The sequence below is a fragment of the Amblyomma mixtum genome, chromosome 2, assembly GCF_055824585.1.
Source record: "Amblyomma mixtum isolate Tamu chromosome 2, ASM5582458v1, whole genome shotgun sequence".
NCBI classification, from domain to species: Eukaryota; Metazoa; Arthropoda; class Arachnida; order Ixodida; family Ixodidae; genus Amblyomma; species Amblyomma mixtum.
Window position 1 is genome coordinate 52885774 of NC_143013.1, and position 70796 is coordinate 52956569.

Here is a 70796-nt window from a genome sequence, read left to right on the forward strand (position 1 = left end):
AAACTGATTCTCTCTGGAAATTTTATGCTTGTTTGGCAACAAATAGTTAAAATTTGATTAGGTCATTGGACATTAGTAGTAGTACAAGACCTTTATTCGGCCATAATTTACAGGCCGAGTATGTCGACCGCCTGGGCGACCAGAAGTCGCTGTTCTTCCTCCCCTTCAGCGCCAAGCCAGTCGAGCCAGGTGGTGATGGATAAAGAAAGTGGGGGGTAGGAACCCGACTGCTGAGCAGCCGGGCAATAGAAGAGGCAATGGGCCAAGTCCGCATAGATACAGGGGCAGTGGGACAGGAAGGGTCTTCTGTCACGCATCTTCAGCTTCATGGTAAGCCTGTCACCATCCAAACTCATACCTCCCATCCTCCCATCTCATGCCTCGGCGTCATCCATAACGTCGGGGGCCACTCCACTCCTTATGACCCCATGCATGATCTCGAATCCTTCAAAACAGATATTCTCGCTGCGCGCATGATGGGATCCACTCAATCGGTGCTCATAACTTTCATTAAAAACAAACTTATTTTTACACCACTCGATTAAGTCTCGTTTCCGGGGTTCACCGCTTTAGCTAGTTAAATGCGCAGCAGCTTTTGGAAGTGCATTAGATATTCCGTTAGGTAGGCCTGTCAATAACAAATTAAATAAATGCTTTCTTACAGCAGGCCACCCTCCCGAGACGAATTCGAGCCGTTCGCTGCGACTGATGGCTCAAGGATCGCTTGAACGCTGGAGTTGACGCCGGGAAAGGCGTGGCAGCAGTGCGGGACACGATTCTTAATTCCCGCAGTAGTGGTGTAAGAAGTCTCAGAAGTGGCCGTGGACTCGCTATCCGACGAAGTCGTCGAGGAAGGCGACCACAGAGACGAACTTCCCGTCACTCCGGTCTGGTCCGAGGATTTGGTCGATGGACCTGAGTGTAGAAGTTGACGACACTGAGACACTTTTTACTGTGCCTTGCATCCTTCGACCGCGCATCAATTGTAAAATGTGGCTGCGACGTTCGTTTGTGCCTTTCCGAATATTACAGATGTTATTTGTAAATACACTGGAGCTAGTTTCCAGAAATTATTCGATACGTGTTTGCGATGCCGTTTGCGTCAGGGCCCTAAGTTACGGATTCAGAGAAGGGTTCAGAGCTGCAACGAACAACATGACCACTTATTCACATTTGGTCAAAGAATGTTTGACAAATACACTTGAAAGTAATGTTTCAAAGGCACGAAAGGTACTCCACCATGATGATGCGCTATTTATCTAACGATGCTTTCTACAATGGCCGTTATACCTGCGTGGACAAGGCTTAAACACGAGTGAGGGGCAGTCGAGGTGTGAAGATGCGACATCTAGAGGAGGTCACCAGTTTCACGACACAAGATAACATGCGCGTCTTCCTTTCCCCACACTACACAATTGTGACGTGCCATTAATATGTGGCGAAACACCGCTCATCTAGAGGCCAAATTTTTCAACCGACCGCGCTGTAGTATGGTATGGTATGGTATGGTATGGTATGGTATGGTATGGTATGGTATGGTATGGTATGGTATGGTATGGTATGGTATGCAGAGTTTAACGCCACAAACCTGCACATGGGCTATGAGCGACGCCGTAATCAAGGGCTCTAAATTCCCGAGGTTCTTTACGCGCTATAGCAACGCACAGCACCCAAGCGTATACAATTTACGGAGGACTACTCGGTAACCAACTGAGAACGTCAATCAATGGGTTGATATAAAAATGCTATAACCGCAGTAGCCCCAGCAACTACCTAAGTAGTCAGTATACTGAACTGACAATGAGCTCAACTTTACTGCACTGATGCCAAAACATTTGAAAAACGTACAGCCTTCGGTTTTGGCAGGTGCATGATGGCGCCACGGGCACCAGTGCTGTGAAGCCTTTCGGTTTGGGTTCCCCGTCGCCGCAGAAGATGGAGATTTCGAAATAATTCTGACCGAATCAGGCGAGTATCCCACCTAAATGTGGTATGAAACAAAACTGACCGCCAAATGTAACCTCTGTGCGAAATTTTAACCCGAACAAACGTGCGGTTAGGTCGAGAGAATTTTTTTTCAATTTTCTCTGATTTACGCAACAGTCGATATGCTAACACTAAACAAAAACCTATTGAAAGCACATAACCGTAAGCATGAAGGTCTGAAATGTCCATTACCTTGCCGATGCACTGTTCGCGGCGGCGCCGTGGTGATCGTTTTCAGGTCAGCGCGCCGGTTAGCACGACCAACCGCCGATGGCAGCGCAGACCGCGGGCGCGCAGTTGGTACAGCTGGATGCCGCTCACTCGTTCCTGGACCACGTGGGCGTTGGGATGGTTTCGGTTGGTTTCCGTAGCTCTGCGGTTGTTCTTGTTTGTACAGCAGGCTAGAATCGATAGTGTATGTGATACTCCCAATGGACGGTAGCTCAGAGGGCTGTCCAGGCTTCGGAGACGACATGGCACTTAATTTGCTAGGAACGGGTCCTTCCGCTTCTTCTGTTTCTTTTACTGTGGAACAGGCACGTGTCTATCGTGTGTGGCGCAATCGCACGCTCGCGCGCCTTTTATTTTTTATTATTTGCAAGATGCAGTATGCTCTGCCCGTTTCTTAACGTACGTACGCTGAGAATCAACATGAAGGTGACCACTTTTGGATTAAGCAGCCCCGATAAAGTGCTCTACAGTGCAGCACATGTTTAAGAAGGTCGAACAAAATACGTGCATATAGCAGGCCCCTTCATTAGTTTATCCTTTACAACCATATTTCTTTTTAGGAGAGTAAGTGATGACCACATAGGGAAAAATTTTTGCCCACGGTCAGCAAATGCTTAAGTGATCACGTTGACAATGGTGCAGATTGCACAGGCCCATAAGACCCTCAAGAAAAAAAAACAGGCAGTGTTTTGTTGCTTTGCACGTAAATTTCCTGCGACAGCCAGTACCAAGAAAAAAGATTGAAAAATAAAATGCCCCAGCCCCCGCCACAGGATGCAAAACAGCTACAGTAAAAAAAACCTTAGGGGACATTTAAGTCACCTTAAGAGTGGAATGTGATAGCAGTAGAGATCCCCATTTTCGCTACGTTGGTGCAGCCAAAGCCAATAACCGGCTTTAACCGGATTTTCTCAACATTCTTTCTTGTCTGTATTTCCTCTCTGCGCCTTCTCTCCCATCTGTCACGGTCGGGGGGTTATGATGAAGTCACTACGTTCGGGGAGCTCTCAATCCAGTAGGCTGGTTTTCACCCGCCACTGGGGGCAGGTTGTGATGACGTCACAAGGTCTGTTACAATATACTTCTCACGACCAATGAGTGAATTTTATGACACGTGCCGCCATTTCTGAGTAAAGTGGACTTTAATGCTAAAGCATTAAAAACAGGCGCGGTACAATATGATGGGCGATATGTTGCAACTTCTTTTTTTATTGCGGCTTTGAGGTCGCTCATGCACTATTAACCTCCATGTCTCGTACAACGCTGTGAGTGTGAAACACAAAGTCAATTGCACAAGTAAGCTAAACTGGGCTAGTCGGAGCAATTGCATCTTCGAAAAACGTAGCGCGAAACACAAGACACAGGTAAGCGCTCGTGTCCTGTCTTCACCTTACCTGTGTCTTGTGTTTCGCGCTACGTTTTTCGAAGATACAAAGTCAATACTCGTCTTTCTGTTTGTTGTTGCCTTTGCACTCGAGATCGCCCGCGCCATTCGCGGGCGCGGGCAGTGTTCATCTGACACCGATGCACAGTTTGGCACCGGCGCGCGGTGAAATTAGGTGCTTCCTTTATCTTAACATTGCAGTCTCACCTCAAAACCATGCAACACCATCTAACATCAGGGTCATGGTGGCTCTGGGGCTAGCTCCTTTTTCTTATCCCAAGCTGTGCGGTGACTTTGACGTCAGGCCGGGCGATAGTTTTCAGTACGCTAACACTAAGGCCCCCACTCACCGATTTCGCAACTGTCTGTCTGGCGGCGCAGGTTGCTCTCCCCTAGCAACCCGTGTCTCACAAGCTACACCGGTGGCAGCACCTGTCATCCCAGTGCAGTGGCGCCATCTCTTAACCACTGCGCCACTGCGCCAGAAGTGGTACGAGGACTCCCATAGGGATCTATGAATGTGAAGTGTAGCATGATCAGTTCCGCAAATGTGCGCGTTCACCCATTAACTCTATCGCATCATACCCTTAAGGCGGAGATTAACTGTACCCTCCAGTTTTTGTGCGCAAGCACTGAGGCCTCCACTCATCGATTCCACCTTTCTTTTTCTGAAGCCTGCTTCACCTTGAAAAGCGAGCCTCGAACTGAAACCGAAGCCGAAGTGAAAGCCGAAGCGCCAGCGCATCTAATTCGCATTTAGCCTAACCACACTAAACCGTCCATCATTTTTTGAACTAGGAAAAGGGTAGATTAAAACCTACGCCCAGCCTATTCGTCGCGCAGGAAGTGCCTCAACAAGGAAGAAAGACGAAGATGAAACTTCGTGCAGGGCGCTCTTGTTCTCTCTAGGTATCGAGCAACGCCATGGCATCCGACGGGTTTCTGACTGCCAGCTCTCCTGTCTCTTCGCGCGAAGGCCTCGTGGGCCGCAAGGAGCATCCACCTGAAACGAGCCAACAGAAGCTGCCACGGCATCGTGACAAAGCAAGCGAACCACACAGAGTTGATCCCCGCGGTAGTGGTGGCTCCACTCTTCCCCCTTGCGGCGGGGCTGAGGTATCAACCAATGATCGGCAGCCGCAGGTGCAGCGCATAGCAGGTCACCTGTTCCATGAGCCACCACAGTCGACTCCTTCGAACCCTCCTGGAGGTTCCAGCTCTCAACTGCTGGACGAAGTACGCAGGTAGGGCTTTGACGCGCTTTTGCAACGCAACTCTTTGAGATGTGATTGACACATTCGTTGATTAAGGCGTTCGGCCCTCATAACAGCCTTTGAAAAGTTAACATTGAAAACTTGTCATGTGCATGGAAGTTTTAGTAACTGCTATATTTATTTTCAATACAAGGCTTCTGGCGATGGTTTTACTTTGAGTAGGGGTGAGCATGGTATAAAATGCAACAAAAGTAAAACTGAGTACAGAAATGCAGCAAAAGACAACTGACGAAGCTGCATAATGCAACACAAAAGGGAATTACATAAAATCGAACAAAGCAGAGGCAGCAAAAGTACTGCGCACCACTATGTCTATTTAAACTTCGCAAGAACATGAAGCTTGAGCATCGCAGTTGTCATCGAGACAAGTCACAACGAATAGTTTGCCGCCTTAGGTATGGTTAACAATGTTTTCGTGTAAAGATCATGTAGGGCTAGCAGCAGATGCTCCCGAGAATCCGCCGTTTCTAGTCATGGGATCCAATGTGCTTGGAAGTGCATGCTGTCATGTGACGGGCTGGCATAGCCAGAGTGGTAATTTATTCCTCTCTTTAAACAAGGAATATTGTTATAATCTAACATTTCTTTAGGTCGACCAATTCTGTATTTGTACCGTAACCTACTCTCCTTAACATTCCTTCGATAACGATTTGCATGTTCGAAGTAAATGAAAGAACTGCAACGAATACAGTCGAAGCTGCCATCTACGGCCAGCGCCAAAGAAAGTGTTGGCTTTGTTGAGAACGAGCGTGGGCAGTCCTTCCTGACAGTAGGGTCGCAAAAGCCCATGGCAACCCGAACTACGTGCCAATGACAGGTTATGAGAACGGACTCGAAGCTCGTGCTCACCCTAAGGAACACTGACCTACCACTGCAGCAACGTTTTTGTACAGATCATGGGAGTCCGCCATTTCTGATGTCCCTCATTACAGAATGAATGAAATTTTCCGAAGAAACAAAAACTAATTGTAACACCTGGTACCTCGATCCTGGTACTTTATATTTCGAAACCCTCTTTTCATTTTTATTGCAGCACTTTTTGCACGGGAATTTCTTTGATGTCACCTACTGAACTACGCTAATCTGTCCACTCGGGCCTGAATGTGGGCATTCCGGTCCTGTGGTCAAGAGCATACGTGTTCAGAAGTCACAGAGCTTGCGACCTATGTGACCTCTGGCTGTAGGTTCCAATATCTCACGTAGCTGCTGGGCGCAACACAGCCGATTCTTCATCCGAGAAAGGGGCGAATTTCTAAGAACTACATTTCTTTTCTATCTGAGAGCCACAGCAGTACTGTGACGGCCGCGCACTGCGCAGGTGCCGCAGCGCTCGTCGTAGCCGAACCAGGAGTCATCAGGGGCACGATGGCACTACCTTCCCGTCGCGAGACTCCGTCGTCGGCGCAGGTGCTCCAGCAGCGTCCTCTGCGGTCCATCGGAATGAGGCGAGCACCACCCGTGCCCACACGCTTACACCAGCACCGGGTTATGGAAGCGGTATCAAGCTCGAGCACGTTTCCCTCCTACGTAACCCCCCAGACGACGTCCCTATGGTGCGAAGGCGCGCCCTACGTGACTGGCTGTGAGCAGCACCTTATCTACACTTTTGTCACATAGTGCGTTAGGCTGTGACTTGTCTTCTGCTTGACTGACTGAGGCGTCGCCGCAAAGAGGACCTGAAGGGTCATTAATTCATGCTTGCAGTAGGCGCTGTGAGAATAGAATGCAGCGACGGATATAAATAGAGGAAAAGGGGTGAGTGTGCTTGTAAGCGAGAAATTTGTATATGGGAACAGCAATATCCCCGAGTGTAGCATGCACGCCCCTCATTTTGGGTGCATTTCAGGCGATTATCGCGCTTGACAAAACTGATATTTTTTCCGGCTTTCCGTAAACTTTGGTACCGCCTGTACATAACAGAATTACTCATATGAAAAATGAAATGAGAAACGCAGCATCCGCCTCTTTATTGTCATCCTCCACTCTAGTTTCGTACACTACCTATTCCTCTAACGTATCTACCCTCTTTCTTTAACTCTAAGTTCCACACGGATTCACTCTGTTTCCAAATGATTGCCAGTGAAATGAGAACTGCGACGTAATCATGTGTGTACATCTCATGACGTCACTTCGTTCTGTGCCGGTGTGGACCTAACACATATACATAACACTTCGCTGATACTTAAACCCACGATTACTGTGAGTTTTAGCGACAAAATTAAAATTTGAAGTTTATTTCTGTGTTTCCAGCTTGTCTGCGCTACATCTTCAAGGCATTCACTATATTTCATACACGCGAGCAATACTTAATAACAGGTTGCATTTGTCTAAAACGCAATGCATATGTACTTAAAATTATCGTGAGCCGACTGCTCAGCAACATTAGCTTCAAGTGCGGGGAGGTAACTAGCGCGTTAGCTAAGCTTGCGTTTTGACAGAAATTTGCATTAACGAAAAAATATGTGGTGTCCATATTGTGCAATACTGCTGCTCAAGGACCTTGAGAGAAATTTGCATTAACGAAAAATACGTAGTGTCCATATTGGGCAATGCTGCTGCGCAAGGATCTTGAGAGAAAGTTGCATTAACGAAAAATACGTAGCGTCCGTATTGAGCAATACAGCTGCTGAAAGATCTTGAGAGAAATTGGCATTAACGATAAATATGTAGTGTCCATAGTGTGCAATACTTCTGCTCAAGGATCTTGAGAGAAATTTGCATTAACGAAAAATATGTAGTGTCTATATTGCGCAATACTGCTGCTTAGGGGTCTTGAGAGAAAGTTGCATTAACGAAAAATACGTAGTGTCCATATTGGGCAATGCTGCTGCGCAAGGATCTTGAGAGAAAGTTGCAGTAAGGAAAAATACGTAGTGCCCGTATTGTGCAATACTGCTGCTCAAAGATCTTGAGAGAAATTGGCATTAACGATAAATATGTAGTGTCCATAGTGTGCAATACTCCTGCTCAAGGATCCTGAGAGAAATTTGCCATAACGAAAAATATGTAGTGTCCATATTGTGCAATACTTCTGCTCAAGGGTCTTGAGAGAAATTTGAATTAACGAAAAATATGTAGTGTCTATATTGTGCAATAATTCTGCTCAAGGATCTGTCTCCGCGCGTTCCTCGAATTTTTTTGTAACACACGCAGTGACAGCCTGCACACATCCTGGCTGTGGTACACCATGACGGTGCTCATGGCGGCGGTGCTCATCGCTAGCATCACTGCCGTCTTCCTAGACATTCAGTGGGCTGCGGAAATGCCAGACGAGGACCGCAGGATGAGCGACTGGCATGCGGCTCATGGCACAGCCGGAGGCTATGATCCGGTGAGCTGCAAGGCACGCCGCCGGCCAGGCTGCATTAAACGCCTATTTCTTTCACCAACGCCGTGTTCGCTCATACTTGAGCGGATTTACCGTCGCTTCGAATTCTGCATCAGATTGTTGATAACTCCTAAGAAACTCTTCACAGTTTACATGTACCATTGAGGACTACGACGCATACACTCCATCGGCCAAAGGAATGTTGTGCTGAGCTGACAGAATAAATGTACACAAGCTCAAGGCGCAGAGACAAATGCGAAATAAACATGAAGCAAAATATTTCCCTTTTAACGTCTGTACGCGGTGAGCTGGGCGCTTTTCCGAACCTGTGCTACTCCTAATAGCGTTGTCTTTGATTCAAACGAAGTGCAACTATTCCGCATCGGATTCAGAATATGTTTTTTTGTATTATATCTTGCGAACTCAATAAACACTTCTCAAAAGAGTGAGCTTGGCGGAACTCACCTAGACGTTTAAACCATGTGGTCATGATATTTTGCTCTCATTTTCTAGCGTATACTGTTCCTACGAACATAAATGATTGCATCGTGTCTCGAGTACCTAGTTCGTTCTCTCCTTAGTGGCACGTCACAATTTTGTAATCACTTTGAAATTTTAATACAGGTGGGCACACGCTCGTATGGATTGAGATTCCAGTGTCTAATGTTTAAAGAGAATCAGTCTGGTTATATAATCTCATATTTTATGATGACGATCCTCTCTCCATTTCATTACTGTGCATCAAAATCATTTGTCGGTCGTCCCCTTAATTCCAGAGCCACTGAATAGCAATCCTCACTGAGTGCCGGCCCTGATTTCACTGTTGTCAGTGGCGGATCGTGAACGAAGTATAGCAGAGGATGGAAAAGATTTGTTACCATATATGTCCCCTACTGTTCATATATAAAAAAAGCCTAGTTCTATAAACTAAGGGCCCTGCCGCGAGTCAGCTTGGAAGCAAATAAATAAACTGGGCAAATTAAGAAAAGATTCTAGCCTCAGCGTGCTCCCGCTCCCGCGTGCATATTGCGTGCTCCCGCGTTCATCCGTCTTCACCAAATATGGAATATTTTTATTTACTGCATAACATCGTATTTTCCAGGCGTGACCTTCGTTTTACCGACTCTGGGCACAATATTATCACGAATTAGGAATTGCGCGCAGCCAGTGCCGCTAAGCCTGCGGCCCATTAGCACTTCAGTACGAAACGACTCGATCATTATCTTTATTTCTTACGTAACGGTTCACGTCAACGCGCTATTGTTGATAATTCAAATCCATGTGATGTGTGGTAGCAGCCAAGGAAATTAGAAGAGCTTGTCATAAATTCTTGCTAACATCAGTTCAAATGATTAGTAATTTTAACTAAAGGTTTCAAAAGCAGGCTTATCGTCAGGGCTGCATTTGGAAAACCAGGATTTTTCGACCTTACGAGCTAAACTCATGCTAAACCTAAACTTCTTCTATTCTAGGATATTATCCATGCGTTTTAATTTCTTGGCTCAAAGAACCCGACTTCAGAGCTACTTCGATGCTTCCGTGCATTTAGATAATGACCCGGAACTAAACCTTCACCACAGCTGCTCAATCGGTGCTTATAACAGTACTGCACAATAGCTAAAGGAAACTAACTAGTCATCCTCTTTTCCTCGTAGGCTAACACAGCGCCTCCCAAAAGCCCCATCTTGGCCACGTCCAATGCCACCAAGAGGCCGCACTCACGACGCCAGAGGCGGAAGAAAGAAGTCCCCAAAGCACACACCAATGTGGAGTCGATGAGGACGGTGAGCGCTGAGGAAGCTGCCGCCGACGCCGCAGGCAAGAAAGTGGCTGCGGTCTCGATTAACACCGCAGTGGCTCTGTCAAATACGAGCACCGTCACCAGCGCTTCTTCGTACTGGGACACGGACGAAGTCTACGACGACGCAGAAAAGCCTCTGCCACCGATAACAGAACCGGTGAGCGTGAGTCAGCTAACCAGTGGCCTTTAGACAGAGTGGATACAAAGTGGCCAAAACAGCTCAAGAGGCTTCAAGATTAGTTATCATCGAATGGGATGTTCGCCAAGATAATGCAGTTGCTATTCTGACTTGACTCGTGGCCATTCACAAAGACCCAAACCTTCCTTCTTGCCCAAATATGCTAACTGACCGAGGCCTGTCCTAAACCTGCTAAGAGTGATTTGAATTGGGCATGAAATAAACTTGGAGAAAGGTAGGCAGAGGAACGCATGTAGTTTTGGCACTCCTCTTTCTACCTGTGAGGAATATACGTTCTTGCCGTGCTAAAAAATTCCGCTCAATAAGGTATACTAATTAGTCCAGAAAGACGGCCTTGAAACTGGAACACTATGTGTCGTCAACGTAGCCAGTGTGTGCACTGCACGCACCCGGATTTGTTTGTTCGCAGGGGCTAGTGACCATGCGCTGCGGCCTCGGCCCCTAAGCTTGATGAGAACTGATGCCAGGTGGCGCGTGTATGTGCGCTTGGATAACACTTACCCCCAACCATGCCGTCGTGCACCGTTGCACGATAACCAGTCTTATAGGTGGCATCAGCAGTAAGCAGCTCCCAGTGTAGCGATTCGCGACATCAGAACACTCACAGCACGGCTGCACGTGCAAAACGTGTGTTGTTGCTCGTCCACTTTTCATTTTTCGTCTCGATTTCAAGGCTTACGTGAGGAAAAGGATGGTTACACGCACTAGAAAAAAGATATTCTCTGCTGTTCCACATGTGTGTAGGTGCGATACGAAGGCCTTTGCATCTGCCTGAAGTATAGCTCCCGCCCACGTATGTCTCGGCCCGTGACGTCGCAACAAAAAAACACATGCAAAGCATAGACGCTTCTGCGATGACCACAAGCAGGTTCGTAATGTGGACGGTGGCACTGGTTTTCGTCGCCATGTGAGCGTTACAGATTCTGTCCCAGTAACATTATAAGCCCACATCTTTCAACGCTTCCAGAGCATGAGCGCTACTCATCATGAAGCTCAGAAACAGTTTAAGTCAAAAGGGAAACCCAAACGCAAACATAACCATGGCCTTTTAAATGAGTAGACCTGTCTGGATAATTTATTAAAAGGTGGCATCTACCGGTTTCTGCTGCTTTGTGGCTTATTAACATGAACTGCGCATCGACATCGTGTCTCAGTAGCCTTGGACGGTGTACTGGAGGTTTGGGTAGTGTACGAGTGTACGATCATGTCTTTTGAAACGGAATGATGGCAGGTACGACTATTAAGAATTTTTTTTTTTTTTTGGGGGGGGGGGGGGGGGTTTGGCCTTCTTACTCTCAGAATCAACGGTTTCTGGTCACTAAGTGCCGAATGTTAATTTTGCATTTTTTGAAGAAGGCTGATCATGAAGTAGTTCACTTGCCTTTTTCCCTACTTTTATTCTAAGAATGATCCAGCCATTCTTTCTCCAGTAGACTAGTTCTTTTTTCCCCAGTCGCTAAATCCTAAAAGGTCGGTACGGCTTAGCTAAGATCGCACTACACCTGGATAAACACTGTGACCTCTCAGCAATACACACTCAATTATTGCACACGTATTTGTGCATGCTATTCATGACTCAGCTTGTACAAACTTTTTTAACATAGCTTTCGATTACACGAATTCATTTCCTTTGCAACATCTGGGCGTTCTTTTAACGCCCCCCACTGTGTTTTATCATACTGACATAATTTGTTTTGTACTTCTTTAGATTTTAATATCTTTTTTTTACATTGGGTTTTCTCTTTTCGTGCACAGATGTTTAAGCACCTTTCTCACTCACCTTATTTGTTTCCTTTTGAATGTGTCCCTTCAAACTCATTTAGTTCTCAATTCCCTCTCTTCCTTAGAAGCGCAGTCCGCGTACGCCGGCACATGTTTTGCTGTGAACGTCTAATGCCAATCTTCCAACCGCCCCTGCGTTTTGCCTCTAGTCGAAATTGTGCTCTAACTTTATGCACACAACGATCCGACCATACCGAAATCCAGGACCCATCATTTTTTACACATGGTTTGGTATACTTCACACTCATTGCCCACCGAAAATAGTCTGTTTCTTTATGACCACTGTACTGATACCCCTAACTTCAGTAGCCACCTTTCTTCGGTACACTTCCTCCCAGTTATTGCTCAAGCGATATTTTTTTTATCCTTAGTAACCGAAAAGATCTTCGAAGCCAGATTCCGGCCTTGGAGACGAAAACGGGGACTAATTTGACACCGCGTCCGGTGGTCTTCTATTGCAACTTCACGGATCTCCCTCGCATCCGCAGTCGGACAGCAAGTGCGGCGAGGCCATGTACCGGTTCTGCGGCGTGCTGTACCACCTGTACCACTACCAGGCAAGCACCGACACGTGCGTGTTCACCGTGAAGGACCACATTCGCGTGTGCAACCGGAGCCCCGACCGGTTCGCCACCGCGGAGCAGTGCCACCGCACCTGCGCTCTGCGAAACGAATACGGCGAGAAGCCTGAAGTGTGCTCAACGGGCCCTCTCTTCGCGCCCTGCACCTGGTGAGCACAAATCTTTCTCCTGGGCTTAGTCGTAGGCTAAAGCTTCATTAGTCAAGCCAAGCCACTGGCTTTACTTTGGGAAATTTCAGTCTACTATTTCAATGACGTATTTTTTGTGCTGGAATGCACTTTTAGCGTCAGAACTAAACGAAACATGCTTTACTATCACAAAAGTGTTCGGTAGATCGCGTAATTGAGATTTTCTTATAACTGAAGCGAGTAGCACACTCTCCCATTATTTGGAGCGTCTAGTTTGCAAACCTTGGCGCTTGGATTCACAAGGAAGGGGTTTATATGCATGCATACATACATAAATATATACATGGTTCACCGTACACATACATAAATAAATATACATTTCGGATGGCACGCAAATATTGCCTATGAAACCGATACTCGGGGTTTTACGACCTCAACATCTTCTTCACTGGCTGACGAAACGTTAACGTCCCTGATATGCTCCGCTCCTACGCGCGCGTTTGTCCGAAGCCCCGACGATGTTATGCTGGCGAAGAACCGACGTCTATACTCCTACAGTTCCACGGGTGTGACGTAATCAGCGCCATCTGATCCACCAGCCATTTTTCTTTTTTTCCCAGCCTAGGGGACCACAAGGGATAAATAAATTATGATGATGATGATGGCGACGATGATGAGAGTGGTGGCCGCATGATGGCCGTTCGGGGGTGCCATACTTTTCACAGACTAATCAATCTCAAAATCAGTACATCAAGGAAGCTCTGTGTACCTATTCGCGCAGTGGGTACACAAAAGTTCCCACGACAACCCTGCGTTTTCCAGTGCCTACTCATCATTATCACGTTAAAATGTCTGTTTCACACGGACAGCAAGAACCGATGTACCGGCTCGTCTGCATAGCGGCCTGATAAAGGGAAGCTGTCATATGTTCTATATGAACTCCAGAGGCGTGCTGAACTTTCCATCTATTGAACTATCCACCATGAGCCCTTGGAATACTAAATAGCCGCGGAGGAGCCAAGCAGCCAACCGCAAGAAATGTGATGGCATGCTTACGACAGAATGGTAGAAACGTCGTTAATCTTTCGGCTCATGGGCTATGGCTATACGCTCAAAGCACAATTCCGCCGCACCGATACATCCGACTCCATTCGTATAGCAACCTCTCACTCGAGGTGCACGAGGACATGGGGGATTTCGGCAGCCGCGTAAGCCTCTGCAAAGCCAACGCCGTCAAGACTGCAAATTCTTCGGGAGCGACCACGTATGAGTAAACTGGTGGCAGTAAATTTACAATAGCAGAGGGATCTGCGAGCTCGTAATAGGTCGCGTGTACGAATGTTAGCCAAGGTTTTGGTTGAACAGCATTGCAACCTGTAGACCTCTCATTCGAACTACAAGACCTCCCATTCAAACATGAGCGCAGGCTTGACGTGAAGCCGACGTGGGCCATCTTCGACGGCAAGCGCTGCGTGCGTTGGCCTTTCCCCGACGGCCTCTGTCCGGCGCCCAACAATAGCCTGGTGTTTGCCAGCCGCCGAGACTGCGCCCATACGTGTATTCCGCCGCCGCCCAAGACGATCGGGTCTCCCGAAAAGCGGTGCCCCGTAGGTCCCGGACCAGCGGCGACGTGCAGCCCCGATGTGCTCAGGTGAGACGGCGGCCCATGATCGGCCCATGATCGGCCCATGATCGGCCCATGATCGGCCAGGTGTCGCAGAACGATGTCATATGGCTCTGCGGCACCGAATTGAACGGTTAGCGGGTCTCTCACTGGGAGTCTTCCGGCGGCGCAATTGATAGCCGTTCTTCTGGCATACGCATGATCCGCTAACTAGACCTGACATTCGGTGCTCTGTGTATTGGCTCAGATGCAATGTAATGACAGAAGCGCGAGACCGTGTGGCCACCTTTACCAGCAGCACCATCTCGTGAAAGTGACCCGCATAAACAAGCACTTATATTCCAAATGACAATACTGTGGAACTAACATCAACGTACAAGTACCTTGGGGTGCACCTTCAGTTTGACCTAACACGGCATCACCATATCGACCTCACCCTAGCATCTGCTAACCGCTCATTTGGTTTTCTTAAACGTAACCTCAGATACGCCCCTATACACGTTAAAAAACTTGCTTATATAACTCTAATACGCCCTAAAATCGAATATGCTGCGGCCATTTGGGACCCTGTTCAAGCCTACGTTATCACTAACATTGAATCCTTGCAAAGCCGTGCTGTTCGTTTCATAATTTCAGACTACTCACCCTTCACAAGCGTTTCAGCCTTAAAAAAACGTGCCGAACTGGAATATTTGTCATATCGCCGTAAACTTGCTCGCTTAACCCTTTTCCATAAGCTTTATCACCACCCATCCCTTCGCAACGATTTGTTTCAGTCACTGATGCTATCTTTCCACGCCGGGATCATTCTTTCAAAGTTAAATGCGTAAACTGTCATTTATCGTCTTATGCCAATTCATTCATTCCCCGTACTATCACTGAATGGAATAGTTTGCTATCAGTCATCGCCACAGAAACTAACAATAAAAAATTTCAAGAGCTTCTTCGCTGTGACGGAAATGTGTAAAAGTTTGCTGTTGTTGTTAGTGCTCATTTTTTCTTTGTGTGATGCCTTATGTTTTAATTAACGTTTTTTGTTACACTTATTTGTTAAAATGTATCGCGATTACTTATGATTGTACCCCCCCCCCCCCCCCTATGTAATACCCTCTTCTGGAGGGCCTTTAGGGGTAACTTGAATAAATAAATAAATGTTACGCGCATGCGCAGCAGCGTACCCAGAAATATTTGACAAGCGCATTTTATAACGGGAAGTTGTTTATGAACGCAATTGTTTGCGCACATTGTGAGATTACCCCATAACGATCAATATATCCACAGATCACTCCTCGGGGCGCTTGTAGTTTTCTGCTATTTATTGTTATAAACGAACCCTGTTGGTTCTCTATGCCCGCTTTAACTACTCGGTGCGCGCAAGATAAACTCTAAGCGCATCAGTACGTTAGACAATTCCCATCAATATGCTCATGACAGTATCTTACAATATTCTACAGTCGCTTCACAATAAAAGTTACGTCCAACAAAAGTTGACTTGAGCCGGGCAGAGTTGCTCAGTAACCATAGCATCCAACTTTTGACAAGTTATGCTTGTGTATAAACAGTTGGCATACATCCTCTCTACTGGGACTTGGATTTAGCGATAGCACATGATCCAGAAGGGAAATACTGCACCGGACATGCCTAAGCTGTTAAAAGCGCATTATGAACATTAGGGCTAAAGCGGCAGCAAGGCAGAAGTTCGAGCATCCGGCCTATGAAAAGACGTAAGTGCTGGAGGCTAACCGCCACCATCTTACTCACAGTGCGCATGCGTGTTACCTCACCGGATATTGCTATGAGGCGACAGTGCTGCAGGTATGACTGGTAACGCGTTTCCGTACCCTTAACGCAAACCTTATTGTTCTGCAGAAAGAAATATGGGGCTAGTTGGCTCCCAACTTCCCTAAGCTAGCGTTGCGCCAAAATAAGAAGCTGACAAAGAAAAAATACCCACGCCATGCTCGCCCTAAATAGTTAGTAGGGTAAGAGTGCGGGCTAGTTGGTGATCCATTACATATATATACCAGCGCAAACCAGCAGGACACACGACGAAGAACGAGGACATACAAGCGCTGACTTCCAACTGACGTTTAATAGGTGAAAAATGTGCTTAAATACTGATTTCAAACAACAAAAACAAAGTATATTTGCTTGTCACTTCTTCAAGAAGAGCAACTCCGCATCTGACAAGGTGATTGAAGGCGCGCTGACACAATTATCTTGCAGCCCGGCTATCTCAGCAGCCTCCTTGATCTCCCGCACTATCTGGTCCGAGTGCCTGCTGATTAGGCCGATTCACACGACGGACCGTTCGCCCGCGGCCCGCGCACTACGTGTTCATGCGTCAGCACTTTGAGAGGCGCGCTGCCGGCCGCAGCCTCTCACGGCCGCCAGCGCGCCTCTCAAAGTGCTGACGCATGAACACGTAGTGCTCGGGCCGCGGGCGAACGGTCCGTCGTGTGAATCGACCTTTACCGAACAGCTGGCTAAGTCCGGAGTGTATTACCTAAATAGTTAGATAATGCTAATTTTGTAGCAGTCAGAACACGCCGCGCAGAGGCGTGATATGCTTGCTCCTGTAATCTTCCTTTGTATGGGTCCGTGGCGAAGTTTTTCACGCCAGTTCCTCGGGGACGCTGCTCATCTGTCTTTCCTAACAATATAAGACAGCCGTGCTGCTCTGCGGCCAACTTGAGCGCTCAAACAACACTACTGTCGGAAATGTCAATGTCATCCAAGGCGTGGCGGAGCTGCCAGCCGTATGACACGGCGCAAATTTCATAGCAGTTGTCAGTGTACTTCAGGATGACGATGCTCCAGAAACGCGCAGAGAGGTCTGCTTACACATTAACGGGGGTAGCTTTTTGTGAACTTTATTTTTTCTTTCTTTCCTTTTGCCCCTTTTATCACTATCAGCTTCCGCCTGCGACTACAGCGCAGAGAGCCAACAAGCACTCTCGCCCGGGCTCGACCAATGCCAAAAAAAACGCTTAAAAAATACGGCCCCATATCTTCGTCTGCTAGCAGAAACGCAGCAAGCGGAGTAATATGTGCTTCTTGTGAATCCTATCGGCACGGCCATACTTTGTGGAGTGCAAGTTGGCTTACTTACTGCCCTTTTGAGACTCCTCACAGCCGCAAAGGCGAAGCAGGCAGGCGGTTGTATGCGAGCATTTTTTTTTAATTTTTAGGTCGATCCTCAAACCCGGAAAATTTAATATATCCACATGTCTCTCACATGATTCTTCCATAGAAACAACTTGCCATCGATGTGGCCGGTTCATTGCAGCCTTAAAAGGTGGCTAACGCACGTTAGAAATTCACAAAAAGAATAGACAGGACAGGTACTATTCGAGAAGAAAAGGTTATCAATAAGAAGTTGTTCATCGTTGGTGTACTGCTCGCCCCGTCGATTCTTCTTGCATTCGCTAGTCACTTTGAAACACAAATCATGCCGATAGCAGAACTTCAGGCTATCGTGTCATGCATAACAGCCTCCCGCCGGTTGCCGTCTACCGCAGGTTTCCCTACTTCGCCACCCACTCGTCCAACAAGTGTTACGTGGCCTCGGTGGGGTTGCTCAAGAAGCGGCGATGCCTTGCGCCTCGTGCAATGTTCCTGAGCGCAAAGAAGTGCCGAGAACAGTGCGTCCGGGGCCATCGTAAAGGGACGTGAAGCCACGCCACAGACTCCTGCGCCACGGTTCCAGGCACAGCTGCCCATAGCCTACTAGAGCGCGATCGGGGGCAAAATAGTTGCAATGTGTAATATGTATTCATCGGTACTTTATAATGTCAGCAGCAGGACTATTTGCTGCCTTAAAGAATATATACTGAGAATACTTTTCTGATGTCGTAATGGCGTCTAAGGAATTTTTCTGATTTGGCGCTTGTTTCGGATTATTTTCATGGTAAACTTATATTATTTAAAACTAATTCCATGCACTGCTATTCATCGTTTTTTCTCAGGACGTGTTTTGTAAGTGTTATAACAACACGTTTCCTGAAAACCCAGTACGCGTAATCATGGGCGTCCGGAAGGGGGGGCAAGGGGGGGGCAGTTGCCCCCCCTGGAATTATGGATATTATTTATGCACTAGTTCCTTTTCGGTGCTAACCTACCACCGCCCCCATCCCCGGACATCGGGTGCCCCCCCCCCCCCCCCCCCCCCCCCCCCCCCCCCTGGAAAAAGTTCTGCGGACGCCCTTGCGCGTAATGTTTTGTCTATTCAGTTGCCTATTCAGTTTTGTCTCCTTATAACTACTGAACTGAATTTTTTTTTCGTGACATTGCATTTCTGAATATAGTGCATAAGTAATAAGCGTTTATCATTCGGGCTATATCTGAATTCCTACCTCTCATGCAAGCGGCGTGTGACCCGATGTAAAGGCCCTGTAAGAAAGTATGCTCCACGTGCTTCATTCTGTCTCCCCCTGCGGACATGTTTACTTTAAAATGTGCAAATAAAGGTGTTCAAGTCAGTACATCTTCACTTATCGAACATAAAATGTCTCACGACGCTAAGTACAAATATCGCAGATACATTTTGCCGGTCGCCACATAGACGCTTGCTTGCTTACTTCCTTGCTTGTTTGCTTCCTTGCTTGCTTCCTTGCTTGCTTCCTTGCTTGCTTCCTTGCTTGCTTCCTTGCTTGCTTCCTTGCTTGCTTCCTTGCTTGCTTTGCTTGCTTGCTTGATTTGCTTGCTTGCTTGCTTGCAGCAAGGTTGGTGGCCCTTAATCGAGAGTGTAAGTATAACACGCATCGCAGTATGGCACTCGCGCTGCACGCATTATTCCAATCTTCCTTAAGTCTGCTCCCGACACTGAGTATTCGTATTTCATTAAAGACAGCATCGTCCGAACATTGTATAGAAAATACGGACTGTTCTGCAGTTGTAAGGAAGATCTCGTGGCAAAATATTGTCAAGTCTTTATTCTTCGTTGTTCGTCTCTTTCTTTTTTCTACGAAGCAAACCTAGCAAACATAGCCAACTGCTCTTCGTAAACCATCTATAAGATCGCTTACAGAGAGCAGTTTGCTATGTTCGCGACAAATGACGCCACTAGGACTTCCGCCACTTCTGGCCTTCGGAGCCGGCGTTAGCAGCATCGGCGCGCACGGTCGAACGTCGCCGAGCTTCTGAAGAGCCCTTCAAAAACATCCGTATTCTTCCTTTGGAAGCCGAAATGTTAACGAAGGATAAAGCAAATATCTGGACAATCGGCCGGTGATCACGCGCACGCGCACGTTCGGTTGTAAGTCACGTGCGCTGAGCAGTGGACGTTCTTAATAGCTGTGAACACATTTTCCTCCATTCGGCAAACATATAGAGCTCTAAAAAGCAAGCTTTCAGGCATTGACCCGCTTTTAATCTGCAGTTCAGCAAAAAATTATAGGTCACATTCGAGCCGATGCGGGCAGTTTGAAGGAGACGAGTAAATCAGCTGGTTGAACTAAACATTTCCCAGTACCAAGACTATATGCGCACTATATGCAGTATATACTATATGCAGTATATGCGTATTCGCACTAAGTTTTTGTGCTTTCCGGCAGCTCGTCATCCACAGCTAGATCTGTAGAAGCGTCATGTAGCTGAGCTCCAACGCGCCGGGAGCCGTCGAAACGAGAAGGCCCGAAGGCCGGCGATGGCGGAATGGTCATGTGACCAAATATGGCGGCGCCCATTCTTCCGGGCTGTAAAGCGTCTATACAGCATACAATTCATTTCAGAATAGAAAGCAATGAGCATTTTGCAATACTTCAGGCTTCGTTCTTCACGCTCCCACGTCGTAATCTCTCATGCCGTGTGAAGGATTCCTGATGCAATTGCTACGAACATAGAGATGCTGAACTACAGGTAAGGGGCCTGGAACATATTAATACTGCGGCAGTGTGCATAAGAACGTGCGGCATTAAGCCTACGCTAAGGCACCTCATGTTCCGAGCACGTCTATTTTTCTGTTAAGACCAAAGAATCTCATATGGAAGCCATCGACCGCCTCCAGATAACAGCCAATAAAGCTACACCTTACACTGAGTAACATAGCCTTGCTATCATGACGTGGCATGTCAGAACCGTCCGAGCTCTGTCATGCCACATCATGGTATGAGCTTGTCATACAGCTGTTTGACACTGGCTATTCTCACACGTAGCATAGGAGTTGCCTGACATCTGAATCAAACTCTAACCTTGGATCGTACTTGCACGACGCCTTGCACGACGCGTCGTCGTCGTCGTGCAGCCACTAATGTGTTTATTTCTTTTTTTATGAGAGTCACCTCCGGTACGGTGCGCAGAAAGACCGCCTGTAGCTGCCAGCAAATCTTGACTTTGTATAAATGGAGCGGGTAATCAGCGCGTAATGTACACTCCGTCTGTTTCTTTTCTGAACGGTTATTCTTTAGCAAAAGCGACATGTTTACAGATGCACGAACTTTTCCCGCTGGCTTAAAATCCGAGACTCTAGCTTGGGAACTTCCCAAATCTCCTGCGTTTTATTTCGCAATGGCCCCCATAGTTGACAGAAAGCTTCATCTCACTTGGCCACATTCCTGAAGAAGCATGTACAACTTAAAGCTGCGCAAATGTACTGTTTTTTATTTATTTCATGCTGGTATCTCACGACACACGTTTTCTTATCTAAGCCAACAAAAAACTTTCAGTCGCCCTTCGATCGAAGTTTTAAATATGCACTACAGTGACAGAAGTGAAATCAACTATGTTAGTTTTTCATCCACCTCAAACACCATGCCATACAGAGCCGGCTGGCATTACGGGCCTACTACCACGAAGCACAATTTCTTAAGATTTAACGGTGAAGCTCTCTTCCCTTCACCTCATCGCTGTGACAAATTTCGTTCTATTCCTTAGGCAAATTGTCTTTGGAAAATTTCCAACAAGTAATGTCCGCCAGTTGGTAAATAAATCAGATTTATATGCGTAGTTCGTACTTTGGTGGCGTGCATGCACTAATTTACACGGAATAAAAAAAGTAGTTACGGTCAATTCCCACTTTTTAACCACCTACTGAATATATTTGTGCAATATCCAGTGATTCCGTCCTCATAAAAACATGTCAATATGAAGCGACACGCCATGTTTTGCGCCCGTGGTCTCCTCACCGGTTCAATTTAAAGGGAAGCTGAAACGGTTTTTTGAGAAATCGAGGTTATTCAGGAATTCGAATCTATCAAGCTTCTAGGTAATCCATGCAAAGTATTTTTGCACTAGCATTTAAAATGGAGACATAATCGTCGATTAAAACCGCGACGATGTTCAGGCTTCTCCTCACTACGTTGGAGGAGTGCGAGGAAACTCGGCAGTGACGTCATTATCGCCGAAACTTCAGATGTCCGCTGCTTACGCCTACGTGCTGCTGTGCGCCGTCAGATGGCGCCAAACAATGCATCGTGAGCTCCACCTTCGATGGCGTCGGTTTTCTTCTATGGAATAACCCTTTCTTCGCTGGAAACGTAGTGCGTAATACGTGACGTCATTATCGGGGCCTCTGACCGTCGCTGTGCACTTCAGAGAGGCCAGAACGCTGAAGACGACTTTATTCGGCGATTACGCCACCATTTCAAATGCTAGAGCAAAACGATTTCGCAGGCTTTACCAGCACATTTCGCTCATTCGGCAACCTTAAACTCATGGAATTCTAAAACTGCTTCAGTTGCCCTTTAAGGAGCAAAAGAAACATGACGCCAACAATCGCAGTCTTGTCAGCGCTGCCTTTCTCATCGCGCAAAGCCGCTCTACTCCAAAGACATGAAAGTGTCAGTCGCGAAAACTGACAGCCTTTCTGCACGACGCGACGTTCCCGTTCATGATACCGAGGGAAAAAGAAGCCTTTGCATGTTTGTCGACTATCCACAGTATTAAGAGCGATCAATAGCGAAAACGAAGCACGTGTTTGCTGGGGCCCTCTTGAAAGCATCAGGCTGTCGCCATGATGTCACTTCGAGTTCTTTTTATACCCGCGCTAGCCGCCGCTGCCAGACACTTCTTGTGGATGAATTGCAAGGCAGCTTCGTCGTGTTTTAATTTTGTTCAGGAAACATTCGCTAGACCAACTAAGCGAGAAAAAAAGTCGTTCGCCTTGCAGAAACGTGTGAGTTTCTCATGCACAAAGTGTCGGTTTGCAACGTGCGACCACTTCTACTCCTGGCGAAATACGTCGACGAAATCGCAAACTGGGAACTACGCATTTGGCTTTTCAAAAACGCAAGTATCATTTATGTTTTAAACTTTTTTACGTGTTCTAAAACATTCGCTGGCAGACCTGATCTCACATGCCATTTAGATCTTCCTTTGAGAAGGTTTTGAATTTTCTCAGTAGGCTGTAAGCAGCGCTGTCAAGCTTCTGCTTCAACGTTTTAAGTTCCCGAAATTATTCTAACCGCATTTTCACAGTGGCGCTACTGGCACATTCTCACAAAAAGGTGGTAGTACTGCATCGGAGCTTCGTTCCAGGTATTAACGTATTACATAATTAAGTGGCCGCAATATTGGTTTGGCCAGCTATATTGAGTTTGCCGATTTTTATCTCCTGTGTTCTCTTGCTCTCCGCGAACGAAAAAAACAAATTATCACCCGTGCTAAAAACGCCACTTCAAGGCATGTGCTCGCTGTTCCTCATATATATATATATATATATATATATATATATATATATATATATATATATATATATATATATATATATATATATATATATTATTCGACAAAAGTTTTAGGGGAATCCCCCAAGGTGGAGTAAATTGTAATAAGGGAGTAATTACTCATTGGCATCTACCCAAGCGCAGCCATACGGCTACAAAGGAAAGCTATACAGCTTTCTGACCAACACTGACCAACACTGTTCTTGACCAACACTGTTCCCACTTCGAGTTATTGATCAATTCGCTCTCGCCCTACCATGAGCTTGCCGTCCCGGTTAGCTCAGTTGGTAGAGCGACTGCTCCGGTGTAGCGGTGGTCCCGGGTTCGAACCCCGGACCAGGACGAATTTTTCTTTAACTACGAAGTTTCTGAGAAAGCTGTATAGCTTTCCTTTGTAGCCGTATGGCTGCGCTTGGGTGGATGCCAATGAGTAATTACTCCCTTATTATATTATTCGAGCGAGTAATTTCACCCTTTTGATATTTTTCTGATGCGTCCATTACGTTTTTCCTAAGGCAACTGTGCAACATCGCGAGACAGTTTTTGAAGTTAGAGCTTTTTTCTCCCTTCGCCTGCAAATTAGACTGCGAGAATTGTTTCGCACAGCCGCCCTGTCGAATCGCGCAATAAGCGAGCTTATGCTGGCCTGAATTGTTCGACGCTTCCATCTTACTAATAAAGCTTTGGGGGAATAATTAACTTTTTTTCACGGAGCAATAATGCTTCAGCTTATACTAATTCATAATGTATTATACGCCGATGCACAAATTTTGTTAGATTGCTAGACTGTGGTTTCCTTATGGCTGTGGTTATGGTCTGCGGTTTATGGTAATGGTTACGGTTATGGTCCTTAAGAGTAACGGACTGGATTCCGAGAGAAGGCAAGCGCAGCAGGGGGCAGTAGAAAGTTAGGTGGGCGGATGAGATCAAGAGGTTTGCGGGGATAGGGAGGCCGCAACTGGCACAGGAGAGGGTTCATTGGAGTGATATGGGCGTAGTCATGCTGATGATGATGATGATCTGGATGATGGTTTCCTACTGTACTCAGCAAAACTTTTCTCAGTACCATGAAAACGGAGGAAATTTACAAACAGTTCCCCCAAACACCGCTGCGGTGGTTCAGTATGCTTTCGGTTGGTGAGCACGAGTCTGCAACTTCAATCCGGGCCGTCGATACCTCGCTTCGGCTGAGTCAAAATGAAAAACGCCTGTGTGCCGATATTTCAGTGCGTGTTGAAGAACTGCCAGTGCTCGAAAATTAATCTGAGGTCTTCCACTAGAGAGTGCTTTGTAGCTTAAAGTACGCGAAAGCCGGTTAGGAACTTCACGTTAATTCTGATAATGAGCGGTTTTGTGACGTCAGGGAAGGGTCCAATCTGTTTCACATTCTTCGTTCCTTCTAGAAAAGTTGTTCCTCCATAATGTGACGGCAACTTGCTTCGCTCCCTTTAGATTTTTTTGTGACTTATGCGTTCCTTGGGGCAGCGATTTCCGGAGCCCTAATCCGTGCGCGCCATGTCCCACGGATGGGCCATCCCTAAATTTTTCTTAGGCTCGGCAGGACCCAGCGGTGAGCCACGACGAACTGAACGTGTTTGAAGACACAGGTTTCAGTGCGAAAGCACTACTCCAATGGGTAAACCCCGAACAAGATCTTGAGATGTTTGTATACTTGCGGTGCTTGCAGGTTTGTGGCGAGCGAAATAAATGAACAAAATAAACCAAAGAAATATTCGCGACTGGGATTCGAACCCGTGGCGGCGCGAACAGGTGAGTTTCAGTGGCCACTGCGCCAGAGCACAAGTATATCGCCGCAGCGGATCATTCCTTGCGTCCAACTCCAACACACTCTCGAGCTCTGCACTGCACATTGTCTTCTTGATCAACTCATGCTGCTATGAAACTAATATTCGCGCTTTGAGCTATGTGTCAGTAGTGAGAGATGCGTGCTGCATGCGTTGCATTGACAACATTTCCGCAGAAACGCGGCACTGGCCGCCGGAATAAACTGCGTAAATTGGCACCGGCGATGAAGAAGCTGAAGACGCGCGTAACTGGTTCCCTGGGTCAGTGGAGACCTCAGTTACTCTTTCAGGTACACGGCGGTGGTGGCCACCTGCAAAAAAACTGCTTTTAGGCGATATTTCTTGGTTAGCAATGCTAAATCGCCAGAATTCTTTTTTCGAGAGGTCACCCTGTTCACCACTTGAGGTCAAGATCACCGCGGATGGAAAGTTTATCCCATTGCCCCGTGCAGACTTGCGCTAGCTGCGGCGGGCCTGCCACAGTGGCGGCCAGTGCAAAGTGCCCGCATAATGCTGACGCCAGCGTGGCTGCCACCCTGCGTCGTGGTGGCGCTCCTGTGCGACCAGTGGGCCACCGCGGACAACGGAGAACAGCACGTGGAGAATGCTGGAGTTGCATCGGCATTTTGGAACCTCTTCCGCGGCGCTACCACTGCGGGAAGTGAGTCCCCCAAAGGTGGCTTCGTAGCACCACCTGTACGGCGGATGATCACTCTGGTACGTTGCCAGAAGGTAGTTCTTTTTTAGCGAAATATAAAAGTGTGTCACCGATCTTTTAGTACGAAAGCACTATCCGGTGGTTCTGACCCGAGCAAAATCGTCTGTCTGTCTCTCTGCCTTTCTGTCCGTCCGTCCGACCGTCCGTCCGACCGACTGTCCGTCCGTCTGTCTGTCTGTCTGTCTGTCTGTCTGTCTGTCTGTCTGTCTGTATGTATGTATGTATATATGTATGTATGTATGTATGTATGTATGTATGTATGTATGTATGTATGTATGTATGTATGTGTGCATGTATGTATGTATGTATGTATGTATGTATGTCCTTCTGTCTGTCTGTCCTTCTGTCTGCCCCACTGTCTGTATGTATGTATGAATGTATGTATGTATGTATGTATGTCTGTCTGTCCTTCTGTCTGTCCGTCCTTCTGTCTGCCCCACTGTCCGTCCGTCCGTCCGTCCGTCCGTCCGTCCGTCCGTCCGTCCGTCCGTCTGTCTGTCCTTCTGTCTGTCCGTCCTTCTGTCTGCCCCACTGTCCGTCCGTCCGTCCGTCCGTCCGTCCGTCCGCCCGTCCGTCCGTCCGTCCGTCCGTCTGTCTGTCTGTCTGTCTGTCTGTCTGTCTGTCTGTCTGTCTGTCTGTCTGTCTGTCTGTCTGTCTGTCTGTCTGTCTGTCTGTCCGTCCGTCCGTCCGTCCGTCCGTCCGTCCGTCCGTCCGTCCGTCTTTCTGTCTGTCCATTCGAGACCAACCTGGATCGCACAAATTCCACCGGTGGCAGCACCTGCCATCTTACGCCGTGCTTTCACACTATACAATAATGTAAAGATTCTCTGTATCTTTTTAAACACTTGAGATATGATAATTTGCTTCAGGAACATGATTCAAGTATTGTTTGCTGCGTTTTGAACCATTAACTGTATACTGAGATGTCCAATATGGCGAAATTCATGAAAGTTCCGCAGCATAGAGAAATATTCGCTCAAATTTCTTCTGATTTGTGTTGCTTATAATGTTACAAATGCTCCTAAAAGCTAACAGAACCGGTTTATGCCATTTTAAATGCACGTCAATTCACTTTTGTTTTTTTTCTGCGCCGTAAAACATGCGAACACTGGCTTCAACATTTCTGAGTCGTCCTGAACGGGAGGGGAACGATAACCTGACCGTGCTCACTAAATTGCAAGACAGATCCTAAATATTACTTAGAAAACTATTTTTGAGGTTTTAAACCTCGTTCCATGGCTACCGCACCAATGGTTGCGCTGTCGAATAAATTGGGTGAATTTTTTATTCCAAGTTTCTGTGGGATAATAATGGGCTTAAAAATGCTATTTCCTTTTTTGACAACTATTTTATACGACTGCGCCCTCTGCACCGAGAGTACAAAAGCAGGCCTAAAGAGTTTTCCTTAACGTTGAAGAAATGGTGGTTTTATTCACACAGGGAGCTACGGTCATGGATCTACAGAGGGCGAAACACATGTCTAGAACGACCGAACTGTGTGTTCTGTAGCTCTCACAGGCGCTGCGCCCAGGAAGGCAAAAAATTACAATGAACTCCTATGAGTTTAACCACACATGCTTACATCCAGACCATTTTTAACCAAATGTTATCACTAGATATCGCGTGTTCAGCCCGAAACACGCACAGAACGTGTTCTAGACAAGCGTTTTGCCCTCTGTACTATCAGCAACAAATGAAATGCGAAAAAGATAGCTGAAGTGGAAACAAAAAATACCAACACAATAGCCTCTGGAGAGCAACTACAAGCTAGGTTAACACTTCTGAAGAAGAGTACATGCCTTCGAAATTAAATTATCCATCGCTTGTACTGAGCTTCTCCTGGCTAAGAGCTTACAATTTTGCTTTTCGTGGCTCAGTTTTCTTATCCGCGTTTCGTTACTACAGTTGCGAGAGGTATAAGAGGGGACGAAGTCTTGAATATTTACTTATTGCTTATATCATATTTATATGCGAAAAGCACAGTAACTTTTTTTCTCTAAGTAGTTTTTATCTTGTTGTAAAATATCCAAATGTCATTGTCGAGTTTGAACGAGAAATAACCAGTAAAGTACAATTTTCTCCGAAATTTTTATTCCCTCTCATTGCCCAGGGAGTATATATGAAGATACATGCGCGCGATTAAACGAATAAAGGCAGTATCCTAGCGCGTTAACTAACAACATTGAACATGTCTGTGTGTCGTTGACTAGCGGTTTATCCTCACACGAGGACACTATTTTTCGTAACGTCTGGACTGCACGCAAACGTCTTAACTAATGTCGTTCTCCCTACACCGCCCCGTTTCTAGCAAGGTTAATTTGCCTTTTAAGCGACTGTCTGGCGCGCCGCAGTCTACGTCTTCGAAGATGGGAGACCGTCTTTTCAAATTCCCTGTCACCGTCAAAGCGGCCTCCTCCGGGAGCGGCAAGCTGAAAGCGAAGGAGGCCATAAATATTCCCGTTCACTCAAGACCAGCCAAGACGTGGCTGGCGAGAAGAAAGAACGGCATTACAGCTGGCAACAAGCCGTACCGTTTCAAGCATAGCTACGGCGTGCGACCATGGTCAGTGACGAAGGACATCGTCACTGAAGACGATAAGCCTACGCTCGTTGTGCAGGTATGTGCTAAAGTTCGGTGGTCGCTGTAAATCTGTGTCAGATAGGCAAACTCACTTTTATCGAGTGCACTTCAATTCGTTGTCACTTGGCGACGCGATTATACACGAAAAAACACGCATAATGATGATGTGAACTGGTAAAACAAGTACAGACTTAAAAGTGTTTAAAGAGCCCACAAATTTACTTCCGGCAATATTTCTTTTCCGCAACGAAAGTGCTTCAGGAGGCCTTAATATTAAAATTATTTCGACTAAAATTGAAGCTTGGGCTTGTTGGTTCATATCTGAAATATGAGGGGCAGCGCAAAAAGACGGCACAGAACACGGCAAAAACACAGTAACACTCTTGTAATGTGAAGCGTGACTTCACAAAAACAGTTGGTAGTCAGCGCCCGTCCTGTCTTCCTGTGTTTCTGCTGTGCGCTGTGCCGTCTTTTTACGCTGCCATCTAATGTTTCTTAATACTGAAGCGCTTGTAATGTATCAAGTTATTCAAAGTTAGACGGCTGCGGTGGCCTAGTGGTTTGAGCATGCCGGAGGTGCTGGGTTCGATTCCCAGTGCCACCAAGTGCCCACCGGTGATATAATGTGTACAATGTCTCCCCTGGCCTAATTCTCGGCTTATCTTGGTTGAAATTTTTCAGAAATGGATGTCTAACCGCACCTTGTACGAAGTAAAATACCTTCTGTAGGGTGCTCCTTTGCCAAAGCTACCCTTGCGCCATTAAAATACACAACATTAAAAGTCACCGCCAAAGCAAGGCATGAGCACGGTGCGGATTAGAAGTTATTCGCGTTTAGACCACTTAACGTTAGCTCCGTAAGCGCTTTTTGGTCAATAGACGTCAAAGCTACATTTTAAAGTATGCCGACGTCCTCTTTTTGCACGCGTTTGGTACAACTATAAACTACTGATGTCGAGCCTGCGCACATGGGCAGAGTTAAGTGAGTTCTCCAAACTATTTTCAAAGTCAGTGCGCTCTGCACGGAATGGCCGTAATAGCTCGTGTAAGACCGGCAAGAGATGACACTCATAATTAGTGAAACTCACTCAAAGTGGGCTTCACAATCAACTCCTGCAAAGATGGGCCGTTATCTGGCAGAGTGGAACACTGTACTATGTAGTGCTGGTACCACCTTGCAAGTTTTACACAGACCATGTACGCATGGCTTAAATAAGAGGTACGAGATGGGTATGACCGCATGTCCCAATTGGCAAAACCAGGCCCACAGCAAATGCATTGCGCTCCACTGTGCGCTGCAATTGTGTTAGGTTTTGCGCTGCGTAGCTTATTCAAGGTCAACGGTATTTTGAGCCGTATTTGCTGCGTCATACCTACAACAAAAACATGGGTGCGTATGGTTAGGAGCAGGCGAAAGCGAAAATAAAAAATAAACAAAGTCCATTCTTTAGAAGATACAATGCTGAGGCGCTACATATAACTGCGTAGCTATCGAGCACACAAGGACAGGTAAATGAGGGCCTCATTGCGGCATGTAAACACGGGGTTGCAGCTAAATGTAACCAAGCTTTTAAAAAAGACGAAGTGTCCTAGCCCAGTGAAACCAACTGGGGGCTGTTAAGAGTCGCGTGGCCTGCTCTTCAGTATTCTTTTCGTTCTTCAAAGTTAATAAATGGATTAAGTCTAATTAGCTTTGTAATTATTGACTTGAAGAAAAAAGTGTCAGTGAAAAGTTGTAGATCGTCTCGAAAAACCGCTAGCAGCGATGTTTCCATCAAGGTAGTCAGGGACAAAATTCTCCGGACCATGTGTTCCTCTAACGAAGCCGATAGCTCTGCTATTAGTCGGCGGCTGGAGACCACACTTGTGGAGGTAAAAGTTAAATTTTTGTTCTTTCATCTGCACAAGTGCGGTCTCCAGCCGCTGTCTGATAGTAGAGCTATAAGCTTCGTTTGAGGAACACGTGGTCCGGAGACTTTTGTCCCCGACTGTACATTATACTATCTTTACTGATAGACCTTAAAAGAAAGGTATCACGTGACCAGCTGCTGGCTCACATCTCTTCCGCAATATGCACGCACAGGTTCATCAGGGAGAGCACTTCAGATAAAACCCTATTTTGTTTCCTAAAACGTGTCCTGGGACGCTCAAGTGGCAGCATTGTCACGTGGAAGCTTTTTTTTTATTGTGCGAGCTATGGTTTGAGGCCGTTAAAAAAACGCCATTATGTAAAAGGGACTTTTGTGCAAACGTGTCAGTTTCTCAGGACAATAACTGAAAAGTAAACTAGTTAGACAACTAATTATTAACTTTGAAGAGCAAAAAATAGTGCAGACTAGGTCACGCGGCTCTAAACAACAACCAATTGGTTTCACGCGGCTAGGACATTCCATGTTCTTTAAAAGCCTCGTTATATTTAGCTGGAACATCTGGTATACGAAGTAAGCCAAAGACACTGGAACCAAGGAAAGCATAGAGGAATGCTGCTTTTTTTTTTTTGCGGTGTTGATCAATAGGAAATTAGTGGTGTAATCATTTTTACTTAAAGAATAATCGGATCCGATACCATGACCTCCGCATGTAGCCTCCTGTTCTCTACCAACTAAGCTATGGCGGCGGCTGTCCAGCCTTTTACATTCAATTGTATTTATGCTGCGCATAGCCTAAATATTTACGAAACTTTATGTTGGAAGCAAAAGCATCGATTCAATTTACCCAACTGGATACGTTCTGATGCCTGTTGCTGACTGATTAAGGCTGTACTATTCTAATGCACAGCGTCAAACAGAACCAACTCAAACGGAGCCCCTCCTTTTCGTAAGTGCTGCAAACAACACGGATACAGAGAAAGACGGACAAGAGCGAGCACTTGTCTATGTCTATTTTTCTCTGTGTCAGTGTCGTGAGCAGCGCTTCCAAAAATGACGTGTGCGTGCACCAACCGGCTCTGTGCGTCACCCTTCAAAGCCGTTCCATGTCCAGCACTGATCGACAAAAATTTTTGAATATTAGAATGTTTCAAGGTACTGTTATGGAAATATTGAATGCAATGGTCCATTGTTCCGGTGCGTAGCAAAATGTTTGTTTTAAATTTTTTCCACCGCTCGCATTCAGTAATTAACACTGCCATAAAAAAACCTATAGGCAACGCTTTCGAAGATACCAAACAGGTTAAAAGCAAAAAAATACAAGCCTGCCGAGGGGATCATCTGCGGATATATTGATTGTCATAGTGAAATCCTACAATATATGAAAAAATTGAGTTCATCAACTCTTTCCCGTTTAAAAATGCGTTTGTCCAGAATTGCTGGGTATATGCTCTTCCTCGCTGTTCTTCCACTATGCAGCGGGCCGGCAGCTACAGTAAGGCCACGTTCACCTTCTGCCACCTGTTGCTCCGAATGTACCACTACCGACCGAGCACCAACTCGTGCGTGTCCACCCTGAGCGACCAGGCACGGGTGTGCAACGTGAGCCCGGACCGGTTCCCCACCATGGAGCAGTGCCGGCGCGTCTGCCTGGGAAACCCGCACGATAGGCCACAGGAGTGCGAGATTGGTCCGCTCTTCTCGATCTGCTCCGGGTACAGTGCATTGCACGATGTTTTACATGGTCTTTCGACTCTGATGAACTGCAAACCCTGACGTGTCCGCCCGTTTACGCTTTCACGCACTTGAACGCCTTCATCCTATATAAAACCAGTCCATAGTCTATTGATCTTCCATAGACTTCTTATAGGCACTGTTGCCTTCCTGAAAACAGGCAGCGCAGAAAATACACGGGCAGAGAAGAGGCGACACGGACGGCGCTGAACTTCCAACAACTTTATTATGGGACAATCCACGAATTATATACGAACTGAACAACCCGCAGTCATCAACGACACATGCGCAGATAAGTTCGCTCATTGTCGGATAGGAAGATAGAAGCGCTGCTGACACAGGCTGTCCCAAATTACAAATCTATTTTGATTCCGCGATCTCCCTGGTGGTACTGTTTGTTCTTACTAGTGATAACGGTGCTCTCAATATTAGGGGAACAGTTACTGCACGTGAGACAGTGGCAACCGAGAAACCCTTCAAAATCTTCTCCTTCAAGTGCATTTTTATATTCTTTGCGTGTTCTCTTAACCTATCGCTTACGTTTCTCTCAATCTGCGCAAAATAAGTTTTTCCACGGCTTAACGGGATTACGGGATTTGATAGACTACACCTCCTGCGCATTCAACAAAAGGTCGTCTGTGCTTTTTACCGCAGAGACGTTGCTGGATTGCCTCCGGATCTGTCATTCTGCAAAGCTTAGACAGCTTTTTAGGTGCAAAAAGCACGTCTTTCAAGTCGTAACGCTGGGCCACTGTTTTCAGGTTGTGAGACAGAGTTGTTGAAAGTTCAATAACAATTAAGTTGTTGGAAGTTCAGCGCCTTCCGTGTCGATTCGTCTCTGCCCGTGTCTTTCCAGCGCTGCCTTTTTTAAATCATATACCAACAGGCCCAGTTTTACACCTTAATCTGTAGATATATCCTTTTGTCTATTCATAGTCTGTAGAAAAAGTATACTAAATTTTATGGTCATATATCTATAGATTGTTATAAACTGTCTATAGGATTTCTATTGTCTACTGACTAGTCTGTAGGATTTTTCTATAGGAGCACTATAGCCTTCACACGCAAAAGTCAATGGAGAGTCTAAAGACTGTGTAAAGAAATTTTGATCAGTAAGCGGCATCTCTTTCAACGAAGTGGGGGATACTGCAGACATTACCAGGAATTCGGGACCTTGCTAAGTATACCTTGCTACGTACAAGCGACGCGTTCAGAAAACCATGCCAGCTATTTCTTTAACTCAAGCTTAGATGCCCACAACTCTTTTGTAAAGATATCGTTGCTCTCTGTGAGACCCAGAAAACTGAATTGAACGCACTCGGCATACTGCTCCTGGACACCTCTACGATGGAACGCAGGGAAGACGTGAAGACCAAATGGGCCTTTTTCGACGGAAAGCTGTGCCGGGAGTGGGCGTTCCCAGAAGGCCTCTGCCCGGCATCCAACAACACGCAGGTTTTCACCAGCCTTCGCGAGTGCTCTCTCCACTGCATGTCTACGACCCGGAAGCCACATGGTTCCCCTAGCACCCGGTGTCCCATCGGTATGGGCCCTGCTGCAACGTGCACTGCCGACGTCCTCAGGTAAGGTACTGTGCGGTCCTGCTCGCAGCCCTCAGCATAGGTTAAAACCAGTAATGGCCCAACCTAGCAGCGCGTACTTGTTCTTTTTTTCTTTTTTTAAATAAACGGCTCGTCACGTGATCAGCAGGAACTGCTCATTTAAGGGAGTAATATCAACAAGACTGACTTCCAGGAGCTAGGTTTGAAAGGATAAGCCTAAGAGCGTGACTTGCAAAGCATGCATTATTGGTGTTGGACCGTGCCCAGGAAACTTAATGCGAACCAAAAATCATGGATTTCTCTGCATGCCAGAAACAGCGGCGAGGCACACGTCCATTTCGAAGAGTTCCGGAGCACATAGAAAGCGGTCGCACGTACACTCTTCTGCTGGCAATACTTGTGGCGCCTTTAAATGCTCAGATGTTCTCTCACAGATGCTACTCCACTACAAGCGGTGCACAAGTGGGTGGGTCTCTAACTCAGTTGACGCTGTTAACGTGAACAAAGCGAGAAAGTACAGTGCGAGAGGCAATTGCAGTTTCGATAGGCTGTAGTGGCCTTTGCCGTGTCTACTCGTAGCAGGAACTAATCAGTCCTCATATTTATCCCTACCCTTTGGCTTTGGCTACATAGATATGCCATAGATGTGAAACTGTTGCCGTTTAAGAGATCATTTCGATTGTATTTTTGCGAGGATTATTTATTTTTACGATATGAGCAAGAAGATAAATCTCTTAAAAGGTCGCTCATCCTAAACAGCGAAATGAAGACCAAAGACGTACTGGTCTGAAACAAAGATGTCTTCAAACGAGATTATTTTGTGCCCGAATGCCACGAAGCCCGCTTCTCCACCGGGTCGTACTGCAGATCACACGAAAAAAATACTTTTTCCTGGAAAGTTATAACTACCAAGCTTACTGCAGAAAACTACTTGTTTAGTAGTCACAGCCTAGCACCGCTCTTGCAACCGTGTTCTGTTGCAGAGTTTAACGACAAGCGTCCACTCCACACCCGCAGGTTTCCCTACTTCGCCGGTTACGAGTCAGGGAAATTTGACTGCTTCCGAGGGTCGATCAAGCTACTCTCTGAGAACCATTGCCTCGTGTCCCCAGCATTGTTTGCGACCGAGCAGGACTGCGTCAAGACATGTATCCAGGTGCCCGCTATGCCTGACATCTGCCTGCGCTTCTAGGTTGCTATCGTTAACAGGCTAAGCAAATCGCTGTCTCGCAAACTCTCGCCTGGGCATACTGAACAACTGAAACGAAGACAGCAGAGAAAGCAGCACACACGGACAGAAAAATATTTTCGTGACAATGTGTTAACCATTGCAGCATCATTGTATTCTGCAGGCTGCGAGAACAAGCTATGAAGTTTTCAACAATAAACCATTTATCCTCCGTCTCTCTTCTACTGCCCTGTATCTTTTCTCGAAGTAAAATCGTCAGCGCGCCTGTATATAGAGCACACGAACGCCGCCCTATCGCACAAACGAAGGGAAATTTGTAAGCAGGTATACGGTTCCAGCGACAATTCTTGCGCTGGAGCGAAGCAGCGTAGACACATGATTTGTCCCAGCAATTGCACAGCATCAGCAATAGCTGAGTTGAAAGAAGATTTCAGTTTGTTCCACAGCACACCGCTCCATCGCTATGGACAGGCGTGCTGACGACTGTACCTTATCTACACGAACGGCGTATACAGCCCAGCTCTCACAGTTTAGGTATACAGGTAGTAGCATGACGCTACAGGAGAAGCCCCCCTCACACCACTAATGTTACCTTTTAAGGAACCTCAAATGTTGAATAAGATGGGGTTGTCAAAGAAATGGAAAAAAAAAGTGGTCGATTTAGCGCGGTTGGGCCAATTGCCAATTTAGTGCGCCAGCACTTTGGTTTTCTTTTCGGTTTCGGTTCGAGGCTCGGTTTTCAGGATCAAAAAGGCTTCGGACAGACATCGTCGAAATCGGTGAGTGGCGGCATTAGTGCTAGCCAACTGAAACTGGAGGGGAAACTTAAGCTCCGCCTTCATGGTATGACGCATAGCGTTAATGAGTTAATGTCCGTATTAATAATGGGAAAGACAGAAAGGACGACGCAGACAAGCGCTGTATCTACAGTGCCTTGTCTGCGTCGTCCGGCCATCGTTCCGTCTTCCCTTCGGCATTATTTACAGTGGTAAGCGCTTTGCTCGAAGCTGGAAAAGAAGACAGGTAGTACGTTGCTCCAGCCACAGTGGCAGCAGCTACGAATAGACGGACAAACTCGGTAAGTGCAAACACGCCTTCGAAGCGCACATGGTTCATTGCAGTCATCAAGCGTGTGTTTACAATTGAGAATAAAAAAAATAATGCGCGGACGTTAACATTCTAAAACTGGAGAGACGAGCAGCGCGCTCCCCTCTCCGTCAGTCCCTCCTCTTCTCACATCTATGCTGTTCTCCCTGCCGCGCACAGCCGCTCCCCACGACGCCGTCTAGCGCTAAGGCTGGCTCTTGCAGGCCACTTCGCAGGCCGTGCGGGACGGGAAGCGGTTGGCGCCGATCAGGCACCGGTGCGCGGACAGCACGCGCGTCGACAGCCTGAAGCACCGCGTGGCGCTGCCTCCGTGAACCACGGAGGGTGCGTCGGCGGCGAAGAAGGGGAACTTGAGGAGCGCGCTGCCGCAGGGCGCCGAACGCGGGGCAGAGCAGGGCGGGTAGCGCGGGTTGGTGCAGCGGCTGGAGCACTGCTCGGCCGTGGAGAAGACGGCGCTGCCGTTGGCCGGGCAGCCGCCGCCGGGGAAGCTCCAGGCCACGCACAGCTTGCCGTCGAACCACCACCAGCCCGTGCGGACGTCCTGCCTGCAGAGGAAGAAACGGTGGAGTGAACCGCCAGAATGATGCAACGAACTGCCGTGTATCAAGTGCCCCGTTGGTTTTGAAGCATGAAATGATTTTAGTAGATTCCATTATCGGACGATTGAGGCGTTATAGTCCGATCATAATGCGGGACAGACCGCCGAACGTCAAGCCAAACCCCTGTCCGAACGGTATGCAGCTGGGCGCACACTAAAGAAACCGGCGCGCTGTGACCGGAAGCGTGCAGCGCGGGTCTTCGAAAATTCTTTAGTGAAGGCGAAAAGAAGATTACTCAGAAAAAAAAAAGCGAGAGCATCGCTCAGAACGCGCATCTCCAGACCAGAAGCGGCGCGCCTGTAAAATAAGAGTGCTTAAAGGGCAACTGCAGCACTTTTTTGCGAATTTCGCGATATTAAAGGATTCAAATCTATATAAGCTGTAGGTAAAGCATGCCAAGTGTTTTTGCACTAGCATTTAAAATAGTGACGTAATCGACGATTGAATTTTGCGCTTCTCCTCAATGCACCGGAGGAGTGCACGAAAACTCAGTGTGACGTCACGAAAGGTATGATTTCAAATTACCGTTGTTGTCAGCCACATCCTGCCCTGACTCGTTAGACGCTGCCAAACAACTCTCGGCAGGGTTCGCCTTCGGTGGCATTGTTTTTTTTTCTTCAAATCAGGCGTTTGTGCGCTGGAAATGTACCGATACCTTCGATGACGTCATCTTGCGCCCCCCACTGAGCGTTGTGCGCTGAGGAGAAGTCTGAAGGGCGGCCGGATTTTAATCGGCGATTACTCCACTATTTCAAGCGCTAGCCTAAAAAGACTTCGCATGCTTTACCTGCAAGTTTCACACATTCGACCCTCTTAAGCTCGTTGATTTCTAAAACCTATGCAGCTTCCCTTTAAAGGGACCCTGAAATTATATCGACGGTCATATTCTAATGCAACAGATCTGTAGAGATGGTCTTTGTTTATTCCAGTCAAGCTTCGTATCCCAGTGCCTCAGACAATACGCTAACCACTCCTTTGTTTGTTTGTTTTTACTGTGCAAATCAAGAAACGAAGAACTACCTATCGAAGAAACAATTGGACACAGAGCGTTACACAACATTTAGAAGAGAAATTGAAATTTGACGTCGGTGCACGTTAAAGATCCCCAGGTGGTCGAAATTATTCCGGAGACCTCTACTACGGCACCTGCATGCACAGCCCGTGCACACAGGTGCTGTGCATGTCCGCATGCACAGCTCCTCAGCAGATGCATTAGCGGAAGTTATAGCGAACGGTGCTCTTCATGGTGCCTCTGGTCACCATACTCGTATAAATATATCTGCAGATGATGGCACTACAAGCCCTCTATGACCAAATATCGGGCTACAATCTACCTATACGCCCGCACACAGCAACAGGCCATGAGTGGCGGCCTTCAGAGTAAATGGCGTGGGTGCTGTATACCATGGTATACCCATGTGGTCCAGTCCGGCTTAGCCATGAAAGCAAGGTGCATCACTTCTGGGACGCAAAGTCTGGATTTTTAACTTTCGGTTTTCTCTCCTTTGAAGCTCTAAAGAACAAATCAGGCACTCTTCCAGCGGACTAAGTTGCACAGGTGCCCTTGCGTATTGGTCTGATGCACCATCTATGCCCAAATGAAGTTGAAGTTGACACCTGCAATTCCTGATGTCTCTTGGCGTTCTGATCACTCTAAACACTTGAAAATATATACAGTGGATATCCAGTGCGCCACCACCTTTCACGCACGGTCCCCGCCTGCTGAGCGAAGCGTACCTCCTGCAGCCGATGAAGAGGGTCCGGTCGAGGCAGGCCTCGAGGGGCGGCTCGGCCAGCACGCAGCTCCTCTCGCAGTCGCGCCACGAGGCGAACCGGTTGGCGCCCCGGTTGCACAGCTGCACCACCTCGTCCTCGCCGACCGCCAGGCAGGCGTCCACCGAGGCCCGGTAGTGGAACTCGCGACGGGCCTCGGCGCAGTACGTGTAGAAGACAGCGCCGCACTCGGGCTTCGTCTGCCCAAGGGAGAGCGCACGGACCAACAGGATAGTAAAGTATATTAGCACGTTGCTGGAACGATGGCACGGAGGCGGGCGTTTGAAAGGAATGGTTATCGGGCGAACTCGATCGAGTCCGCAGAAAGTGCAAATATTTTTTTACAACAATTAATACAGCCTGGCTATGGAAATAACGTAGTGGGAATAACTTTAAGAAGCAGAGCAAAGCGTGGGCTTTTCTGAAAATCAACACTGAATGGATGATATTCTAGATGAAAAAAAAAAATTAGAGGGAACACTTAAGCTCCACGTTAAAGGTATGACGCGATAACGTTAGTGGGTTAATGCCCATAGATGCGGAATTGTTCATTCTCTAACACTAAATCTCTGTGAATCATCATGCCACTCCTGGCGCTGTGGCGAATCATCACACCACTTCTGGCGCACCTGCATCGCATGGCACCTGCCATGCGATGGTAGGTGCTGCCACCGGTGGGGCTTTTGCGACCCAGGTTTCTCTTCCCGAGCAACCTCTCGCAATCAACCATTAAATCAACTGCCGCCTGCCAGTGTGGTTAGTTTTCTAACAATCCGGTGGGAAGGTTGTGATGACGTCACAAGGTAACGTGACCTAGGTTGCCCACCTGCCTCCTAGGTTGCTTCTGTGGGGAATTTTCGAGGATTTTCTGCGACACAACCTCCTTAACACTACCGCGTTAATAATGAAATAATTTGACTCGGACATAGTAAGTAATGCGCACAGCAGATAGCCGGTCCTCTTCTGTTAGGGTAACCGCATGGGTACCAATAGAAGGGAAACGTTGCCGGAGGCGACAGGAAGTCGGGTGAGGAAAGGACATTAGGAAATTTGCTATCATAAGGTGTGTCCGACGCTGTCGCAGGAAGGGGCCAATTGTATACAGTTTGAAAAAAGCATTTGCCCAATAATAAACGCAAGCCTGCTCATAATGGCACTGATCACATCGAGAGACCAGTAGCGGGCTGATGATGCTTCTCCAGTCAGCTCTGTTAAGCCCTGCACACGCGCCGCAACGAAGCGTTTCCTGTGACGAGGCTACAGGGCCGGTAAGGATAAGGATGGCATGTCCTAAATGATCCCAAGCAGTGATACGTTATAGCGCAAATGCAACTTTGTTTATTGTTAAAAACAGGCGTATTATAATTCAGGACACATTGATAACTGATCTCAGAATCAGCCTGCAAAATACAATAGATTATTTTGTACATGACCTTGGCGGTACCATGCTGGTACGCCTCACACAGCTTCCACCGAGCTTAGAAGAACCAAGAGTGTTTACCGGGCTCCTAAGCATCAACGTGGAAGCCAGTGTGACGTCACACAAGCCGAGCAGATAAGTATGCCGCTTAACTGCCCCTTCCCTCCCTCTCTACACAGCCATTGTCGATAATTGGTCAACCGTAGAAGACTTATAGCCTTTTTCATTACCGAGCTCATCGAGTAGCAACTGAGCGTGGCCGCAGTTCGCATGCGCAGTTGCCGGTCGACGGGATAAGTGGCAGCGGTCTTCGAAAGCATTCTTTATGGAAACAGGAACACCCAATTAAAACGCCGCTGCATAGTTCCTTCCTGGTGTTATCTTCCAAATCTTAACGGAAAGGAAAGACAGTGATAAAACGCATTAGTAAAGTGAGGAGCCGCCACACCCAACAATTATGGGTAAAAATAAAATAAAAAAGAGATCCCCTATGCTCCTTGGTTTCGGTGACACCTCGGTTCTGTCATTTATGTCATAACGAGCACCTCTTTCCATTTACTTGTCTTCTGAATAACTCTGGACATAAGCATTTTCCAACGATGTAGAGTTCATGAACGCAGTTGATTCATATATTGTAATATTTCATTATAACAATCAATATAACCGCAGATCTTTCGTCAACAGGGTTGCATTTTTTGCTATCGTCAAAAGCTTTCCCCGGTGGTTCTCTATAGCAGTCTCAACTGCTCGATGCGAGGGGTGGAAAAACTTCAAAAGAAAGATATTGTTATTCATAGAAAAAGTAGACCATTACCTTCAATATTCGCCTAACAGAAGCTTACAATTTTACAATATCCAAAATTTGCAACCAAGAATGTTAGTATTTAAAACTGCGCGAACAAAACAAGGACCGAGCAAGAACACAGTAACACACACCTTTGCCTTTTACCATGTTTGTCTTCATTTCGTTGTTATTATCAATGCTCCTTAGCGTGTTCGACATGTCGTGAACAAGGCATGTGGCTCGCGATCTTCGTCTTTTTGGAGGTAAAATTTGCGACTGTTTCTGAGTCACTTGTGTGCCGCTAGGCGCCTGGCCATTATCGTGGATTGTTTGGGACGTTAAGGGGAGATAAGCGCACGTGTTTTAAATGTTGCGGATGGTTTGGGGTGTGCTGATGGTATCCACAGAGGTTATAACAAGACTGCGGCAATCTTTTCGAATTAAGTTGGAAGTCTGCGCTTGTGTGTGTTATAGTGTTCTTGCTCGGTCCTTGTTTTGTTCGCGCAGTTTTAAATATGAACGATTCAGACCAACTAGCCCGCCAGAAGATACTTTTGAAGAATGTTAGATATGTGCAAACTCCAGATACGTCATCGCATACGTAGTACGTACAAGCCTTTGCATTGCGTGCGTTGCAGTGTATCTGTAAATGCTGAAGAAAGTGCAAATGTTCGAGCTTTAGGTTTCAGGTTTCAGCCGTTTTCATGCCCAGCCGAGCGCAAGTGTACATTGCGTGCTCAGTAGGTTCTGGAAGCAGCACTCACGGGTCTTCGGAAGGGGAGCTCCAGCGGATTACGGCCGGTCGCGGTACTGCTGGCGTTTCCGTAGTCGGACGGGGCAGCGCTCGACCCGGGGACGGGCGGCCGCTCAGCGGTAGAGTCCGCGTCGGCACCTTCGTTCTCTTCTTCCTCGTCGCTCAAAGTGGACGGTCTCTTCCAGATGGCAGGCCCGCTACCCTCCTCGGCCCCTACGCCGGGCCCCTCACGCCGCGTGGCGGCGGTTGCTACGGCCTTCGGCAGCACCGCTTCGGTGCCCGACAGGCCTGAAACGAATAGGCGGCGTGCGTGGCGTGTAGCACACTTAAGATGAGCAGTAATGTAGAAGAACTTCTTGCTGGGCGAGTTGGTGCATAGCTTTCTTGGGATGGCGTTGCGTGCACGAACAAACGTACACAGGAAAGAGCAGAAGACTGCTCTTTCCTGTGTATGTTTCTTCGTGTGCGCAACGCCATCCGAAGTATGATGAGCAGGCACCCCTGTTACCATGTCCAGGAACAAATTTGTCACTTTAGGCAAAAAAATAAAAGGACAAGGAGAAGCCACTTCCATTTGCCATCTTTTATACACACTGCTCGACAAAAGCAAAACACTCAAACCGCCAAAGCAGATACCAAGGTCAGATTCCTGTGAAAACTTCTCGCTGAATTAACCGCGTAAAGGCATTATTAACTGGCTCTTTTTTTTTTTTTTTGCCGCCGCGGTGGCTCAGTGGCTATGGTGCTCGGCTGCTGGCCCGAAAGACGCGGGTTCGATCCCGGCCGCGGCGGCTGAATTTCTTTGGAGGAGAAATTCGAGGCCCGTTTACTGTGCGATGTCAGTGCACGTTAAAGAACCCCAGGTGGTCGAAATTTCCGGAGCCCTCCACTACGGCGTCTCTCATTGCCTTAGTCGCTTTGGGACGTTAAACCCCATAAACCTAACCTAAACCTAACCTAACCTAACCTCTTTTTTTTTTGTAGGGTTTATGAATTCCCCACCAATGTAATTCCATAAATCCCGGTAAGAGAGGAACATAAATGCTCAATAACTGAGTGTCGACCACTTCTCGAGGAGAGCAGGTCTCCATCAAAAACTGGACAATCTGCAGACCATCTTGTTTAAGCATCACGCATGTGACACTTCCAAATCAAGCGACCTTATTCGAAATAAAGCATTTTTGTGCTCGAAAGTCGCACACATGTGAAGGGGCATGCTGCTGTTATCTTATCTCGTGTGACTCCCTGGAATTGCCCACGCAGTTTTGCCCGTCAGCTAGTTCCGCACGTCGTCCAGCTTGAAGGGATTCGCGACAGCTTGCCATGCACAAAGTGTACACCACCGCTGTAGACACTCAAGAATGTATGCACCCCGGGGTGCATTGAGTTCCCAAGGCAAACCATCCGTGGTCTGTAAGCTGTCGCAAGAGTATGTCGGTGTAATCACTCTAGTAATTTCTTCGCCAAGGTTGTCAACAATTGGGCAATTACAGCACAATTAGTGAGCGACAGCTATCACTAAGTCATGTGTATGCATGGTCACGCATTTTCAGTGGTCACAGGTGCCTTGCTTTGAGAGCTCTGCGTGCATATACAAGTGAATAAAATGTCCCTGTTATCAGGAGTGCTTAGTTACATAAGAAGTTTTTGAAGCCTTTGTCAAATGGGCTGAGCGGCCTTTAAATTTACCACTTCAGTGCAGTAACACAGGCTTTCCGAGCGTGTGGTATTCACATCGTACATAGGTGACCCCTTGTCACATTGTCATTGTCACACCCTTTCAAAGAAGTGTGCGCGCTAGAGGACAGTTTCCTCCCTTTTTACTGTCATATAGGCGCATTAATGTTTAGAGTGTATCGTTACCGGCAGGTTCGTCAACAGTAGCCCGGCATGGTCACTTGTGCTACTTTTTTACTGTCACTCTGTTGCCGTACGTACATCTGGAAGGCGTCCCAGCTAAAAGTAAGCAAGTTTTTTAAAAATACAGAGTTCACGCTCGGTGAAAACTGGAGGCTGTCAAGAACCACGTCGCTTAGGCATTTTGTCGTTCTCTAAAGTTAATTAATAAGGACTAATTAGCTACCTTTTAACATATTGGCTTCAGGGTCAAATCAAGCTGTAGGTCGGCTTTAAAAACAGCTGGCTGAAATTTTTTCGCCAAGTTACCAATTACGCGGTTTTATTTATCGACCTTAAAAGAAAGCTAACACGTGACAGCTGCGGGCGCATATTTCTCGCCCACTGAACACACAAAGCCTCGTCGAGGACAGCGCTCCAGAGAACAGCGAATTCTGTGCTCTAAAACGAGTCTTGAGACACGCAAGCAGCACCGCTGTCACGTGGAAAGGTTTTTATTTCGCGAGTTATCTTTTAAGAACGGTAAATAAGCTGCTTTACATAAATGGCGACTTGGTCCAAATATTTCACTCGCTCGTTTTTCAAGCTTAACACTTTTTTACTGACACCTTATTTTTGAAGTCAATATTTTAAAAAGTTAGCTAATTAGTCTTTACTAAATACTCAACTTGGGAGAACGGAAAAATGCTGCAGACAAGGCCAAGTAACACTCAATATCCTTCAATTGGTTTCATTCGGCTACTGTCGGATACAACTCAAGAACGAAGCGGCTTTCGTCAAAGGATCCCCCTTCCAGCCAATGGCGTCGGTCGATTCTCATCAGCCCGGTAAGGCGACAATGTAGGGAGTGGCCGACGAAATGGGCTAGTCCCCTCCGTTCATGGTCGGGCACAGTCTCCTCCCTGCATTGTCACGTCGCTCCTTGCGTTGTCACTCTAGCAGGTTCATGAAAATCGGCCAAAGCCACTGACTGGAAGGGGGTCCTTTGAGAGGGAAAAACCGTCTCGTTTTATCCGACTATAGGCCATTCGGCGTTTTTAAAATCTTTATTACCTTCACCTGCGACGCCTGGTAGAGCTACTTCAGTCAATCAACAAAGACACGAAATGGACAAGGAGGAACTTCCACCACTTAGAACAGATCATATGGTTGACAGGTTGACAGACTCACCAACAGAACTACTCAAACACGCAGGACTACTAACCCTTCAAAACAGGGCAAAACTAGCGCGCCTTAAAACCATGTCCCAACTCGTACACAATCAATTAAAAGTCGACACTTCAAGATACATATAAAAATCACAAAAGCGACAAACACGTAATAATCACATACACACTCTAAACGAGTTTTCATTCCGTACTGACACTTTCAAATATTCATACTTCCCTCGTGCTATACGCGAATGGAACACCTTGAACACATCCATTGTTAGTAATCCATCATTAAATTCCTTCAGCACACGTGTGGAAAATCAACTACTTATATCTTAGTATTTATTGAGTTCATATATGTCATTACGAAGTTATTTCTTCCGTTTGTGTTTTCACTTGTGGTATTATTTGTCCGCCAAAATCTTGTCACATGCTCCTCATTCTGGTTTAATTGCTAAACGTATCTTCTAATGTATAATCTCGTGTCATATCTTTTATGTACTTCGATTAATTACCATTGCTATCTTTTGTACCTCTGTACTTTTGAATGCCCTCCCTGTTACGATCCCTGATGGGATTGACAGTACCGAATAAATAAATAAATAAAATAAAATCTGTTCTCCCTCGGAGGCATGCTCACCAGCGGCGTCGCGCGGGCGGCGTTCGTCCGCGCCCGCCGTGACTTGCCTCTCGAACCTGGCGGCGGTGACCACGGCCGAGGTGACCAGTAGCACAGCCAGCACGGCACCCCCCACAGCCAGGGGCAGGCCGCCCCAGCCACGGGGCTCGATGGGCACGGTGTCCGTGCACGTGGACACGTCGCGACGCTCCACCGCTCCGGCGCCTATGGTTGCCTGAGGACCCTCCGCGGCTACCTCCTGGACGCCGCCGATGCGCACGGATCGCGAGGGCCTGCGAGGCGGCACCAAAACATGCCATCAAACGAGCGCCTCAGCATCCTTTTGTGCCCATTCGTCTATTCTTTTCCATCCTTAGACACCTATGTAGGCGGCAGGAGGCGGGGAATAAGGTGTGAAAAAATATTACATGCGACCACTGGTCGATTTCATTGAGGACAGACCAGAGTGCTCTATTAAAAAAAGAAGACAAAATTAAATTTTTTTCTCCCTCCTGCGCGGCGAAGGAGTGACAGATATATGGAGAATTCCACTCGTCAATCCAGAGCAACGTTTCTTGCTACGCGGCGGAGAGTAAATGTCCCTGTGGTCTATATTTGGATCAGGTTCGCGGGTTCCAGAGGTCGCGGCTAAGTAATGAGCGTGTTTTTGGCTATAAGCAAGGCAAAACACAGTTCATCACTGCAGGAGGTGAGTGCTCTGAGTCATCATCAAGCGCGCTGCAAACTTAAATGTATAGTGGGCGGATGCACATCCAACTTCTGGAACCAGTAGCTCGTGACAACGTCGGGCTCCCTCTAGCATCATGCTCCTGTTTCGCTGCATGTCCATCAGGATCGGGTCACTCTGGCGGACTGAGTCACCCTGGTGCGGATGCGACACGCCTCTCAAACCGACTGCCACCTGTCCCCGCCCCCCTCTCCGCACACAAGAAAACACCCTCTTTTCCACGTACAGCACTGCCGTACTGCTGCTGCTAGCGCCGCTGGTGCTGGTGGTGCTACTGGTGCCGCTGGTGCTGCTTGTGGAGGAGCTGCCCGTGGTGCCCGAGTCACTCTCCATGCTGTACACTATGGTGTGTCGGCAGCGCCATGGGCTCGGCACAGCCTCCGGCAAGCCGTCCGACGGCTCGGTGGCCTTCTGTAAGGGCTCAGCAAAACGCTGCGCGGAAAAGGCACGGAAAAGACAGTCATCAAAAGACAGTGGAATTTTGGTGATACGCTGGTAGCGAACGGTACCCAAATTTTCGTCCACCCTCGCGACGTAGTATTCGTGGCAATAGGCGTAGCAACTAGCTCCATTTGTGTCCACGAGAGGCCTCACTGGGAGGCACCCTATGTCCAGAGACTGTACACCCGGATCTCATGACGAGAACACATTCTCACTGGCTTACAAGTGAAAACTTCAGGGCTGTGAGCTTAATAGGTGAGGAAGTTATCTTGAGATCCGAGAGTACTGTCGTCGCTCAGTTTCCTGCACGCTGCCCAACGACGACGTAAACTGCGCAAAACCTGCGCCGACCACAACAGAATTTTAAGTTTTCATAAACTGACGGACCAGACGAGAGCTACTGCCTGTGATATCCTCTGGTGCGGTATTTATTTAAGTATTTACTTATTAATAGCACAGCTCTGTAGCGACTGAAGGCATTATTGGAGGTGTGAAAATGACTACATTTCCTGATACGGCGATATATATATATATATATATATCACAATCACAGCACTGCGCGCCACGTCACATATGCAGCACTCAGTGACGCCAGCTGGCAGCTTGTTCCACTAATTGATCGTCAGTGGAAAAAGTATGAGGTTTTATACACATCTGTCCGGCATTTTACGCCGTTTTGTGATCGGTGTTCGCTAATGACTGCAGTGCCAGCATCATTAGAGTAAACTATTCACAGCGTGTCTTTTTCAGAAGCAGTTCTATCCTCAGTCCGGAACTAAGTTTTGAGGCAGATGCTGTTTTGTGTCCTAACCGGCGAGTGGCAAAGGTCCCAAAATTCTGTATAGGCGCTTTATCGCCGGCAATTCTAGCTTCGGCGATACTTCGGCTCCTGGGTCGACCATCATTCATCCCTTTGGACCTGCCAGAAAAGTTACGTTTCTTTTCTGCGAAAAGAGAAAATAAAATGGTTCATTGCGGGAACAATTGATCCAAGTGAAACCCAATGTGCAAGGTGTCACGCACACCTCGCCTATTACAGCGTGAAAATATTTGTGTTCTTTTCACAATCAAGTGCTTCCTTGCTGAATGCAAGCTTGTGTCTTACGTGCCTCTCTTCCTTCTCTCAACAACACGCATAATCAATTTAATCAATGCGAGAAACAGGGTTAGTCAGTACTGCATTTCTTTGTAACTTGAATTTGTTCAGTGTGGACATTATGGACGAGGACGTGCAGAAAGAAACAACAGGACGTAGCATTACGCTCCGGCGTTGTCCATCTCGTCAAGTCCTCGTCCATTCTGTCCACTCAGTAAGAGACGGGGGGGGTGTCAGATAGACGGTTTGCAGGTGGCCGGTGGTGAGGAAGAAATACCCCTGAACACAACCTGCCACTGTTAGCAGGTGGAGGTCAGTGTTTGCCTTCATGGCGGGCCTAATTCTGTCATATTAGGAAGTGCTGCGCGCCTAAAAGTAGAATAGCAAGTTGAGCACGCTTGTGGTAAGTCATGAATCTACAGCGCGAAAGGTGTTGCAGGCACAGGCAGAACGAACGCGGGAGTAACAGTATTCACATTCACGTGTCAACCCTCTGTGTGCTTTAATTATCTTTCACAGTGTAGGTTGATTAAAACGTATGCCTAAAAGGAAGATTTTCAAAAAATCAGAAAGCCATAGGCGCCCCTGCGGACGCAATGCAATAACGTTGAGACACTAGTCAGACAACAGGTGCAAAACGCGACCAGTACACAACTACATGTGTACGCGGAGCTCACAGGAGGCCTTTTTAGAAGCATTGACGGCGCTGCGAAGTCTTGAATGTTGTCGATAAAAAAACCCTGGCTGTCCAAATATCTGCAGATAAGGCAGATGCTAGGACAGCCTCAATCTCCCTTTCCCCCTCATAGTTCCACAGCCCGAAGCTGCCTATAGATGACGTGCTATAGATCTGTCCATTGTTGAAAAATGCTGGGTACACACAGCATCGCCTTCTGTTGTGCTAGTCTTTGCACATGCCTCCCTAGATATGCGTTTGTGTGAAAAGGAACCAACAGAAAATATGTTCGTTTCAGATTATGAAACGATTTCCGTCGCAGCTTTCTGTTAGGCTGGTAGTGTCCTCTTTGCGCGACACCTACAACAGGCAACATAGTTTCATAATTGGGATTCGAACCCATGCACAGCAATGCCCGTGCCCCTTTGCTTCTTCCAGGAGGAGGAGGAGGAGGAAAAAACTTTTATTAAGCAACCCTTAAAAGGAAGCCAGTGAGGGTGGGGATAAGGATAAGGGGGTTGCAGGAACAGGTGGGCCCTCGCGGTCGCGCTAGGTGGCCAGGAGCCCATGGGCCCTGGCGACCCTGTGGCCCAGGTCACCATCCGGAGCTGAACCTCCGGCTCGGAGCTGTGCAGCACGGCCTCCCATCTTTCCTGGTCGTCGAGTCTCAGAAAAGGGGGAGTTGGAGTATTAGGGCAAGCCCTAAGTATGTGATAAACATCCGCCTTTGGGTGTTGGCATAATTTGCAGGACGGATGATAGTCCCCTGTGTGCATGTGGGAAAACAGGTAAGGGTTCGGAAAAGTGTCTGTCTGAATCCGTCGCCAAACGACTTGCTCGGCCTTATTTAGCGATTTATGGGGAGGGGAGTAAACTAGTCGGGAACCCCGGTAGTGAAGCGTGACTTCATGGTACGTCATTAGGCGTTCCCTAGCACTGCGGAAGGAGGGGAGGCCGTCCACCGCCCGGTCGACGAGTCCTCGGGCGTGACTGTGTGCAGCCGTATTCCCCGGGTGTCCGCAATGCGCGGGAACACAGATGAGTGTGATGAGCCGACTCGGTGGTACAACACTGTTCAGAACACGATGTGCTGGCGTGTGAACCCATTGTTTGGCGAAATTTCGTATGGCTGATTTAGAATCCGAGAATATGTATTTGGCATTTGTTTGAGTAATGGCCAGGGCTATAGCTGCTTCTTCAGCCTCGACGGGATGTTGAACGCGATTGAGAGTAAGGGATGAGCAAGGATTATGATCGCGGTTAAGTACCGTGATTGCATAGGCTGAGGTGGTAGAATATTCTGCAGCATCTACGTATGTGACTGCTCGATCCCTAGCATAGTGTTTATGTAGGGCTGTTGCCCGAGCTGTGCGACGATCTTTGTCATGCTCAGGATGAGTGTTTCTAGGCAGAGGTGGAATATAAAGATTTTTTGCAAGGTCTAGAGAAATGTTATGCTGATCCGAAATTTGGTCGCCGAGGGTGATTTTGAGTCTTTTCAGAAGGTTCTGTCCGGTAGGTGTTCGAGATAGGCGATAGTATTGCCCCGTGAGGTGGGCTTCAATTAGTTCTGCCAGGGTGTTATGCACGCCTAGTTTGAGGAATTTGCTGCTTCCAGTCTCTCTCTAACGGCGGAGAGCCAAGACAACGCTTCTGCTGCAATTGTTGGCGTATCTCCGACTATCTTCAGGTTGCCATCCACGTCGACACCACATAAAAAATTGGCAGTGGCTTAGCTCTGCTATGCCAGGATATACGTAGCATGAGGTGAGGGCGAGGTGTCCACATCTCGGTGGACACCTGAACCAGAGGGAAGTCGCTTAACTGCCCTCTTGGAACAGTGGACACCTCAACTGTGCTTTAAGCTAAGTGACGGTATAGTAACAGGTGTGCGCTACATGCGTTGGCATTGACAATGTTGTTCCAGAAACCGGGCGGTCACTAACAATACTTACGGACTCTCTAACAGCCTGCCGAAACTACATGAATGGCAGGATAGGTCGTCACGCGCTCCGTATACTCCTCGCAGCGAGTGACAGAATTAAAAACCGGGAAGAACAAAACGACAAGATCCGACACAAAATTGTGTGGGTACCGGGGCACACGGGGGTGGCAGGGAACCGAGAGGCCGACAGGATAGCTCGAGGATACATTACTTTCCGAGCTTCCGACGAGACCGCGGAACTCGCGCCAGCACCCAGGGAATACTCGGCCATACTACAAAACTATAGAGGCAGAAGAATGCGATATCCCCCACCGCACAAATCTCTCAGCAGAGAGGAAGCTGTCACTTAGAGACAATTACAAACAGGCTCTTTCCCAAACCTACATATACTAAACAAAATGCACCCTACGATATACACGAACAAATGTCCCTGGTGCGACGAAAAGCCTACACTATACCACATTACATGGGCCTGCCAAAACATAGACGTGGTCCCCAAAATACAAAACCCGAGTGCGGAGCAGTGGGAGACTCTGCTGTCCAGCGACCGCTGCGAAGACCAACAAGGTCTGGTACAGCGAGCTCAACGGGCGGCAGTGGCCAGCGGAGCCCTGGACTGAGGGCAACCGACCACTGATTAGAGGCGGACGACTTCGACAGAGAAGGCTCCTGGGGGTAGAACCAAGACGTCTCTGAAGATGCCCCCAAACCGCAGGAAAAACCATTAGTGTAAATAAAGTTTTCCCTTCCCTTCCCTTCCCTTCCTTCCAGAAACGCGGCGTTGAGGCCATAGGCCGTCGGCGTTCGTTGTGTTCACAGGCGTTGGCGTCGGCAACGTTTTACACTCCGATCATTTTAAGGAAAGTAAGTGCGCATAATGGCTCCCTGGGTCAGAGGACGCCTGAATCGTGCTTATAGGTATTAGAGGTGATGAGAGAGAGAGATGTAGGCAGCAGGCATTGGCAAAGTTGTGCAAGAAACGCGGCTCTGAAGCCATAGGCCATTGGCGTTGATTGTGTTCATTGGCGTTTGCGTTGTCAACGTTTTACACTCCGATCATTTTAAGGAAAGGAAGGCAAGCGCGCGCGGCGAGGAACGTCAGCTGTGCGTAGTGACGTCACTTGCTCCTCGCGCATATGCGCAGTATGGTCATGCAAAAGAGCACGCGAAACTGCGAGACTGTGGGAAATTTAGCTCACGCTACGAAACATCCATATCCAACCGCTTTAAGAAGGCCGTGGTCTCCTCTCAATGTAATTGCATGACTTACCGTTTGCCCACGCTGTCCGAGGTGCCTGGCGCAGGTACCCGGCTGTGATGCCCCGACCCCTCGGTCGCCCGAGACGCGAAGTGGTGACGGTGGCTGCGCGGACCTCACAGCAGGCGGCAGCGGCAGTGTCGGCCGCAGTTGACCCTCAGATCTGAAGGCGCAGCGCTTGGCCGCGGGCAACGCCGAACGCCGCTCGCTGTCGCACGACTGCGTCTTGTCCGGTGGGCAGGACGGCAGCTCCGACTTGACGCTGTACGTGAGGTTCCCCAGTGAAAACTCTTCCGTGGTTCTCCGGGCCGCGCTGCAACTCATGGTGTCCTGGGGATACGAAGTGGTGATGGTGCGGGAGTGTCCGGTCTGCGGTCGGTGGGTGTACTCGGAGGCCGGGGGTCTCATCGTGACCAGGGACGTCTTTCGTGCTTTCGTTAAGATGGAGGACTGAAAAAGAATGGCTTCACGTGAACTCGCGCGCCTGCCTTCGCCTTGTCTTCGCCTCTCGTGCTGGTAATATTCTTCTTCTTCCTCTTAAACAGGGCGCATACCCACATGTTGTCCATCATCCCGGCTACAGCGTATATCACAGCATCTAGGTACCGGCGACGAGCGTTATTAAGCACGCAAGACACAGCACTTTTAATACTGGCGGAATATGAACATCTCGATATTCCTGGAGCAGGAAAATTTGACGATCTCGGCAGCTAGAGGTATCTCTGACGAGGTTGCGCTGCCGTATCCCCCTCCAAATTTCTATCTGCACAGGTCTGGCTTCGCGTTATCTCCCCTCTCTGCATTTCGCCGTGAGCCTGAATCGATCGATCATTCTTGGCTTCATTGTCGTCGTTCCAACTCTTTTGAGAAGAAGACTGCTGGAGTTGCCCTACAGCATCTTGGTCTTAGTTTGAGCAGCCCACTCTTGCTATCATTCGGTGCCACCAAGCTTGGGTTCAACCACAGGTCTGTTTGTGACGCTGTTCAAAATTTCTTGCTGGAATCTCATCGACTGCCTTGCTAAAGTTTACAGTATTTTTTTCTATGCTTTGTTCTATTTTGAATTAATCACTTCTTTATTTTTTTTTCTCTTTTTCGCTTTCTCTCTCTTCAATCCAAACCATACCTTTTTTCACTCTCTGCCCTCCTCGCGGTAGACTCCCCCGGTGTTGCTCTCCCGTGTGCTTTTCTTTTGCCTTTAGTATGTACAGGTGAATAGCAACCTTTGCCTCCAGATTCTTGGCTGATCCCCTAGTGTTGGTATGTGCCATCTTTTCAAAGGCTAACAACAACATCAACATGGAGGGATTGGCCAAGGTGTAGTGGCATAAACAAGGAAATTTCCATAGACGTGGTAATATTCACGGGTCGAATGTCGTCTTCTTTCGTGCAAAGGAATCTTTCGATATCCTCAAGCGGTTATTTAAAAGGTGGTTTTTGAAGCTAAGACATTCTTCTGTGCTCGCTCAGGTGTCTGTGAAAATGGTAGCAGAAATGGATTCGTTGGGAATTCCTGAAAAATCAAGTACGCGCGTCCTTAACAATGAAGCCTTAACATTTTCTTTCGATCGCATTAATTTTGACGGATAAGTAGCACTCGCGTTTTTACAGCAAATGATAATAGCGACTGAATGTACCGGTTATTCACGACCTAGTGTACATTGAAACCGATGTAATGTCTTGCATATAAAATGCACGATTTACCCTTGCGTTCTGAAAAGTACTAAATTAACAGTTTTAATAAAATTTTCATGAATCCGCTAAATACCAATTGCGAGTTTTTTAGAAGCATCGTAAAACGAAATGGAGAAAACAAGGTCCCGTTAACACAGTCTGACAATCAGCTCTCCACTCACCTTTGTGCAGGCTTTGCGAGTACCGTATGGTCCGGTGTATAAGACGGGGCTTTTTTTTAAAAAACCTTTCTGGTGCGTCCTATACAAGGGTGCGTCATATAAATGGATTTTTCGTTTTTCTTTTTGCGAGTTAAGGAATTACTCAGGTTCATGTTCAAGCTTTTTGCACCGAAAAATATTACTGCCAATCAAGCGGTTGTAACGGCTAATACTTCAATACGGGGACCGCCGTGAGTAACTTTTTTAGGTGAACTTTATCATGAAACGGCGGGATGAAGACTTCCGGGATCATAAACATGCGGCCGTTTCAGAGCCCCAAGCAAAATTAATGTGAAATGTCAAAAAATGCCGACAATCGCACTTCTCGCCATTGTCAAGACAAGTCAAGACAAGCCGCGTTTTGTTTTTTAGTCACCTTTGCAACTTTGCTCCGTGTACGTAGTGCAAAGAGAATGTTTCAGCCGCGTTGCCTCCAGAAATGGACGAACTTTTTTATAGCGCATCCGAACATGAAAACTTCGAAGGTTTTAATAAAAATAAAATGTTGTTATGGACACAAGGAGAGTTCTTTCATTTTTTTTCTTTTTTATCTAAAACGTGGGCGGGTATGGCGGGAGTGCTGCCTTTTTCGATCACTTAACTTTGCTTAAGGACTTCTCACAGGTACGGTGCATTTCGCGAGGGTCGCACAAGCATATTTAATTAAGCCTCACTAGCCTAACTGGGTAAATTTGGGTGCATCTTATACACGGGTGCGTCTTATATAACAACTTTTTCAATGATAGCCTGCATATATGGTGAGTGCGTCTTATACAAGGGTGCGCCTTATACACCGGAAAATACGGTATATGGCACGTTTGTGCAGTCACTCTCACCTTCCTCGACTAGCGACCCGTTCCCGAGCCTCACACTGGTATGTTCCTCGTGTGAATTCCAACATATTTGAGGAAACTGACATCAAAATATGAGTCGAAAGCTTAAACTCGTGTTATTGCGGCATTAATAGGATAGCACCGAATAACATAATTCTCAGCCATGTAACTCTGCCATGCATCCATTGGATATGACAACCTTGACTCCCTTTATTACATCGAACGTGCAAACTACATTTACAACTTACTTGCCATTAACAGCATTTTGCAACAAATTAGCACACAAATTCTTAATGAATTAAACAAGAGGATTCTTTTCTTGATAAATTCGATGCGCTTCTTAAATATACCGATGGCTCTGTAATATTTCTTGATTTCGCTAAAGGTTTCGAAAAGTTCTGCCATGCACTACTCTTATACAAGCGAAGCGTATCAAGTATAGATACACAATACTTAATTGGATCCGCAGTTTCCTCCAATTGCATGGTGGTTTCACTTCTGCAAGTAACTAAAATCGTCCTTAGACCTCGTGGGTTCCGCCAACCGATACGGCTATCCTGTTCTAAAAGTCCCCATGTCCTAGCTGCATTCTGCGGCGCTAATCGACGGAAGCCTTCTTTCAATAGCCCCGGTTAATCCCTTATTCGACTTCAATTTGCTCTTTTTCCGGATATCTCATAGTTAAACCTCGTTATAACGAAGTTGAAGGGGCCAGATGATTACTTCGTTATAGCTGTAGCTTCGATATAGCCCCTGATCGAGCGCCCAAGGGAATCGCCATTCTTTGTTATCCCTTCAGCGACGGTGTGTACATTGATTGTAAAACATTTTATTCGCCGGGAAGAGCTTGGCAAGAGGTCGCGTTAAGTGGTCGAGAGTGTACAATTGTACACTCCCGCCCTTGCTTCAAGCGGGATGGCACATCACGTGGGCATGTAGACGTGCCTCCTAAGTGGACAACTCGCGCCATCTAGTTTCTTTGCACCAAGGCTAAAGCCGAAGCAACCCTTGAAGATGGACGCCAGCGCATTTTACGGAGCAGCGCGTGAGTGCATTGCAATTCCTTTTCTTTTTTCGCTTGTAAATTATCTTTAGAACAATGGTGTTCATATCAGCGTAATACATAAGGTTTGGGCTTTTCACGTGCAAGAAGTTTTTGCAGCATGTGTTAAAGATGGTTGTGTGCCTCAAGGCCGCCTCACCAGGTAACATTGTTCCTGCTTTTTATTTCGTTTCTAGCTGGTAATGGAGAACTTATGCACATCTTTTATGTATTATAGGTCTTAGGGAGCACTCAGTATTGTTGTAACTCAGAGGTAGCAGAATCCCACCAGTTATCGTGCTCGAGGTAGCGTGGCCAGTTGTTGCATCACCATGGGGGCTCGTACAGGATGAGGAATGGTCTGAAGCTTCAGAGATTGGGGAATACGAAAACAAGCAGGTTTAATGGCAAGAAACTGTTTTACATAAATTTACAAAAGAAGAGCAAGGAATCAAAAGTTAAGGGTTCATAGCGTCGAGCGTCTGGATGAGCCTATTACCTAAGGCTCAGAGCCACTGGATGAACCTATTACCCGAGGTTCAGAGCCACACTGGATGAACCTATTACCCAAGGTTCAGAGCCCTCGTGCTCACTTTGGCCGCAGGTTAAATAGCCCAAGGCTCCGCCCTTTCACCAGGCGGCAATTCATCGCGACACAAAAAGATCGGCACTACACAGCACAGCCAACGAAGACACCTGTGGTAGAGCGCACCCGTGGGCACTGGCGAGGAGGAAGCGTAAGTCAGAAGCAGAATCCCACCAGTTATCGTGCTCGAGGTAGCGTGCCGTCAGCGCCGTCCTTGTTGTCTCTTCTTGTCCTTGTCTCCTTGCGCTGCTATTTATTTATTGAAGTCATGTACCAACACGCCCAATTTTCCGCGTTAATTAAGTCCGCATCCCTGTAGCACTGTGTTGGCAGCTCGCGTCCATCGAACACAGGTGTGGCATGTTGACGTCGCAGACGCAGCTGCGCTGGCTTCCTCTGATTCGTTCCGGGTTTTTTTTTTAAGACGAGGGGCACCCTTTTTTCCCCGGTCGTCGGTCCTTCTAGAAGGTCGTTGGCACCGAGCCGTGGGGTCATCTTCGGGTTCAAACTACCCGTCGAAATTGCCGCTACTGTTGAATCCACCACCGTTTCATCGCGGGTCTCGAGATGGGTCGTAACAGTATGCTGTCAAAAGGCATCGACTACGTCCGCGCAAGCTCTTTTGGCCAGAATAGCCGATGGAAACATCTCGGATAGGGACTTCACTGACGATGAATTCGAAGAATCTACTGAAATTATGGCAAGTTTTGCCACTACACAAAAGCAGTTTTAAAATTTACTTGATTATTTCTATAACTCTTTCATTTTATTTTAGCCTGCTTCACGTGGAGATCCTCTGCTAGTCGACCACAACATCAATAGCACTGACGATGAAGAGAATGTGCAGCCACCGCCAACGGAAAGAAAACCGTGGTCAAGTGAATTAAGAAGAAATTCTCACCGGTGGACACTGAGTGCAAGTTCATCCCTAACAGAGGATCAGCTGTCCTTTGAGTACTTTATGAAGTACTTCCCAGAGAAATTTTTTGATGACCTAGCACATTTCACGAACATTTACGCGCTGAGAAGAGATGGAGTTGAGTTAAATGCCACATCGGAAGAAATCAAAGTTTTTATTGGCATTATGATACGCATGGGAATCTTGAAATTTCCGAGAAATAGGATGTATTGGCAGGAGGACACAAGAATACCATGTATGCAATGACATCCAAACGATTTTTTAAGCTGCGAGCGGCACTACATGTTACTGATGTCAACGCTCCACAGGATCCCCCCCCCCATAACAAGTTTTGGAAAGTGGCACCAATCACTGAAGCTGTCAGAAGTTGATGTCTTGCTTTGGAACCCCTTGCAGACAGCAGCGTCGACGAACAGATTGTGCCTTTTACAGGAAGGGTCCCCGCTAAGCAGTTTGTGAAGAACAAGCCAAACCCCGAAGAAATTACAGTATTTGTCCGCTGCAGTTCGGACGGGATGGCTCATGACTTTGAGTTATATCAAGGGAAAGGCATTGGCGTAAGCAGCGACGATTCACACTTGGGCCTCGGCGGATCAGTTGTGATGCGGCTCGTTGAGGTGCTCCCACGTGATCTCAACATGAAATGCTACATGGACAATTATTTTTCTTCTGTGCCGCTTTTCCGAGAGCTGCAATTGCTTGGGATTTTGGCCTGTGGTACGATTAGGGCCAACAGACTTCTAGGCAGTGAGCTCAAGAGCGAAAAAGAGTTGAAAAAGGAGGGGCTGCGACTTCAGGATTGCTGAAGACGTAGTGATTGTTCGCTGGCACGACAGTGGTCCAGTCAGTATGGTCTCTACACTAGTAGGAATAGGCAACATCGCCAAGGCGAAGAGGTGGAGTGCAGCACCCAAGAAACATGTTGAGATCGACTGTCCCAGTACAATCAATTTACGGGTGGCGTGGACAAGCTGGACTTTTTGATGTCCTTGTGCCCCCGCCATTCAAAGACAAAGAAATGGCCAGTGAGAGTAATCTACCACTTCATCTCCTTCTCCATCTACAACAGCTGGCCTGAGTACATTCGCGATGCTAATGCAGAGGGACTTCTCAAAAGGGAAGTGAAGGATGTAATGGAATTTCAGTCAGACATTGCACGAAGATTGATTGCAAGCAACAGCACTGCGCCTAACAGGAGGGGAAGACCAAGCACCAGCTCTGCAAGGCCTGCCCGCAAATCACATGTCGACACACCTCTGCCGACAAACTCCACAAGATTTGACGGGAACAACCACCGGCCCATTCACATCAACGCCAACTTTCCGCAAAGGTGCCGAAACGCAGGCTGTCTGTCGAAGTCTCGAAACTGCTGTCGCAAATGCAGTTTTCCTCTGCCTAAGTGCCACCAAGGACTGCTACTATGAATTTCATCACAAAAAGTAAGAACCATCCAAGAAGCCAAGCTGAGAGGCATTGGAAATGCACTCTTCAGTACTTGAAAAAAGTTAACAGTACCTGAAAATTGCTGTTCCTTGTGTGACATATTTCGCGGCATAGAGGCGCCATGTGTACACATCACAAAAATCTTTGACTCAATAAACGTGGTTTTTGTTTCATATTACTCAGTTCAGATCGTTATTTAGAGGCAATAAGTGAAAGAATCGCAATTTTCCTTCGTGTTTATCTTAATTCTTAATTCGCGCCTGAAGGGGCATTATTTCGCATGAACGCATTATTTCGTTATGAACCGTTTCGTTATAACGAGGTTCGTATTTCCCAATGTGCGGAATAAATCACGCAGTGTGTTTCTTATGCAATCAGCCTCTTCGCACCTTTACACCTTCTCCCGTCTCACTGATGGGTACCTCACCATTTTCAGTACTCAATAAAACATATCATTGGCGTGATCATGTAGCGAGTTGTTTCCCACTTTTTTAAATTATTCTGGCGAGGCGGTGACTTTCAGTAGAAGTCCATGTAATTGGTCCGGGCTGTCCAAGCTGCGCAGTCGGTCTTTGCCTACTCGTTGCTATATTCGGTTTAAATTTACTGCATGACGCTAATGTGACATGACATCTGAAGGTTTTTGATGAATAGCCGTATCGAAACCAATGCATGTGGACTCGTTGCATAAGGAAGGCGAGGGATTTTCAAAATGGCGTTAGGACGGGCAACAATGTAATTGTAATTATACGCATAACCGGAGGGGCATAATTTTCCTGCGCCTGCGCACTGTCGCCTTGCTATTCCCAAAACCGCTAGGGTCGCCCTATTTTAAAATTATCTATTGTATTTGGTCACAAGTTCGTGGGCAAACCGTCGGCCGTCACCAAGTTTTCAACTCAGCCACAGGCCTCTGGTAGAGCGGCTTCAATGCGTTTCAGCAGTGTAGGAGATTGGTGGTGGTGGTGGTGTAAAACATTTATTTATACTATATACAAGAGAGATATTGCTAGGACCGTGCCTGAAGGGCGCGGCCCTCACAATCACTAGGAGGGATCCCTAGTCCGGGACCCCTGTGGCCTCCGCGGCGGCCCGGGCTCTTGTCACCAGGGCTCGCTGGTCCTGGAGAGTTGAGCAGCCGAGCAGGGCAGCCTCCCAGTTCTAGGAGATTGGCGCGTCTGACAAATCTACTTCACCACATCTTCTAAATGTCTCTTGATAAGTTGGCTTCACTGCAGGACTTAAATGTAGTTAAGCGATCGGGTACGCCAGACTCACAAGTACCGTTTCAATTTCTGACAAATCCGAGTCCACGAAGGGCATCGCCATTTTTTTTTATGCCAGGAAATTCATGTAGCAGTGGCCTTGAGCATGGAATGCATATCGCACCTTTTAAAAATTAAAAAATTTCAGGTCCCTTTCAAGACAGGAAACTTGGCCACGCTATTTCTGCTCAGCCCTGCGTCCTCGTGAGTTTTTTAGTCAGCGAAAATAGAAAGCAATGGCGACCCTCTTTGAAAAGAAATAATTGAGTGCCAAAGCTGTAGCTGCTAGTTAAGCAACTTTTTCTCTCTACTTGTTCGGTTCTTCCCGCACAGATGTTTGTTCTCTTGTGTGAATGCAGAGAAGTGTAAACCGGTTCAATCGTTTCCGAATCCCTTACTGCCTTCTTACAAGTACACAAGACAAACTAATCCGGGCCCTCAATACACTATGCAAAGCAACACTAGGGCTCCCCCATCAGGCTTCTACAGACACCTTGTACAGAACAGGCCTTTTCCATCCTCTTCCAGCCCTCCTTAACCTGCACCGAGAGAGGCAAATCATCCGCCTGTCCAGTTCATCAGCTGGGCGGTGGATACTATCACAGACTCCCTACGCACCCATCTCTTTCCCAGACCCACTGCAGTCTCCGATCTACCCTCTTAACCTCCGCCTCCCACCCATTCCATGCAACATGTCCGCCCACACACACGCAGGCCGCCGCCAGGCATACGCATACAATCACAAGCCACCCTTGGACGCTGCGGCGGTGGCCTACACAGACGCCTGTCTCACGGAAACCGCGGGCTCCACAGCAGCCTTCTTCCTCCACCCCTGCCTCTCTACAACCAGCACTCACACAACCAGTCCATACACCTCCCCACCCTCCACGCTCGCCCTAGAAATACACGGGATCGCCGATGCAATCACATACTTTGCCACCCTACCCCCCGCCCCCCAATATGTTGTCTATACAGACTCACAGGCAGCTCTGCGTGCCTTCCATGAAAGAGCCCTCCCTTTCCCTACCCGATCGGCCTTAGATGCCACCCTCTTTGCATTAAGCCCACGACCGGTGACCCTTCGGTGGATCCCTGGCCACATGGGCATCCCCGGCAATGAGCTGGCTCATCAGCTTGCCTGCGAAACTGTACACCGGTCGCCGGGGATCCCATGGACGAGCCCACCGACGGAGAAGGCGGTCAGGGCTTACAGAGACACTGTCGACGAATACTACACGCAGCAAAAATTAGACAGCTGATTTACCACCACCACACCCATCCTTATCGATCCGTGAAGCTCGCATTCTTCGCCGAATACAGTTTAATCTCCTACGTACACCAGCCAAACTTTATATGTACCGGAACACTTCCACACCTCAGTGCCCAAACTGTCCACACACATATGCAGACATAGAACACTGCCTTACACAGTGCCACGTAGCCTTCCAGTCCCCCGCCTATCCTTTCTCGCCACCCCCGCCGTGGCCCATCTGGCTTGCCTCCCGGGACCTGAACCTGCAACGCGCCCTCGTCACCTTGGCCCAGGACCTATTGAACGCCTAACATGAGGTGGGGTGAGGTGGGGCAACGACTACCACCTCACCCGAGAGGACTGGGAGGCTGCCTTGCTCGGCTGCTCAACTCTCCAGGGCCAACGAGCCCTGGTGACAAGAGCCCGGGCCGCCGTGGAGGCCACACGGGTCCCGGACTAGGGATCCCTCCTAGTGTTTGTGAGGGCCGGGTCCTTCAAGCCCGGTCCAAGTAATACCTCTGTTGTAAATAGCACAAATAAATGTTTTACACCAGCACCACCTTCCTTCAGTCGCAACAACAACAACCGTGAACAACCGTCGCGAAGCGAAGTACGGTTTGATATGATCAGAGACGCTATCGCGGCGTGCGCCCGTAGCATATATAGAGCCCGTAGTATCTTCAGGAGCAAGGATACGAAACGTGCTTGGAAAAGTTAGTGGAGAGACACCGCTGCAGCTTTCATGCGAACTGAAACGATTTCAGTAGAAACCAATCCTTATTTTGCAACCTATTTTTCAGCTAACGGCGTCTGAGCCGATCCATGTTCCCCTGAGCGGCGTCTATCCGGCGACCACACCCCGACACCACATCGGTTTTCCGTGCTCTCAGTTCCTCTCTCGCACAGGTTGCGTGCAGACGCTTCTTCCGTGCGTGCGTTTCTCAGCGTGTGAAAATATCTCCGTCCAGTACTAGTTTTTACATTGTGGTCATGCCCGATTAGTGTTGTGGGCCAATTCGATAGGATTTATTGATCGGACCGCAAAGCACACGTGTTCCAATCGCCTCGGAACGTGGAAATGCGCCAACAGTGGATACGCTCAATACCTCGTGAGTAGTCCATCACTTTGAAGTACTCCAGAGTGATTGGTTTATGGTTTATGAGGTTTTAACGTCCCAAAGCGAATTAGGCTATGAGGGACGCCGCAGTGAAGGGCTCCGGAAATTTCGACCACCTGGGGTTCTTAAACGCGCACTGACATCACACAGTACACGGGCCTCTATAATTTCGCTTCCGTTAAAATTCGACCGTCGCGGGTGGGATCGAACCCGCGTCTTTCAGGTCAGCAGCTGAGTGCCATAACCACTGGGTCACCGCAGCGGAGTGAGTAGCTTCGCATATTTGTTTCATGCTTTAAATTAGCAATATGCAAAGCAATATTTATGACCTACCTAGCCTGTCGTCCTACTTGAATAGTAGTAAATACGGTTAGGTGATTAGAAAACATCTGCGGAAATTTCGTTCGTCGAGCGTGGCGACTTTAATGTAGATATAAAGACAAGCAGGAATTTCTTACAGCTTATGCAGGAAAACATCCGTTCCTCAGTCTCGTAACGCCTCCCACGGCTGTGACAACCTCGCGATATACTTGATTAGACCTCGTCTTTGAGAACAAGGCATTGGTGCAACAAGTCGAGCATATATTCATCTATTTCTCCGTCCACTAAGCTTCCTTCTTGACAATCAAGAACTGTTAGTGGAGTGCTTCTTGAAGAAGGAACACGTGTGAAAAATAACAAATTGCCTCTTAACTGTAGTACATACATGTCTTGCTTGAATTATTTGCCTGAGTCTATCGAAAAGCTGAAACAGCTGACGAGCTGCGCTCAACTTTCGCATTAGGAAGTAACGTAATCGTCGGCAATTTTTGAGCCACTTTTCGTATGACACGTGTGTTGGATATAAGCGCCTAGATCTAAAAAGGCGCTTTTGCCATTCGAATCAGCACATTCGAAGTTGGTAAAGCGAGGCATCGCGAACTTGTAGTACTGCTTAAATGCTTTAAAGTAAAGCTGCCCGCATATAATGCAACAAAGTTTTGAGGAGCAGGTTGACCGCTTGAAGACCTCGGGATTTCTCCCTTCGGTTTTGCTGGCGGTGAGTGAATCCTAGGGGAAATAATTAAAAAGTGTTCCGAAAAGCCAGCATGCCTATAGTAGGATACAACTTAAAAAAACAGCAGTTGCTAACACTGGGCCGCGGTCCGCAGCGTCCTGTATTACTCCGCTAGCCAATCGCAACAGTAAGCGAAATCAGCTTTTGAATGTTTAACTATATCAAGCAATCCATGTAGCAAAAGTCTTGAGGTCATAATTCTTTGCTTGTGATAAGCTTTTTGTTTACGTAACAAGAAGCGTTTAAGCAGCGGGCTACTTTTTCTTGTGGAGGAATTCTGTGCACGGAGGCTGAATGTGGGCGGAGCTTTACTGCAGACTTAAGTTGTATTCGACTATAGTGGAAGAGGATAGGAGGGAGATCGAAGTGGTTCCACAGTGCCGCCGGGTACCCAGAGGTGATACAATGGGTACAAGCTTTCCCCTGCCTGGTGCTCGGCTTATTTATTGTGAAATGCTTGGAAAATGGGTCTTTGACCCCACCCTGAGTAAAAGAAAAACCTTGCCCTTGCGCCGTAAAACTTCATCATCATCATCATCGAAGTGGTCCCCTACTTTCACAAGACGTCACATGGGCTGAAAAAAGTGGCTCAAAAATTTGGTGTCACTTCGGTGTTTTCTGCCCCGCGAAACCCCTCCGGCTTGCGCGCCCAAAACTCTGGTGGCCAGCAGCAGACTGGCGCTTGCATCACTAAGCACCAGACGAAGTTCATCGAGTGCGCAGTGCTGTACGCAAGTGTTTTACGACTCGATGCTAAGATGATGCCCCGTCATCGCTGTAGGCGGCAACTTTTATTCGCACTGAGGCCATTTTGATGCCATCGAAAGCCGTTTTAGAGCGCAGCTCTTTGGCGTCCGTTCCTGGGTTTCGCGTCGTCGTTGGCGTTGTCGTCGGCCTCGTAACCAGCTCCGCCCCCCTTTCATCCCCCCAGCGCTAGCAGCGACCGACTGATACCGCTGGATGCCGCTGACGCCGCTAGAGAGTCAAGATAACGTGACTGCATAGAACACCGTCGCCGCCATGCAGAAAGATGAGGAAAGGGTCCCCCCCCCCCCCCCCCCTGTTCTTGTGTGGCGGATAGGGTGCTCTTCAGTTGCCGAGGCGCCGGTTATTTCACGTAGGCCCCAGCACGTCGACGAATACATGACCACCTTCCCACGGCTAGACCTGGTTCTTAGCGCTGCGGAAGCGAGGGTATCATATTGTTTGTGTCGGCATCGGCGGCGTTGTCCCTGAAACCAACTCCGCAGCTGGGGTTGAGTCACTATCGGCGTCAGCGGCATCAGTCAGTCGCTGCTATCTCTTCCCTCCTCCCTTTATCGTGTTGTCCGCTTGCTGCGCGCGCTTCTGCCCCCATCGTTTGCCGCTGGGTGTACACGCCGCCCCCCTCCCCCCTCTTCCAGCGAAAAATAAAAAAAAAATTCTGTGATAGCGCATACATGTGTTGCTCGATTTCTTTGCCTCAATCTATCGAAAAGGTGAAACAGCTTATTTGCTGCGCTCAAATTTCGCATTAGGAAGTAACGTAATCGTCGGTAATTTTTTTATTTGCTTTGTCTCCTACCACGAATAAACTTTCATGACTGACTGTGATCCTTATTATTCGACTTCCCAGATACTCTTACCGGTGGTGAGCTCTCGTCGAGAAAGTCCCTCAAGACTGTGTATCGTAGCAGCCAATTAAAGCCCTCTTCGGAGCCCTCACAGAAAGAAATGCGGGTGCCGACGCCGGGCAAAAAAAAACGATATCCAAAGATAAACAGCGCCCGCTGCAAAGCTCGCCGCCTCTATTCCTTATCGCGCCGGCGTAAAAAGGCGCGCGTCACGGTAGCCACCGATGCGGAGCCTAGCGCAGTGTTGCCTAAAATAGAGTAGCTGTGGACGCAGGCTACAAGTACTATTTAACAGGACGCGAATGTAAACCGGTGGCAAAATATTGGCAGCGGTTTAGCTCTCGTTAAACCTGGAGGATTGCGAAAGCAACGAGGAGAGAGAGGGGGGAGATGGAGAGCGTTCGGCAGCGGCCCGGTATGCTAGCTATGCGCCGCTACTGCGCATGCGCAACTGGCGGGCGTGGCGGCGGTACCTCTGGCTCACCCGCGCAGCGACGGCGAGCCAGCTGTGCGCCGTGTGACTTCACTGCTCCTCGCGCATGCACAGTATGTCCCTTCCTCAGCTCCGCGAAATAGCTCGGCTACTTGATTAGTGATGCTTTCGCAAAAAAAAAAAAAAATAGAATTGGATTTTGTTCATTCGCAGTGCATCAAGTGCAACAACTTGATGCCCGCCCTGCGGCGCGAGCTCCCCTTTGTTGCGAACGCCGTACTTGGGACTGCCATCCGTAGAGCAGCCGAACGGCTCTCTAGAAATTCATCAAGCGTGGCAAGCACCATGGGCTCAGAGATAACCCGCCCGCGGGGGTGATCCAGGAGGTCATGCAAGCACCAGCGTCACTCGGGGCAAACTCGACACGAGCGCGCGGCGCGGCGAGAGACAGCCGTGCACTGATGCGGCGGCCCCGCAGTCGCTGTGGCCACCGAAGCTGTAGACCATTTACTTTTCCGTCCGAGAGAAGGAAAGACAGTAGCTCAAAAGGACAAGGACGACAGAAAAGGAGAGATATACAAAGCGCTTACTTTCAACTGATTTTATTTCATGCGAAAAACAACTTTATACTCATGGTAATCACCTGCGCATGCTTACAAGAACATTACCAACGAATGATAGCTGGCACGTTCTTTCAGACAACCGGCATGCCCGATGTAAGATAGGACATCTCTTTATCCAACAAAATTGATGGAGCGCTTACGCAATCATCGCCCGCTCGTGCTATCGCAAGAGCCTCCACAATCTCTCTCGTTATTTGACATCTACTTTTAAAAAGTACCTTACAGCTGTGAAAATCGGGACGGCAGCCTTCCTTGCTTTTCTTGCTTTTCCATTTACACTTCAGACAATGGATGCTCAAGTGCCCACCTCTTTTGTTTTCCACGTTGTAACTATGCTCTCCTAACCTCTCATTAATGCATCTTCCCGTCTGTCCTATATAATATTTGCCACATGTCAAGGGCACCCTGTCCTTGTCCTTTTGAGCGCTTTCAATGTCAAGTTGGAAAACCAACTCGCCCACTCAATTCCATTATTCAAATGAAAGTAGGACAGACAGTAAAAACACCCATATTGAAAACTTTATCTGTGACACACCACACCTAGAGTGCAGCACTCCTCACTCAACAACAGAACGCAATGGTTCACAACACGAGCACCTTTCATGGATAAAAAGCCCAGCTCAATGAGTACGATACTGATAGTTCCAAGTCCTGAAAGCCTCTTGCGAACAGTGGTACAAAAATCTGCCTTACAAGGCAAAAACCAAAAAAAAATCTTCATGGCTCTTAGTACGATCGAAGCCTTTTATGAGGAAAAAAAACATGAAAAGAAGAGCCCCAGAAGCTTTTCTCGAGGCGGAGAGAACATTACGCAAAAATAAACTCAGTATATAAAAACAGTCACTAAACTAAACTGGTTGGCTCACCGATAGCACACAGACTACCCAGAGATTTCGGGCGAACACAATGACAACGCACGCAACGAGCCGCGTGAGAGTCGCTTCATTTAAGCAGCTCGTCGTAGTAGCTCATTTGACGTTTCAAGGCCTCGATACGCTGCATGGCCTCCCTGTAAATCTGATCGGCCCATTCCGCCGAAAACATATCGCACTGGACTTCCTTGTCAGCAACCTCCACTAGCTGAAGCGCAGCTTCTGCGGCCGGCCCACTTCCGGTGCTGGTGTTGTGGTGACCGTTGTCGAAGGACGGAGAAGCCATGCTAGAAGAGGTTGTCAAGCCGTCTCCGCCATCAGCTCCGCGCGGGGCAACGTCGCAGGCCGACGCCGACTGCTGGAAGCTGTCGCTCGTGCCGCCATCAATTCCGTCACGCACGGCACACAACCCCATTCTTTGGTCGCTCACGACGCTGACCTCATCATCTTCGAAACGGAGCTCCGCAACTCCTGCATTCGGCACGTGAACCTGGTTGCAGAGTGTGGGTACGTATTGTTCTCGAACCGGCACTGCACCTTCAGCGACTTGCTGCTCGTTGGCCGGCTCAGCTGCAGCCGTCGGCAGTTCACGGCCGCGATCGGCCTCACGCGCACCGGCCTCTTGAATGGGCGCAAAAACCGGGCCCCGTTCCTCTTGCGGCGCGACCAAAAGTTCGGCTCCACTGGTGCCACTGCAATCTGCGTCGTGCGAACGTTGTGCCGTCTCGGAAGAACACGACGCTACCGCTCCCAACGGCTCCTCGCTAAGCGCGTCGCGGTCGACATCCATAGACTCCTGCGAGTCAGTGGTGGCGCTTTCGGTTTCGTCCGCCGAAGGGCTGTAGTTGCTGCAGTTTTCTTCATCGTCGCTGGGAGACCCGACCTCGCTCTCGCCTGCCTCGTCATCTGATGGCAGCGTGCCATTTCGCAGTACAAGGAAGTCCAACCTGTTGGTCACCGTGATCTGATCTACGCCTCGGGCGATGACGTGCCAAAAGAAGGCCTCCAGTGTTTGTGGCTCCACGTACTTGTCCAGCCGTGTGCGCAACGCGTCAGACATGACGGTCCACATCGGCCAGCGACCGCAATTTTTACGGCGGCACGGATCCGCTCCGAGCTTCGCCATGATATGCACCTTCGTGCAGGCATACCGTTTGAATAGGCCGCGCAGGAAGACCCGCTCATCGAAGCTCCACGACGAGAAGAACTGACCTCTGCTGGAACGAAGTTTCTTGCGCTCAGGCGACGACATGTCTCCTTGAACCCTCAGCGATCACCGACAGCCGATAAAGCGCAGCTTCACGAGGGAAACGTTGCCACGTGGCTCTGCTCCGCTCGAAAGCTCCGTTTTGTTCCCGGATGTTCCCGGCGTGCTCGCGCAACATAGTTGCCCGACTGGTCGACTGAAAACGGACAAAGTTGGTTTCGTCGTTTCGTTTGCTTGTTTCGCTTTCACGCTTTGGTGGTTCCGTCTTGAGAAAGTTCAAGAGTGTCTTTAACTTGTCTGCCTGTGCCACTTCACTGCCCACTCACACTTTTTTGAAGCACACAGGAAAAGCGGCTTATCTTTTCATTGCCGCTTCTACCACTGATCTCCACTAGGGGGCCGCCTAGTGGAGATCAGTGGTTTCGACGCGTGCTTTGGTAAATCATACACGCATATGCAGTCATGGGTCGTAAGGGGGGTTATCTGCACGACTCGCTGGAACTGGAGCTAAGGATGCATGTGTGGCTGACTGAAAAATTGAAGCACCTTAGCACAGATAAGGTTCTGTTGCCGCGAAATATTTTTTTTTATATTTTGGAGGCACCTGCGTCCGAAGGCCTTTATTTTGCGATTGCATAAGGAGCTCGTCGACTTGTACGGCGGCGTCTGGTGTCACATATAGGTGCCTAATATAAATGGTTTGTGTCGGAGTGGATCATGTTACGTGATTATGCGGAGTCATGATCATATCTTGTTTGGTAGTTTCGTTTCCAATGATGTTTTGTGCACTTTGTGGTGGTGTAGTTGTCCAGCAATGCACATAGTTCATTTGAGAGCCGAAGCATCCGAAGGCTGCAATAACTGCACCGCAACGAATATAATCGCCGTAAAGAATGCGCAGATACAGTAACTGTGCTTCTGTGTGGCACAATTCACAGATGTAATCTGCTTTCGCTGTGAAGTGTACATCATTTCAGGCGAAGTCGCGCATGAGCTTAGTCACGCGTGTTTTTGTGGCTGTACGACCGAGAAAGGGAAACATTTTATTTCCCTTTGGTGCGCGCTTAAGTTAGAGACTATAGTGGCGGTGATCAAATTTGGCGTTTACGTCGCAAATAATAATGGGTGCTGGTAACGTCGTTCTCTCACTTTCAGAAATAGTGAACATGTACGCCAATCCGCTTTTTTTTAATCTCCTGCGTATGCGCAGATCATGCCTTTTCACTGAAGAGCGGGTTGATGAGCTGCTCCGGACGATAAGCGCAAGGCCGCAGCTAATTTGTAAACTCCTATCGGCGTGGCTCGATCACCCAGGTCAAAAAAACAAAAAAACATTGGGTTCAATGAGGCTTTCCAATTGGAATATCCAATTGCAATATCCCAACTGGAGCTTTCAGTCCGTTTCGATGCATGCACACTTTGAACCAAATGGAAAATCCATGTTGGAAACCCCAATTGGACACAATAGCTTTTTAGCCTGCTTCAGAAGAGGCTTAAAAAATGGCTGCGACTTAGCTCAGTTAACTTTGGTTATGCAAGCGGTAGTCAGCTTGCAAAACCAGCGTGAAATCACACTGCGGCCTATTGCTACAATGCCGCGTGTCTGCCTCAGTTGTCACCGCTAACGTATATGTAGCCTAAATCTCTCTCTCACCCCACCACGTACCTCAAAGCGCGATTCAGGCGTCCACTGACCGAGGGAGGCAGTTATGCGCACTTCCTTTCCTTAAAAATCAACGGAGTCTAAAACGTTGACAACGCCAACGAACCCAAGGAAGGCCGACGGCCCATGGCTTCAGTGCCGCGTTTCTGACACAACGTTGATGGTCAGTGCCAACGCATGCAAAGCACATCGGTCACTACCGCGCCATCTAAAAGTGCGACTGAGGTGTCATTGTCCCAGGGTCCAGTTATGCGCCGTTCGTTAATTTGCTTTCGAAGCTCCCGCTCTTCATTGTTTCGGCGCAGCTCAGGAACGGCTGAAGGTCGCTTAAGGTCAAAGCGATGAGGTCGGCGAAATTCGCGGAACCGGCCGTAGTAAATATTAAAGCGAAAGCATGGCTAGGCTCCGTCGAGGTGGGGGGGGTCCGCAAATTGTGTCTGCAGCAGATGTGGGCAACTCAGAAGAGGTAACGTCAAACGAATGGTTGTAACCGAAAGAAGATGATGTGAGGATGCTGCGCAAAAAAAAAAAAATTTCGAAATCGGATGAATAGTTAATTAGAGCCAAAAATGTTCAAGAAGTGGGCGGGGCCAGAGCAATTACGGCCCCTCTTTCTGTTCTTTGACTCTAACTTCCTCCCTTCCTCTACGGTGCGGTTCAGGTGTCCACCGAGATGACAGAGAATTATTGCCCCATTTCCTTTCCTCAAAAAGCGTTGCGTTCAAAGGGCAAGGCATCGCGCAGCGAGGTGGGGTGCCGTGAACTCCCTGGCAGCGCTACAACACCCAGCGGCGTTCCACTCCTAATCGGAAGCTTAAGCGTCATTAATTAGCAGTTAATTAGCATTTAATCAATAATCAGTAATTAGCCATCAATTGGATATTTGTCATTACTTAGTAGTTAGTCATTAATTATGTGTGACGTCATCCAGTGCTGTCGTTACCAGTGCCACAGAGGCAGTCAAAGTGGTGCGGAAAACGCTTTCGCCTCTACGCACCTCAGACAAAGTGCCCCTGAATTTTTTATTGCGAAAGCAATACTAGTTGCACTTTCAGCCCGTCGCGTAGCGAGGCTGGTAGCTACCATATTATAGTGTAGTACACCATAACCATATTAGCATATTGGATTGGATTGGTTTGGATTGGATTGTATAACCGATGCATCACGACAAGTCGAACCACAAGCACCACCACCAGCTACACTACCAGCTGAACCATGGCGTAGCTACGGATATTGCTTTCGCAATTACCGGACTTAACCTAGCTAAGCCACAGCCTTTTTTTTTGCAATCTATTTCAGCTTATAGGCGTATGAGCCGATCCATGTTCCCCTGAGCGACGCCACATCCCGACACCACATCGGTTTTCCGTTCTCTCAGTTCCTCTCTCGCAGAGGTGGCGTGCAGACGCTTCTTTCGTGCGTGCGTTTCTCAGCGTGGGAAAAATATCTCCGTCCAGTACCGGTTTCTACATTGCGGTCATGCCCGATAAGTATTGTGGGCCTAATTCGATAGGATTTATTCATCGGACCGCAAAGCCCACGTGTTCCAATCGCCTAGGGACGAGGAAATGCGCCAACAGTGGATGCCCTCAGTATCTCGTGAGTGAGTGAGTGAAGAAACTTTATTTCCGCCAGAAGAAGACCCGTGCCCCTCCGGGTCCGCACGCAGGCGTCCGGGGAGGGGCAGCGTCGCAGCTGGAAGACTAGCAACGATATAGTCGCGCAGCTTCTGCTGCCAGGCGGGTAGCGTATCGTTGTATGCTAAGGGCTGCCCATTTCCACATCCAATGATATACTGGAAAAAATGGGCCTGCATAACAATTGGAGAGAACTGACTAAAGCGGTTAGAACATCGCAAATCGAAAGGCTATCTCGTGAGTAGTCCATCCCTTTGAAGTACTCCAGAGTGATTGGTATATGGTTTATGAGGTTTGGTTTGGTTTGGTTTATGGAGTTTAACGTCCCAAAGCGACTCAAGCTATGAGAGACGCGTTTACGTCCCAAAGCGCATTAAGCTATGAGGGACGCCGTAGTGAAGGGCTCCGGAAATTTCGACCACCTGGGGTTCTTAAACGCGCACTGACATCACACAGCATACACGGGCCTCTATAATCTCGCCTCCATCGAAATTCGACCGTAGCGGCTGGGATCCAACCCGCGTCTCTCATGTCAGCAGCCGAGTGCCATAACCACTGGGTCACCGCAGCAGTGTGTGTGGCAGTAAGGTATTTGTCTGGGCTACTCGGTACACGGTACAAACTGTAGGCACAGCGCACGATGGGCGGGACTAGGAAAGATACAAACAGCGC

The 70796-nt window shown here is 47.9% G+C and overlaps 4 protein-coding genes across 4 annotated transcripts in view; 2 read left to right on the forward strand and 2 right to left on the reverse strand.

The window, feature by feature from the left end:
* Window positions 1-2461, reverse strand: part of LOC149359361 (uncharacterized) — a 9381-nt gene extending 6920 nt beyond the window's left edge. Inside the window, exons 1-2 of the mRNA XM_089567648.1 lie at window positions 2179-2461; window positions 663-915 (exon numbers count right to left, since the gene is read on the reverse strand). Of these exons, the coding sequence (XP_089423774.1) occupies window positions 663-915; window positions 2179-2461 (536 nt within the window). The remainder of the gene's footprint in view (window positions 1-662; window positions 916-2178) is intronic.
* A 5589-nt stretch (window positions 2462-8050) lies between these two features.
* Window positions 8051-17993, forward strand: LOC149359362 (uncharacterized). Its single transcript, XM_089567649.1, has 5 exons — window positions 8051-8206; window positions 9859-10161; window positions 12474-12715; window positions 14121-14345; window positions 17840-17993. The coding sequence occupies exons 1-5, from the start codon at window positions 8063-8065 to the stop codon at window positions 17991-17993; spliced, it is 1068 nt and encodes a 355-aa protein (XP_089423775.1). The 5' UTR covers window positions 8051-8062.
* Window positions 17994-25296: 7303 nt separating this feature from the next.
* On the forward strand, window positions 25297-34635 carry LOC149359363 (uncharacterized). Its single transcript, XM_089567650.1, has 5 exons — window positions 25297-25503; window positions 27856-28122; window positions 31433-31668; window positions 33046-33270; window positions 34267-34635. The coding sequence occupies exons 1-5, from the start codon at window positions 25297-25299 to the stop codon at window positions 34439-34441; spliced, it is 1110 nt and encodes a 369-aa protein (XP_089423776.1). The 3' UTR covers window positions 34442-34635.
* An 888-nt stretch (window positions 34636-35523) lies between these two features.
* On the reverse strand, window positions 35524-51397 carry LOC149359364 (uncharacterized). The gene is made up of 6 exons (XM_089569037.1): window positions 50679-51397; window positions 45477-45682; window positions 44524-44795; window positions 40886-41163; window positions 37882-38117; window positions 35524-36090 (listed from the first exon to the last, which is right to left on the reverse strand). Exons 1-6 carry the CDS (start codon window positions 51072-51074, stop codon window positions 35730-35732), a joined length of 1749 nt encoding a protein of 582 aa, XP_089425163.1. The 5' UTR covers window positions 51075-51397; the 3' UTR covers window positions 35524-35729.
* Between the last annotated feature and the right edge of the window lie 19399 nt (window positions 51398-70796).

What these genes read in the sequence shown, in the direction of transcription:
- LOC149359364 (XM_089569037.1), bottom strand. Translation starts at nt 51,074, where the DNA reads ATGAGACCCCCGGCCTCCGAGTACACCCACCGACCGCAGACCGGACAC. An exon ending in AGCAGCAGTACGGCAGTGCT is followed by an intron (nt 44,796 to 45,476) that starts GTACGTGGAAAA and finishes GCCGCCTCGCAG; the next exon opens with GCCCTCGCGATCCGTGCGCA. An exon ending in AGCTCCCCTTCCGAAGACCC is followed by an intron (nt 38,118 to 40,885) that starts GTGAGTGCTGCT and finishes TCCCTTGGGCAG; the next exon opens with ACGAAGCCCGAGTGCGGCGC.
- LOC149359363 (XM_089567650.1), top strand. Translation starts at nt 25,297, where the DNA reads ATGCTGACGCCAGCGTGGCTGCCACCCTGCGTCGTGGTGGCGCTCCTG. An exon ending in CTCTTCTCGATCTGCTCCGG is followed by an intron (nt 31,669 to 33,045) that starts GTACAGTGCATT and finishes GATGGAACGCAG; the next exon opens with GGAAGACGTGAAGACCAAAT. An exon ending in TGCACTGCCGACGTCCTCAG is followed by an intron (nt 33,271 to 34,266) that starts GTAAGGTACTGT and finishes CCACACCCGCAG; the next exon opens with GTTTCCCTACTTCGCCGGTT.
- LOC149359362 (XM_089567649.1), top strand. Translation starts at nt 8,063, where the DNA reads ATGACGGTGCTCATGGCGGCGGTGCTCATCGCTAGCATCACTGCCGTC. An exon ending in CAGCCGGAGGCTATGATCCG is followed by an intron (nt 8,207 to 9,858) that starts GTGAGCTGCAAG and finishes TTTTCCTCGTAG; the next exon opens with GCTAACACAGCGCCTCCCAA. An exon ending in CTCTTCGCGCCCTGCACCTG is followed by an intron (nt 12,716 to 14,120) that starts GTGAGCACAAAT and finishes ACATGAGCGCAG; the next exon opens with GCTTGACGTGAAGCCGACGT.